This window comes from Anarhichas minor, unplaced genomic scaffold, assembly GCF_050575085.1.
Source record: "Anarhichas minor isolate MPS153535 unplaced genomic scaffold, ASM5057508v1 ptg000027l, whole genome shotgun sequence".
NCBI lineage: Eukaryota > Metazoa > Chordata > Actinopteri > Perciformes > Anarhichadidae > Anarhichas > Anarhichas minor.
In genome coordinates this window covers 1,654,774-1,726,862 of record NW_027466473.1, presented here as the reverse complement: position 1 = coordinate 1,726,862, position 72,089 = coordinate 1,654,774, and the positions used below count along the sequence as shown (strand labels likewise).

Sequence of the window (72,089 nt, the reverse complement as noted above, 5' to 3'; positions counted from 1 at the left end):
GAGCTGAGGAGAGAACGATGGACAAACATTCAGCAACCATAGCTTGAATTAAGACATTAGTCCATTTGACCATCCTGTACTTAAGGTTACAGTTACATGAGCTCTCATCCTGTACAAAGCCTTCACTAATAAGACAACCAGTAGATCATTCTCATGTGTTCATGTTGCTGTCACAGAGATGACAGTTCTGACTGTCACCTTTTTATTTTATTTATTTAAATTTACATAAGACATCCATGTAAATGATTTCTATGTGAATATGTATATATTCTGCTGTGTAAAATGTGTCAATCTTCTAAGTTTGCATCCCTGTGTGAAAATTATTGATAAATGTTTCTCTTTTCATCAACTTATTTAAAAAATATAAAGTATATGCACATGTGTTACTGAGAGTTAATAAACACGTTTGCTGACATTTGTTTTGCTGCTGTTAATATTAACTGTCTTGATTGATTTCCTCTGCCTTAGGATTGCTATATATATATATGTACATGTAAATATATATGTATGTGTATGAATGAAATGAAATAAAGTTATTGATAAATTAATTTAATTACAATAACTATAACTGATTGAAAATTTGTTATTAGTAACTGATTTAATTAACTGATTATTAATATAGAAAAAAGAATATTATGAAAAAGATCTATGAATTAATTATTGAATATATGATAAAAAACTGATTAAAACACTAAACTAAAACATTTCCAGTATATATACTGAATAGGTTTTAGTTTAATGTATTTATATGTATATATATATATAATCCTGCTGAGCAGGGATTATATATATATATATACACACTATAAATGTATATATATATACACACTATAAATATATATATATATATATAATCCTGCTGAGCAGGGATAACTTGGTCATGGAGGCACCAACATGTAATTGAGATGTTAAATTAACAGTGAAAACTCATCATAGCTTAATTTAACATCAGTATTCAGAATTACATTCATGTTTACTTCTCCTGATCTTTACCTCCTATAACAAGGTCCACAGGGCCATCTCAATACATAAACATGTTATATTATATTATATTTTATATATATATATATATATATATATATATATATATATATATATACTGTGTATATATCTATATACAGTATGTATGTGTGTGTTTTATATTATACTGAATATTATTATATGATATATATTATACTGAATTCCCTGTGAGGGTGACTAAAATAAGATGTCCTGATGTGTTTATCATGTGTTATTTACTGCTTTTTTCGTGTTAGAATTCATTTAAAAATATTTAACTGCAAAGCATTAATGCGTGTTTGATACCTTAATTTTTTTGCATTAAATCATTCTGGGATGTTTTCTGAAATTGATTGGATGTGGCACAGCCCTACCTAGAACATTTTCCACCAGCCACCACTGGATTGAACCAATTATCCTCTATGGTAGTGAGGTAAGGGGTGCTCTTTCTTACCAGAATTTGGCCAGATCTATTAGAGTCAACCGAATTATGACACTTCAGAAGCAAAACGATATCACCAAATAGAACGCACAAAGCAAAATGCAGTGCTATTGTTAGATTCAGGGCCTCTTAAACTGTGGGAGAGACTGCATGGTCCGGCCTCTGCTACAAAGACAGCCGGTTTCAATTATCATCAAAAGCATTTAATACTACAGAAGCTAAAACAATTGCAAAGTGAAGTACATTATTTACAGTATCTATAGATATATATTCTGCGCAGAAAAGCATTTTACCCTCATCCCAGCCCGGAAGCACAGCTGCCCACACGTCGAGACGAGAAAAGAGACTGAATCTTTTCTCCGCACTTCCTGTTCACAGTTTGAAAACCCCTCCCATATTGTCCTTAGTTCCTATTGGCTAACTCCAGCAGACTCCTCCTGGCGTCAGTCTGCTGAAGACCCTCGCACGGATGTGACCTGAAAATGCCTGTCTGAAAATCCCTGTCTTTCCCTTCACTACTCTTAAACATACTATATTAAAGATAAGGATTTGCAACTTTTGGCAAAAACTTCACAAGTTTTACAAGTATAGATAGTACTTCCCAAGTACTTGCTATCATATTATTCTCCACCTCTAAAAGGTGATACAAATTCTACTAAGAAACATTTCTAACTATAAATTCTAAATTACACCTATAATTATGAATCTTCTAATTATGAATTCTAAAACACTTTTAATTATGATTTATTAATTATGAATCATAAAACATTCCAATTATAATTTCTTAAAGCACACTTCTAAACCTAAATTTCCTACACTATCTGGCCTTTAAAAGACAGTACAGTGTGGCAGGTTATCCTAAACAAAGAACAACCTAAACAAAGTACAGACTCAGTGAATACAACCTGGCTATCCAGACAGGCCGATACAAGAAGTCATGGCTCCCAAAAGAGCAATGCTTCTGCCAGCTGTGCAAGACCAAGTGGAGGCAGAGCTGCACTTTCTAACAGAATGCACCAAGCTCCAGCCAGTCTGGAATAAATATTTCCCTAAATTCAAAACATTATTTGACCACGTTACCAACATGAACAAAATCTCAATCCTGTTGGGAGGGCACACAGAGAACTGCAGTCGAGCAGCAGAGTGATTCTTTACCTGCCACACTTTGAGGAACAGTGAATCACCATCCCTCCGTCAACCCGAATACACATACACACAAAGAAAATCATATTACCACACACACACGCACACACACACACACACACACACACATACGCACACACACACACACACACTATATATATAGCTATGTACGCTATCAATTTTGCAAGGTCACCATTGCTGCATCCTGTTCATCCCTTCTCCCCAACCCCATCCCTCACTTCGCCCATATGTAACCATCCACCCACTCTTCCCTCCATTTATCCCCGTGCACACCTCTTCCATCGCCCTCCTGTTTTCCAGGTACCAATTGGGGTTTGTAACTGGATTTCATACAACCATCCTTGACCGGCCTAAACAGACAACTTTCCACGTCCATCCCCTTCCTCACATCTGTTCATCCCTCCTTATCATCCGAAACTTTGTCACTTTATTAACCATCCTAAAATTGCATGGTTGTGTTGTTGTTCTTGCTAGTAAAGCATCTATTAAAGGCTTACTTCCATATGATCACCAGATGGTGTGCAATTTCACTCATTTTAAACCTTAAACCTGCAGACATCAAACTCACATTCCAATAATCATTTGTGTGTGATTAGCAATCATAACCCATCTCTGCCAGACAAGCACTGTAGGCAAGGTGTCAATTGACAAATGTACTTGAGGAAGAACACTGACAGTTTGTGTCATCATTACAGTCTACAAACAAGCCTACAGCAGTTCTTACATTCAGTTGATATCAGAGCCGAGCCCTGACAGCATAGCTATCGATAACTATCTCTAAAACACATTTAAACATTTGAGCAGTGTCTGGCCTCAGTCTGTTGAAGTTGTTCTGAAAGCACAATGTGGAGAATTTGTATATATTATATAGTCGCATGTTGAATCTATCTTTCTATTTGCACAACGTGTAGCAACAAGCAAGGAAACACCCCTGCGAGAACCAACAGGACTTGCAAATCTTGGTAAGTACAGTTGGTTAATGAAATATGTACCCTGTCTTCGTGCATACACAACTTTATAGGGTGTTTCTGAATACGGTCGCACCATGCTGTTGCATGGGCGCACGAGTTTCTCTTCCCTGTGTCCTCTCCTCTGCGTGTTTGACCGAGAGCAGGGCTCCAGCACACACACATAGAGTGGACAGCAGGACAGAAAAGCCATGGAGTAAAGGTGACGTTTTATTTGAGTTAAAAGTAAAAACATTTCCACCTACTTTGTCCACAGTAGTTGTTGTTTCGTGCTTGGTGATAATAGCTAATTGTTACAAACAAGCATAAACGAACGCTGCTTAAGTCAACTAAGTCATCTTAAGCCCCTTTTACATTCCACAATTCCTCAATACTGTCGTAAAGGAGGCTTTTTAGTTTCAGCGTACACAACAGCGTCAGAGTCTGTGTGTGCCTGTAGTCCCACCATGCTGGAATAACAGCACAACAGTCTTGCCTGTGACAAGCTGTGAAAGGGCTTTAGTTTGCCAAGGATATTAAAATTCAGCAAATTCTTACTAAACAAAGAAGGGTGCTGCAGGAGAGCAACATCGGGCACAAATGAGTATTCTACTTCAGATATTTAAATTGCAACCCCCCACCTATACAGTTACATCCTTAATTGCCTATATAACACTTGTGTCTCATTCACATTTCATTACATAGTGTAAGGTAATTACCATCCCTAATTACTTTAGTAATGCATTTATCTTAATTCTCCTCTTTATCCTCCCTGACTCTCCCTCATGTTCATTCCTTGCTGTCTTGCAAACATATTATTTTATTCTTCCTCCGATCTTCCTCTTCCTTAACAGTTCTTGCTTTTTCATCTTTAGTTTTCTATCCTTCAACCTCGCATCCACAACATTCAAAACTCTGCTTGAATGTGCAGAGTAATACATTTTATTTGTTGTTGAAGGACTTTTTGCAGATTGGATTCCCCATTTGGGAGAACATGCAAGGATTTTGAAGTTAGTATAAAGGGCTGAAACGAGTCCTTAAGAAACTCAAGTAACGTCATTAATAATTAGAAAGCTGCACTCAGCAGTAGTGAGGTGGCAGTTTGAAACAGGCTATGTGATCCGAGAAAGTGTGAGTCCTTCCCAAAAAGGTCTTTGAGCATGAAGCCGTGACTGGACACCAAAAATAATGTGCAGTTTGCTGCAGCAGAATGCGAGATTAGCTATGGACAAAAACAGAGGTGCACACTCACGGACTCACAAAATCACACACACAACCTAACACACTCCCCGTGCATGAGCGACAGAGACAGACAGACAGACAGACAGCACTCGGCAAAGCAGCATGGCAAAGACAGACAGAAAGACAAATGTGTTCTTACGGGTTTAGTTTGACAGATAGTATTATTGTGTGCAATTTAAGCAATAAAAATGTTGATTTTTCAAAAAAGTAAACCAATTAGTTGTTAATTTTATAAGAGCTGTTTTAATAAATTCAATTCAATTCAATTTATTTTTGTTTAGCCCAAAATCACAAATTACAAATTTGCCTCAGAGGGCTTGACAATATGTACACATTTGACATCCTCTTGTCCCGGAACCCTCACATCGGAACAGGAAAAACTCCCCCAAACAACCCTTTAACGGGGAAAAAAGAGGAAGAGACCTGTGGGAGAGCAACAGAGGAGCGATCCCTCTCCCAGGATGGACAGAAGTGCAATAGATGTCATATGTACAGAATGAACAGCATAACAGAGTTATAACACATTCAATGCATTTGACAGAACCACGGCAGGAGGCAAGACCAGGTCCAGGTATAACCAGGATCCACGGGAACCTGCGAGGTGAGAAAGCACAGAGACTCCGGTGAAGAAGCAGGTCAATAATGTGCGTTAATGGTATCGGTAGTATAAAATAGTAATGTGAGTAATAATAAAAGTGATATTAGCAGTGGGAGTCAGCAGGGCCATGGTGAGAGGAAGGACCAGGGTCCAGATATAACAGCGATCCATGGAACCTGTGAGGAGAGAAAGCACAAAGACTCCGGGGAAGAAGTAAAGTTAGTAATGAACATTAATGGGACATCAATTCATACAGAAGGAGATGAAGAAGAGGAGAGAGGAGCTCAGTGTATCCTAGGAAGTCCCCCGGTAGTCTAAGCCTATACCAGCTTATCTAGGGGCTGGTCCAAAGCAAACCTGAGTCAGCCCTAACTATAAACCTGAGCCAGCCCTAACTATAAACCTGAGCCAGCTCTAACTATAAACCTGAGCCAGCCCTAACTATAAGCACTATCAAAAAGGAAAGTCTTCAGCCTACTCTGGGATGTGGTGAGTGTGTCTGCCCCCCGGACTGAAACTGGAAGCTGGTTCCACAAAAGAGGAGCTTGATAACTTAAGGCTCTGGCTCCCATCCTACTTTTTAAGACTCTAGGAACCACAAGTAACCCTGGATTAATGGAGCGCAGCTCTCTAGTAGGGCAGTATGGTACTATAAGCTCTTTAAGATATGATGGTGCCTGACCAATTCGGGCTTTGTAGGTAAGTAAAAGGATTTTAAATTCTATTCTAGATTTTACAGGGAGCCAGTGGTGAGAAGCTAATACAAGAGTAATATGATCTCTTTTCTTAGTTCTTGTTAGTACACGTGCTGTAGCATTGCTGAATCAACTGGAGAGATTTAAGACTTATTAAAGCAGTCTGATAATAAGGAATTGCAGTAATCAAATCTAAAAGTAACAAATGCATGAACTAATTTTTCTGCATCGCTTTGAGACAGGAAGTGCCTGATTTTTGTTACGTAGGTGAAAAAGGCAGTCCTTGAAGTTTGTTTTATCTGGGAGTTAAAAGACAAATCCTGGTCAAAGGTAACGCTGGATGCCAGCGCAATGCCATCTAGAGAAACTATATCATCAGATAACTGATGTCGGAGGTGTTCTGGGCCTAGTAGAATAACTTCAGTTTTGTCTGAGTGTAACATCAGGAAGTTGCAGCTCATCCAGGTTTTTATGTCCTTAAGACATGCTTGCAGTTTAGTGAGCTGGTTGGTTTCATCTGGTTTGATCGATAGATATAATTGAGTATCATCTGCATAACAATGAAAGTTTATAGAGTGTTTTCTGATAATATTGCCTAAAGGAAGCATATATAAGGTGAACAAGATTGGTCCAAGCACAGAACCTTGTGGAACACCATGACATTGGTCTTCATCGAGGTTTCATCGTTTACATTTACAAACTGAGATCGATCAGAGAAATAGGATTTAAACCAGTTTAGTGCGTTTCCTTTGATGCCAATATAATGTTCAAGTCTCTGCAGCAGGATGTAATGATCAATGGTGTCGAACGCAGCACTAAGGTCTAACAAGACATGAACAGAGACAAGTCCTTTGTCTGATGCAATTGGAAGGTCATTAGTTATTTTCACCAGAGCTGTCTCTGTGCTATGATGCTTTCTAAGTCCTGACTGAAAATCCTCAAATAAACTATTATGTAGAACAGTGGTTCTCAACTGGTCTGGCTGCGGGACCCACCATCACCCCTTAATGACAAGCCGCGACCCAAATTATATATATATATATATATATATATAATTTGGGTATATCTATATTCAAGAAGTCTAGTAGTAGTAACGTCTCTGTTTAGTAAACAACTGACAAATCAAATAAAGAAAGTACACATCAATTATATTTTAACAACTATTATACTCAGTTTTCAAATTTAACTGGATGGATTATAAATAATACATAGAAATACATGAATAAATGTTCTTCTCATTTCAAGTAAAATAACAGCTGGATTAAAAAATTAATTACTTAACGAAATTCATTTTACCAAAATTATTTTCACTGAATTGCCCTGCAGCTTTAAATTCAGTTCATTCAGGGTGAAGTGATAAAGCCACAATATTATATTTTTCTCATCTTCTAAAAAGAGAAATTAGTGTTGGAAGAATTCAGCTATATGAGTCTGTCCAGTCAGAGTCTAATGACTCTAGTCTCTCTGAACATTCTTCTCTTTTGGATATGGTCCTATGATTTGACTTTTTCAACTGATATTTCAACAGTCCTGCTCTGCTCTCTATATCCTCGTCTCTCCCCCGTGTGTCACGGTGTGTGTACATCTCACTCAAGTCAGGAAACTTGTCAGAATGCCCATATTTGATTGGCTGAGCTGCATGACATGATGTGATTCACAACGCATTGGTCGGTGTTTTTCCTGCACCGCGGAACAAGTGCCCTAAATGCTGGAATAACTCCGCTGCATAAAAAATGCCCTTCAAAATAAAATCACAACTTTTTTTTTTTGTTTGTCAGGCAAAGGCCCGCGACCCACTGAAAACGGGTCCACGACCCACTGAAAACGGGCCGCCAGTTGAGAATCACTGATGTAGAAAGTCACACAACTGATTTGCGACTGCTTTCTCAAGGATCTTAGAGAGGAAGGGAAGATTAGAGATCGGGTATAGTTGGCCAACACCTCTGGATCGAGAGCGGGCTTCTTAAGAAGAGGTTTAATTACAGCTACTTTGAAGGACTGTGGTACATGGTGTCACGGCTCCGCTGTGACCTCAGCTTGTCTCCCCTCTGTTGTCTGCCTGTGTGTGTGTGTGGCTTGAGCGCGGCTGCAATCATCCTGCACCTGGGCTCATCTCCTCACCTGACAACAATTAGACCTTCATCACCTTCACTTCAAATACCCCGGCTTCCTTCAATCTCATCGCCAGATTGTACCTTCAGCTCAGTTGTAGCTACAACCTCGGCCCTCTTGAGTTTAGATCTTCTCTTAGAGCAAGTTAGCCTTTTTGACGTTTTCAACTAACTTGTGTTTTCTCTCTGCCTCAGCGATTCCCGTGCCACGCCGCCGCACACACCGCCTCGCTGCTCCACCTGCATGTTCCACCGGTTCCACAGACAAGCCAAATAAAACCCTTTTTCTCACCTACTCTGCTGTCGCGGTGTCTGCGTTTGGGTCCAGAATAAACCGACCGTAACACATGGCCTTAATAAAGTTAATAAAGATGTGCTAATTAATGGTAGCACTTCTTTAAGCAGCCTAGTCGGTATAGGGTCTAAAAGACAGGTAGAAGGTTTAGACGTAGAAATTGTTGAAGTCAGTTTGTCAAGGTCGATGGGAGTAAAGCCATCTAAATATATATCAGGGTTTACAGCTGTTTCTAAGGTTACCCTATTTGAGGAAAGATCGGTACTAGTCGAGGGCAGTAGATTATTAATGTTCTCTCTAATAGTTGTAATTTTATCATTAAAGAAGTTCATGAAGTCATTACTACTAAAGTCTGTAGGAATACGGCTCAACAGAGCTGTGACTCTCTGTCAGCCTGGCTACAGTGCTGAAGAGAAACCTGGGGTTCTTCTTTTTCTATATTAACGATGAGTAATAGGCTGCTCTAGCATTACGGAGGGCCTTATATGTCTTAAGACTGTCTCGCCAGACTAACGGATTCTTCCAAGTTAGTGGAATGCCATGTTCGTTTTTCGCGATGTTTGCTTTAATTTGCGAACCTCCTTTGTTTTACTAACTTCTTTTTTAGAGGAGCAATACAGTCTAGTGTCCATCTCAGTGAGCTTGTAGCATTATCGACAAGATGATCAATCTGGGACGGACTAAAGTTATCACAGGAGTCCTCTGTTATATTGAAGCATGGTATTGAGTTAAATAAAGACGGAATCGCTTCTTGAAATTGAGCTACGGCACCATCAGATAGACATCTAGTGTAGTAACTTTTGCCTAATGGCGTACTCTCCGTTAGTAGGAATTCAAAAGTTATTAGATAATGGTCCGATAAAAGAGGGTTCTGTGGAAAGACTATTAAATCTTCTATGTTAATGCCATAATTCAGAACCAGGTCGAGGGTGTGGTTAAAACAGTGAGTGGGTTTCTGTACACTCTGACAGAAACCAATCGAATCTAATAATGAGATAAACGCAGTACTAAAGCTATCATTATCGACATCCACATGAATATTAAAGTCACCTTGTCAGGATCCAGGATCCCTGTCTGACCCGTTGTGTGTTACCTCTGTTTCCCCTGATCTCCTCTCCTCATGTGTCCTGTCATTCCCCTGTTTGTTATTGTGTGCCATGTGCTCTGTGTTTGTCCTCTGCCTCCAGACACCTCCCATGGCCACACCCCTGATTGTGCACAGCTGCGGACACTCCAGCCGATTACATCCCGCAGGCTGACACACCAGACTCAGGTCCCACTAACCATTCCCCTGGCACTATATAAACTCTGGTCCTGCAGTCTAGGGTTGTCAGGTCGTACCGTCTTTCACCCGCTACAACCCCGTATCACCTTCTGCCTCGAGCGCCTGCCTCCGGTGTCCACCGGCCCGGGAATCCCCCGTGCCCTCCGTTGAGTTCCAATGGACTTCACACCGTCGCTCTGCCTGGCCTCCGGTGTCGAGCCACGGGACATCACACCGTCGATCTGTCTGCCCTCCGGTGTCGGACCACAGGCTCCACAGCTTCTTTATCCTTTAGTTGTGGTAAAATAAAATCTGTTTTACCGAACTCTGTCTCCTGTGGTCATGCTATTGGGTCCTAACCGTGAACTCCCGTGACACACCTACAATAATTACTTTATCTGTTTTAAGGACTAGACTTGATAAAAACGGAGAAAATTCTGATAGTAATTCAGAATACGGACCTGGGGCCCAGTACACTATAACAAATATAATTGGCTGTATTGTTTTCCAGGTTGGGTGTGAAAGATAAGAACCAGGCTTTCAAATGTGTTATAGTTTAGTCGTCAAAGATGGCTGCTACTCCACCTCCTCTGCCTCGAGGAATGTGAGTATTAATATGAATCGGAGGAGTTGATTCATTTAGGCTGACATATTCTTCATTACACAGCCAGGTTTCAGTAAGACAAAATAAATCAATATGATTATCTGATATTAAATAATTTACTAATACAGCTTTAGATGACAAAGATCTGATATCTAAGAGTCCACATTTAATTATCCTATTTTGTTACATTGTCGCGTTGGTATTAACTTGGATTAGGTTATTTAGTTTAACTCCTCGACTGTTTACTTTTGATTTAATTAATTTAAGTGGCCGTGGGGCAGACAGTCTATATGGTTTTGGGTGGGTAACTGCTCTAATGGAAATGCAGAGAAGTGTGTAAAACTGCAACTCTGCTTCCTGGTCTGAACTTTGGGTGGTCACGGATTAGGTCCACAAAGAAACTGGGTCAGATTTACAGAAATGAGATCTGCTCCATCCAAAGTGAGATGAAAGCTGTCACTCCTAAGCAAACCAGGTTTCCCCCAGAAAGTCTCCCAGTTGTCTACGAAGCCCACATTGTTTGCTGGACACCACCACGACAGCCAGCGGTGAAATGATGGGCGACGGTGACTAAGTGGAGAGCAGGGCCGACCTTCAATCAAAGGATCGGCGGTTCGATCCCCGGCTCCGCTAGTCGCATGTCGATGTGTCCCGATGTGACACTTAACCCCAAAATTGCTCCTGTAGCTTTGCCTACAGTGTGATAGAATCTGAATTGTAAGTTGCTTTGGATAAAAGTGTCTGCTAAATGACTGTAATGTAATAAAATGTAACGATGACATGCGGCTATACATTTCATCATTGGTCAGATTCGGGAGGGGGCCAGAGAAAACTACGGAGTCTGACATGGTTTTTGCGTATGTAAACACAGATTCCACATTAAGTACTTAGGACTCAATGTCGCCCGCTCTGGCCCTGGGTATACATGTAACTGTGGCCTCTGGTTTCGCTAACTTCACGTTTCTCAGAATAGAGCTGCCTATAACCAGAGTTGGTTTCTCAGGTGGGGAAGACCGGGTTTGAAATGTGAAGTGGCTGGTGGTGAGCCGAGTGCTTTGCTTTAGACTTATGCTTCCTTCGGGCAGTCACCCGGCCTCCCGGCTGCTCGGGGGCTGCTGGGAGACGGCTAGCAGAAGCTACGTCTGTTTGGCCCGCAACGGCTACGGGGGGTGGGGGCTGGCTAACTACAGTAGCTAACGAATTAGCTTCCATGGTGCGGAGCCGTGCTTCTATCTCACTAAGCCTTGCCTCTAACCGTTGAGTTACCTCCGTCTGCGGTGACGAGCAGCAGTGAAGGGTAGAGGAAGCCTGGGGGGATCCTCCTGAGCATCTGATTACAGCCTCCTTCACTAACGTACGGCAGTCCTTCCCGGTGGCGGAGCGGCAAGTCGTCCGATCAACGCTTGCCACAGGTGGGATAGACGCAGACGCGGCGGGTGTATTATCCGACAGGATTGTGAAGCTGTTGGAGATGGTTAACAGAGGCTCCGGAGAAACCCTAGCTGGATCTTTCTTGGGGCCGCGGCGTACCACCTCTGTCCTGGATGGTTTGGGCCGCTATCAACTCGTGGTCGGAGGACTGACTACACTCCTCGGCCGCAGGACCCTGCAACGAGGGTAGCTGGTGCAGAGTGTCTGCAGTGTCCGAGACCAGCTGAGACTCTACGGAGGTGAGTGATCGGGCTGCCGTGACAGCAAGCCTGGAAGATTGCATATATGAGATATGCTTTGCCTGGGCCGCCGCTATGGATACAAATCTGTCGATCAGCTGTTCTTTTTTCCGGACTTCAGACTCCAGGCGGTGGAAATCGTCCCTTAACTGCGAGTACGCGAGTTTGCAGTCCCCACACATAGCCATACTCGTTTGTAGTCCAAGAATAAAGTTTAAAAGTACAAAATACAGAAGGATAAAAGCAATCCAACGATCGGAAAAAGAGTAGCGTTAAAAGAGGCTGTCACCTGGCCGAGGGGCGTCCATGTTGGGATTTCCTGTTTCTGAGGGTGTATCTCCTTCAGTTCACTCGAAGTGAGACAGAAACAAGCATCCGCAACATGAACCGCCCCTCACCGCGATGACTGCTGCAGTTAATTTGAGTCTTGGAATAGTGACCTGTTTAAGTGGGGCCACTCTAGACTTCCCCATCACAAAGGAACAGTGGGTTTTGCCTTGCTCATTTACCAGCACAAGGTAAGATGCTGTGACATAGGCAATCTCGCTGGCATCAGAAAAATTATGCAACCGTGCTTCCACTTTCTGTCCAAATCCCATAGGCTTAACACACCTATCTATACAGAAGCCTGAGAGGTGCACGAGGTCTTCCAGCCATTTGTACCATTGATTGGCTTTACAAACACAGATTTTTTTCATCCCATTCTTGCTGTCAAGTCAAACAGGGGTTTTCTTTTATGTAAATAGAAACAATATCAATAACTGAAAGGAATTTAAACAAATTGTAAATAAAATAATAAATAAAGCCGTTAGTAAAGTAATTGATACTGACTGTCTGAGTGTTCGGAGGGGAAGCAGGGCGGAACCAATCTGCCTGGAGGTCTACATAGGCAGAGACGCAGTAACACGCCGGGTCGCAGCAAATACGGTCCGAAATCGGACAAGCACCGTACCGACAAAGATCGCATAGTGTGGAGATCTGCGATGTCACTGCATGACTGACGAGTCTGAAAGGTCTGGAGAGGCAGCCGGTAAGGGAGCTGACACTGTGCAACAACTGAGACTTTGAAGCTGATGTGAAGATCACTGCCGTCACCAGTTGGCTAGCATTAGCATCACGTAGCAATCTGATCTTCACAAATGCATACGCCGATAACCCTTTGTCTTATAATACCGTTGTTTGTTGATGATTGATTGTCCAGAAATGATTTCTATCTGGTTGTTGGAAATTGTAATAGTTTAAGCGGTTTAATTGTTTTCAGATGGTATTGTAAATACACATGATATACAGCATTAACTGTATTTATTAATATCAGGGCATTTTTAGATTATAGGATGTGGCACTGGTGCTTTATTTAATCAAGCCATCATGAAAGCTTTGCCGGTGTACATTCATTTGTATATTTAATATGGGTTCTGTTTTCTGTTTCTTTTCTATTTAAAGGTTTTTTTACCTAAAAGTGCTAAAAGAGCTAACTGAGCTAAGCTGAACTGAACCTACCAAAATAAAAGGAGGAAAAAGAAAAAGTTGTTTGGTTATTGAGTGGAATCCAGTTGGGACCCTTCGGGTGGACTCGTCGATCCTTTTCAAGTGGGAAAAATGCAGACATTAAGAACATAACTCGACACTTGCTGTCCTTTACAAAGATCTCTTAACAGAAGCTTGGCAGGTAATACGAGTGGAGCAAGAAAGCCAAGAGGGTCATAGATGGAGTTTACAACTGAGAGGATACCTCTTCTGGTCATTGGCTTATCCTGCAGCTTGATACTGTCTGACTGTATCATATTCTGTGCTCCACCATACGCCAAGACCTTGTTCAGTCAGTAAGGCATTGTGCGTGAGATCAAGGTCTTTTAGCTCGCTGCCTCAGAGCTCTGCAGGGATGGATAACAAGACCTTTCTACTATTGCTCTCCCATTTTGTGAGGTTAAAGCCTCCTTCAGCACACAAGTCCTGCAGATTCTTCACCAAGGTAACAGCTTCTTTCTCCGTAGGTGCAGATTTTAAATAGTCATCTACATAGAATCAAGTATGCTTTTCATGAAGTCTTTGTTGTCTTCAAGAAAGACATCATTCTTTTTCAGTTTTCTCTTCAGGCTAGCAGCTTGCTGTATTGCCATACAGCGGTTACTTGGCATGTTAGCTGCTTCATGTTTCAATGGTCCTATGCAGTAATGTCCATCCACACATTTTGTTGTCTTTTGCACTGACAGCATAAACTGCTTGTCCTCTTGTGACATCTCTTCCTTGTCATCATAGCGATGTTCTGGAAAGTCTGTGTTGTACTGCTGAACCATTAGGTGTTCTAGTTCCAACACTGACATTCGGTTGACGCTGTAATGAGCTGACTCCATCTTGCGATCAGTGGTCTCGTTCTTTACAGGTTGTAATGGAAAATTTCTTAGTATATTGTGAAAATGCTTAAGTACTTGTACTTTTGCTCTGAACTCAGTAGATCTTCATCCTTGTTTTAACATACATGCTCAAATGTATCTTGCGTGTAATAGAAACTTGACATTCTTATGAGTATTTTATATTCTTATAAGTAGAACTGTTTTATAAACTTGTTGTGAAACTGTCTATCATAAGCTTGCATCATGAGACTTGTGATCCATGGAGCAGCTGACTGCCTGCACCCATATCCTCTTGTTCTCTGTGTTGGATAACAAGTACCTATTGTATATTTACATGTTCTGTGTCTTAAGGCTAAAACGTATATATCTGTGTGTCTGCTGTTACACAGATAAAGCGCCTCTTATACTTTACTACCATGGCCTGCACGGCCTGAAACAGGATGTTCCAGTACACAGGCCCCCACCCGTGATCGCTCTTGTATATAACTGTGTGATTTTTACTTCTGGAGTGCACACTTCTACAGAGTGAGTGACTCTGTGTAACTGTGCCTCTTCTCTGGCCAGAGAATAAATACTTTTAAAAGACAAGCTCAACAGTGGGTAAAACCGGACTGCCAGAGTTGCTCCGGACACAACTGCTCGGGGGGGCGGCCGGACTGCCAGAGTTGCTCCGGACACAAGTGCTCGGGGGGGACGGCCAGATGGGGTCAGGAGGACGGAACTCTAGAGACTGGGGGTCAGGAGGACGGAACTCTAGAGACTGGGGGTCAGGAGGACGGAACTCTACAGACTGGGGGTCAGGAGGACGGAACTCTAGAGACTGGGGGTCAGGGAGACGGAACTCTAGAGACTGGGGGTCAGGGGGACAGAACTCTAGAGACTGGGGGTCAGGGGGACGGAACTCTAGAGACTGGAGATCGAGAGGGGAACTGAGCTCCGACTCTCGGAGACGGGGCTCCGGGGAACAGGATTCAGACTCTCGGAGACGGGGCTCCGGGGAACAGGATTCAGACTGCGATCCCCCGCTCCCGCTGGGCCGCAGCGATCCCCCGCTGGGCCGCAGCGATTCCCCGCAGCGATCCCCCGCTGGGCCGCAGCGATTCCCCGCTGGGCCGCAGCGTTCCACTGTTCCCGTCTCCACTGGGCCGCAGCTTTCCTCCGTCTCCGCTGGGCCGCAGCTTTCCTCCGTCTCCGCTGGGCCGCAGCTTTCCTCCGTCTCCGCTGGGCCGCAGCTTTCCTCCGTCTCCCCGTGTCCTGTCGGCGGTCCGGCCGACTCCAGCTCCCCGTGTCCTGTCGGCGGTCCGGCCGACTCCAGCTCCCCGTGTCCTGTCGGCGGTCCGGCCGACTCCAGCTCCCCGTGTCCTGTCGGTGGTCCGGCCGACTCCAGCTCCCCATGTCCTGTCGGCGGTCCGGCCGACTCCAGCTCCCGCCTCTGTGCCGCAGCTATCCCCGGACCCGGTCTTCGTGCAGCGGCGACCTCCAGTTCCGGCCGCCGCCGTCTTGGAGCAACAGCGGGCCAGTTCCGGCCGCCGCCGTCTCCGAGCAGCAGCGGGCCACAGTTCCGGCCGCCGCCGTCTACGAGCAGCAGCGGGCCACAGTTCTGCATCTTTTTCTTCTTCAGACAGAAGATCTGCTACTTGTCCACTGAGCTTTTTAAACTCACTGACAAGAGTGATGAAATCCTTATGCATTAAAACCTCTTGAACCCTAGCCCTATTTTTAGGCCTCTGCTCAAAAATTGCATACCCATACTCAAGAGAGTCCACAGCTCTAACTACAAGGTCTATTTTAATAATTTTGATGCTAGAATACAGGTAACACTTATGAGATGTGCTGAGATGTGTAAATATTGTGTATATGTTACTGGTTAATAACATATACACATATGGCACAGCTCAAATTGAAAATGTTTCAGGTTCACCTGAAAAAAAAGCACTTGTGTTGAAAATATTTATTTGAAATAATGCCTAAAAATGTCAATGTCATAGCCACAGTCATAGCACAACATGTTTTACAGTCTCTAAAACAGATTTGACTTCGATTGAGTGAAGCAGGCCAGCATAAACCAAGCAAAGTCAAGCAAAATTCTCATTTTTGGAACCAGCAGTTGCGCTGCTGTATTCTAATTTTATATACTATATAACTAAATATTAACTATATATTCACTTGTCTTATCACTAAGAGTGTTCAATAATCCTAATAAAGCAGTTTGGCATCATTTTGAGCAATTTTCATAAATTTTCAGCTGTCATATCTGTCATTCATAAAATATATTACTCACTGTCTGTGTCTATGTAGGCCTTTGTAAGGCCTGTGATTGGCGAATTTAATCATGTGACACCTTGTTGCATGCGGAAGAGTCCAACGAAAGCCATAGGGTGGTTTTTGAGAAGCTTCAGGGCCTTTTTCCCTCTAAAAATCTCGATATGCTTGGCACAACCCCCATGTCTGAATTCATTGGTCCAGCTGACTCAATGCGGCCCATTCTCTCATACAAGATCCTTGAGCCGCCATTTCACTTCACAGGGACAGTTCAGGAAACGGACTATAGAGCTGCCGCATATTTCAATGGATTAGCTGCGTTTTTGGTCACGGAAATCAGCAAGGCAAGGCAAGTTTATTTGTATAGCACATTTCAACAACAAGGTAATTCAAAGTGCTTGACATAAAACCATTAAAAACATAAGGCAAAAGAAAAGGAGATTTAAAAACAATTAAGAACATTCATTGAAACAATAAAAACAGTCATTTTTAAAAAAAAACTGTAAGAAATAAAATACAGTAGTAAAATGCAGAAATGCAGGAAATTGATTAATATATTAATTGAATGTGGTTCAATTAAAGGCAGCAGCAAACAGAAAAGTCTTCAATCTTGATTTAAAGGAGCTGAGGGTCTCAGCAGACCTGCAGCTTTCTGGGACTTTGTTCCAGATATGTGGAGCAGAAAAACTGAACGCTGCTTCCCCATGTTTAGTTCTGACTCTGGGAACAGAAAGTAGACCAGTCCCAGACGACCTAAGGGGTCGGGATGGTTCATAAGGTAGCAGCAGATCAGAGATGTGTTTTGGCCCTAAACCATTCAGTGCTTTATAAACCAACAGCAGGATTTTAAAGTCAATTCTTTGTTTGACAGGAAGCCAGTGCAAAGACCTCAGAACTGGAGTGATGTGATCCACCCTCCTGGTCTTAGTGAGGACTCGAGATGCAGCGTTCTGAATGACTCTGAGACCTGTAAACACACCGTTACAGTAGTCCAGTCTGCTGAAGATAAATGCATGGACAAGTTTTTCCAAATCCTGTTGAGACATAAGTCCTCTAATCCTTGATATATTCTTCAGGTGATAGTAGGCTGATTTTGTAATTGTCTTGATGAGGATGTTCAGGTTGAGGTCTGAATCCATAACTACACCTAGATTTCTGGCTTGTTTGTGGGTTTTAACATCAGTGCTGAGTGGTGATTTTCAATCGTTCCTCCTTGGAACCAAAAACAATTACTTCTGTTTTATCTTTGTTTAATTGAAGAAAATTCTGGCACATCCAGTTGTTGATTTGTTCAATGTGTTTACCCAGCCCTTGTATGGGATTATAGTCCCCTGGTGACATAGTTATGTAGATTTGTGTGTCGTCTGCATAATTATAACACACTTTGTTGTTTTATCATAATTTCTTTCTGGGGAGCGGTGGGTTGTTGGTTGGTGTTGTTTATGTAACTTTTGAACGGTTTGAAAGAGAGTAATTTGGACACCGCCATTCGAATCACGACCTTACTGCATATGTAAATCCGCCATGATCGCTGCCGGCTTTGTGATGAGAGATCCAAACAAAGAGCATAGTACGCAGATTTTTGGCCAAAAAAACGTGGTATTGTGGTAAATCTTCTAGATATCTTCTAGATATGATTTTAGTTCATGTATAATTGTGTTTTGCAGTGTGTAAAATGGCTGCCATGGTTGTCTCGCCCAGAATCTCTTTGTTACATAGGTATATGATATGTCATAAAATATAATTTTATTCGTTTCGCAAAAGTCAATTGTACACGTGTGTACTCTGTCGCCCCCCCGCTCTAGCCCCCTTTAAAGGGGGCTTTAGGGTACAAGAGGTTTTAACTTTTGCACTTTTTGCAGATTGCCAGCATCAGTCATCAAACCTTTAATTTCTTTTCTTTTTCCAGTTATCCGAGCTAATACTCCTCTCCTGGTTCCAATGAGCCTCTGTAGCTTCTCCTCCAATGCTCTCTCAGTTAACTTTCTCATTCTCTTAGATTCCATTTTTTAAGCATTAATTACCTCCTTATCTTCAGCCATCATATAAATAAGGCAATGCATAAATTGCGTGTGTGGCGAGAAGAGGGGGTGTGGTTTAAAGTTTACATTCACCAATATTCAGAGCACAACACCACCTTAGGAATTTCACCTAAAGATTAAGTTTTGCCCACAGTATCAAGGATTCAGAGGACACTCAGGTTCATTGTATTGATGAGCAGGAGACGTGGTTCCGCTACAAGCAATTCATCTTTATTTTTTACAAAAACAGTGGTTCACAGATCATTTTAAACAGAAACTACTAATAAAAGAGCCTTATATATTTATTTGAAAGAGAGGTGCAGGGCTGCAGTTTACCAGTGGCGAGGTGGACCAGTACAGGTGAGGATCCCAAAAGAGGAGGCACCCCGATCACACGTGGACACAAAAATCACTCACACACAACCACATGTGAGGGTTCCGAACCAGGGGTACACCAAACCACACAGCACACGAAGGGAGACACCAACACCCGGAGGTACCAACCCCACCACCTTGGCTTAGCAGCTCCTACAGGGACAAGGGACACAATTACCAAGGCTCCACTTCTCAGAAAGGAAAATAGAAAAAAAAGGAAAAAGTAAGAAAAGACAAAACAACCAAAATAACTCGGGTTAACTGATCAGCCAGGGGGATGATCAGCTACCCAATTTATATAAACTAAAGGCCAGAGTGGGCCTTAACAATCCCGGTCAGAATACACATAGTAAAATGGCTCACGCTAAAAAGAGGTTTTTCTCTATTAACATAAGGGTGATGCTGACGTAAAACAGCACGAAGCCGGGGCGCAGTGCTGTTAAGAGCAGCGTCAAGACACTGTAGGCGACGCAGCGCAGCAGGGTAGACAAAACCCGGTTGGCAAAACACCGGTAAGCAAACGCCGGTCGGCAAAACAGCAGCGTTCTTTAAATGTGAGCAGGGTTCGCTGTAGCCACTTTCTGGCAACGTTCCGCTCGAACCCAGCCAAAAGTCCCCGATCAGGCAATATTCATCTGCTCCAGAAGGGGGGAGGAGGGCATGTAGCGCTGCTACCGGTGGCGTCACAGATCCGCAGGTGAGTCACCTGTGCAGGATGAGGGGAGCCCAAGAGATCGTCTGCAACAGCGGCGGAAGTCCGGCAGACCGGAAGCGGGACACGCGTTTGATGTCAGGCTGGAGCTAAGGGAATCCCCTTCGCATTTATATGATGCAGGCCCACCGTGATTGGCTAGTGATGGCCTTGTAATTAAAGGGATGACACCGAGGCCCAGTGAGTGATAAAAGCTCCCTTCTGCTACATTCTACTCCAGGGCCTGAACACCGCAAACATTGCATTGGACACCGGACCAGGGGGATTTGCAGGCCTGTCTGCGATTCTCTCTACTGATCTGGGAAGATGGTGCACATTAGAATGGTGACCAGCAGTTGACCGTGCGGTCCGACGTGCTGCCACATCACCACGTTCATGGTGACTGGGTGGTGGGCCAGCCCTGGAGGCAGATGGTTGATCTGTCCTCACAATAGTGGGAACCACTACGGGACCTGGCACAGTGGAGGCTGGGTCAAATGGTGGGGGTAGCAGCCCAAGGGTGGTTTGTGTCACTGCAGTCGGTCTGGCAGATGTCCCGATAGGTGTTGCTTGAGGACATTCCTGCTGCTGCAGCATCAACAAATCACCATCGGATGAGGACTCGTCCTCAGAGAGTGGCATGTCCATGGAACACGGGCCACTGGTGGAGGCACAACCTGGAGAGGGATAAAAGCTCCCTTCTGCTACACGTGCAAATGTTTAAAAAGTATTTCCACTTTACTCATCAGACATGTGCATCACAACTTCTGAAACACGCAGAGACTTCAATGGCTAAAGCCGCGGGCCGTCAGAGTGTTAAGTGTAGATTTGTGTTATGTACACAACTGCTCTGTAACGATGAGTATTAATGTGATATCTCATTGGAAAGCTACGGTTCTTGTAATTCGATTTATGCAAACCATTTCAAGATACAATAACAACAGCAGGTACAGTTAACGTCTCTGTCAAACAAGCACTCCAAAAATAGCCGATAAAATATCGCCGTGACTCACCGATTATGATTCATAACGTCCCCCTTGTGCATGCTAGTCCAGCAAAAACGGTCTTGTTTGATCGCTAAGGGTCCACTCGGTCGAATCCAGTAAAATATTTAGTCCAAAACAGATTAGTACGTCCATAAAGACCCACGGGGGGCTGTTGCATCATTTCAAATTAGCCAGCAGATATGATAACTCGCGATCATAATTCGGTGATAATTTAACTTTTCATGTCAACAGAGCAGAGATTTTCATAGCAAAATGGAGGCTGCATTCCGCCGGTTAGATTGACACCTCATTTCACCCAATAGGTGCTTCTATAGCCCGGTCACATTCTGGAACAGCCAACGAGAGTCCGCTTTGAAAGACAATGCCCGCCTCTCTTCTTTGAGTAATGCTCAAGCCAATCGCAACAGATTCCATTGAATCTCAGGCTCCATATAGCCAATGAAATTACGAAGACAAGGATATGCAGATTCAGCAGATTGCATGTTGGGAAAGTTTTCAAAACTGAAATTCAAAACCGTGACTTAAGTACCTGAGACCGATTATCAAGAGCAAAGTCTGGTTCATGAGAATTTTCAAGAATCTGTGAAAGTTGACTGGTTAAATATGATATAGTTAACTATACATTGACATAAATAAACTATAGTTTGAGTTTCGGACACGTAGTTTATCGGCCTCCAAATGTGTTTTTATGCAGCCGCACTCTTAGTAAACCATGTGTAAAATAGTAAAATATTAATTTTCTGTCATATTGTTATCAAATTCTAACTTCTACGAGGTACTATGACACCATGCTACCGTACCAGTGTATTTTCCAGGTCATAAATCCCAGCCATAGATAACTGCTTCCATCTGTTGGCCAAAACAAATCCAGGCGGAAATAAAAACTTTCTTTTTCAGTGTGTTGTAAACTCCATAGTTCAATGCTAGTAGCACTTACAGTGATTCTGACTGATTGTGAAGAAACTTCAGAGTGTTACCGTTCAATAGAGACTAAAATCATACATGTACTCCCAATGGTTCAATAAGAGCTGTCAGTTTACTTTGGGTATGCTTTGGATAGGCGTTTTAGGCAAATTTTACAGGAGTGATAAGAGGAGCGCTGTCTGATTTGCATGAGAAGTCCTTAAAGAAGCGAGCCTCTTGGATCAAATTAGCAACATCAATCTTCATTAACGTAAAAGAGACTGAAGGTCCATCTTCATAAATCCGACACTGTGAACGGGTTTCAAGTCCTTTCTTTACCTTGTCCGACGTTTTCGTTAGGTCAAAAGCACCACAGCGCAGTTCTGAGGGTTTTTTCGGATCTTTTGGGAGTTTTCTTGAGGTTTCCCCGGTGATTAACTGGCATCCGACATCCACATGCTAACTCCCTGGAGGAGTTTTTCTACTATGAGCTGCAGACACAGTGACTTCATTTTCTTACGCGAATGACAGGAGAACTATTTTCCTTTTATCTTTATTTTACGCAGCAAAGCGTTAAATAAATACACAAATAATATACTCTGTCACGCGGTAGAAAAACTATATGTGTAACAGAGTTAATGATTCCACTTGCCATCACTGGCCATTGGTTGCTAGTATTACTATATTATTTAAGTTATTGCTAATCCTTATCATTTTCATATTATTTCCTTGTTTAAATATAATTTACAATTTATCATTAGTTCCCCACAGAGACCAGTAGATGTGTGTGTAACATTAGCGCCCTCTGCTGGCTGCTTGTAGACTTTAGTGGTGCGCCCTGCTTTCCTTAACTAGTCTGAAGCAAGCCGTCTCCGTGGTAGGTTGATCTGTGACAAGCTCCGGTGTGAAACATCTCATTCGATATCTGATATAGATATATATATATATAGATATCTGTAGAAGTCCCTTTTTGTTCGTATAATTGTTTTAATTTATAATTTCTAGAGCAAATGTTTTTAACTGATAACTGATAACTGATTTAGCATTTAGCATTAGTAACATGCTAACAACAGCTAGCTTAAGTATTACATATGCTCCCATGCCTACCTAATGCAGCTCTTTGTTATGCACCTGCTGCTGTCATGACATCATGCTGCTGTCATGACATCATTAAAACACAACAAAAAGGGCGCTTCAATCATTAACATAAATACCTTTCAATATATTTTACATATCTTAGTTCCTGCACAATGAGAATAATTCAGAAATTAAATGATTAATATTCTCGAAATTCCAATTAACTAAAATATACACTCGTGGCTCTTACATTAGTGTTATAACGTTATTGTTCAAAAGGTCACACAGCCCGTTGTCTGTTAGGTGAGCGCAGTCCACCGAAAACATTATATTTCCCACAATTTAAGCTTCTGCATTTTCCAAATGCACTAGTATTATTCAAACGTATTGTTCGGTTCATAAGCCTCGTAATACGAATATGTGTATTGTTACACCCCTAGAAACAAATAACCGTAGCTCCCATCATTATGACGCCACAGTAGGACAGCACAGAAGGCCCAGGTATAAAAAGCACAGCCCGCCACTGATCAAAGGCAACTGCACACTGTGTTACAATTGTTCTAGTGACCACAGTGACACATAAGAGGATCGTTTACTTTTTAAATTTTGTCACATTTTTCTATTTACTATGCCTAAAGCCAAACACATGCATACAGTTTGTCCTGTTAATGTTAATGTATGTTGAACTGTTGGTTTAGCAGCTCCTCTCAAAAGCAGAGAAATACACCTTTTACAGAGCTGAGGTTTAAATTTTTTGCGTGTTTAAAATTAGTGCAATTGTTTTTTTTTTTTTTAGTAAACTGTATAAATATAAATAATTAAATAAAGTAAAAATCTTAAGAAATTATAGTTTATTTTTTACAAATTTTCTTATAATCAAATGTCTTTGCTTATAGTGAAATAGGTGACTTCATAAATCTGTGGATTGTGTATTTACTGACTTTGCTGCTGTGTCTTGATCATACTCACAACCAGGGATTGAGCCAAACTACATTAATATCACAATTGAACATGCTTTTGCATTCAAAAAGGAGAAAAGGCCTCCATGACTTTACCTGATGCTATTTAACTAGGGGGAAATTGTAAAGTTCCTCAAAATCCAAATTATCCCAGCTGCTATAAAATAATTACCATCAGAATGGTCACAGATACTGTCGATTTCCCCATATTACAACAGATCTGTACAATAAACATCTGAAAAAAAGTAATTGAGGAAATATAGATATCTATAAATGCAGATATCTTCCACTTCCACCTGGGTGTTGTTGATGAGATACTCCAAAGGATAAGCAAAGGAATAGTAATATTTGAGCTCAGCGTTATGTCACTACCCCTTTGGTTGGATCATTGGAGTGCACCACATCACTGACATTAACCATCTGGTTGTTGGAGAAGTCCGCAAAGATTCCTGTGCCAGCTGCACTGGTGGTCTGAAGGCAATATAGTCAAGCACAGAGAAAAGGGAGGATGCTTTGAGTAAACAGGGATTCAGCCCCATTCTACTCCTCGTCCAACTTCTACTAACCACGAAGGTGCTGCCACAAGCGCTGGTCATGTTAAGCCTGAAGGTGAACTTGACAACAGGCTGACTCATCCAAGATTCCTTTACACTCTGTAAATCACACACATTATCACACGCTGACAATCAGGCATGTTCGACTGTGTTCGCCCCAGTGATTGGTTCACAAGTTCGATTGGAATACAAGTTTATTAAGAGACTTCCATATTGGCTTTACTCTGACCAGAGGTTGCCGCCTGTGCAGGGCACAATGGCGCAAATAAAACCTTAAAGACTAAGACTGTTTGCTCGTGGGGATAAACCTAAGAGCGTACACATACATATACTCATAGAATCTAGAGTTACAATACAATAAAGTTCTGGCTATATACGCCTACTGAAACTGTATGTTCCTTAAACTGCATGTTTTTTAGGACTTAATCTATGTTTGTATGTTTGTTAACCTGATTGTGTTTTAGGACTCATTCTTAATGTTCTTTATGATTTTGAAGTGTTTGCTAAAAAATTAAGTTCCCCAGTGGGGAAAATGGCAATCAACATATTTTGGTTTACCAGCTCTGGTAATAAATGTGTTCTTTGGTCATGTGTGTGTCATTTGTAAGTCACTCAAGGGCTTAATTTCCACTAAGGGGGGACTAGCACCATTTTTCATAGTTTCAGTTTGATAAGTCTTAAGCCCGACGCCCCCAAATTTGGGGGCTCTCGGGCTCAGAACCCCTGAAAATCATATGCGGAAAATAGCCTGATTGTTCGCCAGTATTGTGGATTGGCCCAGTTATTTTTTTGGATGAAACAGCAACGTATGGGCAACACCATCATATAAGTCACTTCTTACACACTCCAAACACAACTATAGGCTACTCATATAAGCATATATAAATCGTGGCATAAAAGCATGAAATCCTGGCCAGAAATCGCTGTTATGAGTACCGCAAATCAATGTTTCACCCTGATGCTAGCGGCTACCAAGCCATGCAATGCATTTAATAGCATTAGCACACGTGGCCAAACACAAAACTAACTTCGGTTTTCCGATCCGTGTGAGCACTGGACAGCTGCGAGTGGTCAGACTTCCTGCGAGCGGAAATTTACGCCCGGGGACACGCGGCACTTCTTGCAACTTTATTGGTTGAAACTTCTGTCAATCAACACCAAATTCGACAGAGGCCTTCCTGAGACTCTGACGCGTCGAAGGAGGGCTTATTTACTGAAATCGACCGAGGATAGGCTGAGATACAGCCACATACACACACATGAACTGAGAAAATCCTATAGATGACAGCCAAAACAGGCTCTGATGATGTTATGAATCTCAAAATGATTCCTAACATCTGTATTTGGATGTATTGAATAATATGAGTGATAAAAAAAGTGAAATATATAGTTATATAGTATATAAAAGTACAATGTAAGAGCTGCCACAGCTGGTTCGAAAATGATGACCTCGCTTGACCGCTCTCTACTAAAGCCTCTTATTCTTCACTTTATTCCACTTTAACCTTTATTCAATAACTACTGATCAGTTGTGCTATGATTTGGAAAAGTTTTAGGGAGATATCTGCATTATTTCAATAACCTTTTATCAATGAAAGTGCTTTTTTTCCAGGCGAGCCTGATTATTTTCAATTTGAGCTGTGTAATGTCTTCATTTACTATATTAACCAGCAACATATACACAATATTACCTATCTAAACAATCTCACACGTGTTGTGATCTGATTATATCAACAAAAATTATTAAAATCGACCTTGTAGTTACAGAACTATGGTCAGTTTTGTAGGGCTATGCCATTTTCGAGCAGAGACCTACAAATAGGCTCCGAGCTTTAAAGCAGTGAGTAATTTGTGAAATTGTTTTTCTCATCCCTCAAGCGACCTATAGGTTGTCCTATTGCTGAGGATATGGGGCCTTACTCAGGGCTGATTAAAGCACTTTCCCCTCATGTGCATGCTTTTCAGGTAAAAATGGAATGAATCTTTTTCTATTGACAGTTAATCTCCTTATAAATATAAGATGGAAATAGAACAGAACTACCAGTAGGCAGACAGCTGAGTGCATCGCCTCGGCTTACATCTAACAATGCTGCACACACTATTGCAGAGGTGGAGATCTGCACTTTTCTAGTTTTTATTAATATACCCCTGACCTCATTTTCTTCCTCCCTATTGTCTTTGACTAAAATTCTCCGGGCGAGTTTATTAGGAAATTCATACTGTATGTTTAGAAATATGACACCAGGCACGTTTTAATCACAAGTCATAGCGCAATATTTGCAATATGCACAATTGTACACAATTTGTACATTTCAGGAATAGATCATCAATGGCATTTTTTGAATTTTGGAAAGTTATACACAATTACATTGGGTACATGTACAAATGAAACTTTCATTTCTGCCACATTGCATAAACTATTTAAAGAGTGAAATACATATTTAGGTAGAACAGACCTCTCAAATGATTAATCAAAAGACTAGCACTCAAATATGTAGCATTATTAATAAATTAAAGATTTATTCCAATTATTATATAAATACCTTTTTAAAAGTTAGATTTTACATTGAGAAAACGTTAAGCTCCGAGTCTGAGGCTTTGTTAGTTCACTGAATCACTTAATTAAAGGTTTTATTTTCATACATTAGAATTCCCTCATTCTCTCAAGTTATATTTATCCAAATGAAGTGTTTTCATATTTAAGTCTCGAAGCAGGAAGTGTACGTTTTACCAACAGATCATGCACTACTATAATGTACTGTAAGCCCTTTTAATTGAATCTATACCCTGCAATTGAAAGCTGTATAGCTGCGGTATTAATTAATGTGGGTCAAAACATGACAAATAATTACAGGCAGGTTGAGGCCTAGCCTGCCACATGGTTGAAACACAAAGTATAGAACAACATATAAAAAAGTCCTCATTTACTTCTACACTAATGCACACTGCACAGACCTACATCAACATTTAACTTGCATTCTCCTGTAAAGATGACAACATGCACCAACATCATGTTACATCATGTTGTTTGCCACTCGCTGAGCACTGTCGGTTGTGGAGGAAAGTCTGCAGGGAGTTGTGTTAGGTGCTCAGTTAAAGACTGGGTTTCGGACTCCAGACACAGTGCTGACAGGAGCACTTTTGCCTTTGACGAGAGTGAGGGAGAAGATGAAGAAGCAAACACTCATGACGCCCAGGATGATCACGCCGGAGATGAGCGCGCTTGTCACTGTGTTCATCTGAAACACTGGAGCTTTCAGATGGGCTAGAGCAGCAAAACAACAAAGAGGTAATCAAATCAGTTCTTATTTCATCCACCTTTCAACACTTGCTCTATGACAACTTAATTGCCAAATCCCACATACACGCTGAGATATTTCCAGCTCAACTACAGTGGTGTTTGATAGCAGAAAATGATTCAGCCATCCAAAACACCAGAAATCAAACAGGCATCAACATTCAATAATCAGGGGAAAGAAAAATCCATCTTAACAGCAGATATACCAATTTCATCACTGACATTAGAATCAAGTAGACCAGAATATAACTATAAGCGACAATAAATGTTTGGATGCTTTTTCTCAACTAAAAAAGTATACTCTCTTTGCTCGTACTACACTTAGTTACAATCAATGACTTTCTGGTGTTATGTAGCAATATAACTAATTTAAGTGCAATTAGTAAAGGCAGGGGGAGATGTAATGTAACTCACAACATGCATCAAACATGACAGGATGATACGATATAATCGTACAGAAGAGTATGTGAGACCTTTTCCTTTTTTGGAGGCTTTTATTATTCTAAATGGCTCACTTCATATCAGTGAAAGGCAACACCCCTTTAAAAGTATAATGCAACACAATGCACAAAATGTGAGGGCTTACCCAACTGAGAGTTGTTGGTTGGCGTCTCATCTGTGAAAAAAAAGTAAAGGCCATTTAAGGGTAACAGCAACACAGTAATTGTGTGTTCATTTCTTGTACAGTACATGAGTCAACAGGATGCCTTCCAGCACTCTCTAACCATCTAGGTCGCCGAGATGAGTTATCACCATCAATCAACCACCTGAGGCTTGATACATTCTTAATATATCCATTCTGAAAATCAATTCAGATATAAATAATACATGGAACTGTTAGAAATCACAGAAAGAGAAGACTTGTGGAGTTTGAAAGAAATTAAAAAAGCTCAAACCGGGCTCAGACTACAGAAGTTTTAAAATCCAAAAAGATTTTGAAATCGGGTTGCATCACAGATCCTTTCTCTAATCTAAAATAATGGCATATCACACACTACAAGCTATTATTAAGATTATCATGCCAGACGAAGCAACTTGCCACCTCCCTTGATCTCTCGGGGAAGTAGATGTAAACAAAACAGACACTGAGGTTGTCTCCAAAATTCCATACTAACATGCTATTTAGTACGCAAAAAACGTATGGGAGAACTTTTTAGTATGTCCGAAACCAAGAGTAGGCAAACTGCATACTATTTTCAGGGAAATATCATGGTATGCAAACAGTGGATATAATTCAGGTAAGGATAGCCAATTGGTCACGGCATAGGACCCAAACACATAAGGTTACCAGTTTTGGTGGGCATGGACGCCCGGCCAATCCTAGCGTTTGAATACTGCAGAGGGCTGGTCTTGCCAGGAAGAGCAGCGGGATTCATAATAACACGTCAGCTGATTCTGGATATTAAAGGGACTGCTCCGAAAAGGCTGCGAACATTTCGGGAGGTTTAAGACTGGATTTGTAAAATGCTCACATTACCAAACAATCTGGTATCAACCAAGGTCCTGGATCGTATTTTTCCTCCAATTGTTGACAGGGGTAAATCGTGGATAAATAGGTCCAGAACTCCTGTAGTCTGAGCCTGGCTTCATGTATTGGGTATAAGTTAGGAAGAAAAGGCTCCTCAGGCAGTAACAGTCGAGTTTGGATTATGTCAGAAAGATAAAGGTGGTTGGCAGGAAAAAGACACTGAGAGAAAGGAATATCAGAAACTGTACCACTCCGAGTGATGATTGGCCCAGCAGTCAGGACGGCATTCCCAGATGCAGCGTTTGATTCCTTTCCCTCCATGACATCTCTCTTTTTCCTGCTGCCACAGATCTGTAAAAAATGACCAGGAGAGATATAGTGATAGAAGGTGTTGCACTTACTCATGATTTTTTCTCATCAACTTCTATGATTGAAAAATTAAAGAAGGATGAGGCAATATATGCTGACTGAAGGATAGAGCCTGTTACAATATATCATGCAGCTGCTCTGGTTTTACCAGAAAATTACAATTAACCCCCAGCTGCTGTCAATTAGGTCTTGATAAAGCATTGTTTTGAAATGTGAGACGAGCGGAATATAATAATAACATCTGACAAATATATCAGACATTTTTCTGAATTGTCAGAAAAGATCACAAGTTTTACTTGATACATTGAGGAAGATACATTTTTCTATATGAGCCAAGGAAATAAAGTAAATAAAGGATATCTGACTGTAAATAAATATCCAGAAAGTCAGTAAACACCTCAAGATAATATACAGGTCCTGGCGCTATGAAACATGTAATTTTGTTGCGACTAGAAACTCATGGGTGGCCTGGTGGCCTGACTTTGTCTGGTTATCAATGGTGGAACAAGTACTCAGATCCTTTACTTAACCAAAAGTAGCATTACAACAATGTAGAAAGACTCCATTAAAAGTCCTGCATTCAAATTATTCAATTATAAAAGTATTAGAGCAAAATGTAATTAAAATCTCAAATGACAAAGTACTCATACAGAATCAGCCAGTGTTATATTTCTATCCTTTAATATGTGATTATTAAGCTACTGATGGAAAAAATAATTTAATATAGATGGTTGAGTTGGAGCTGATGTTCACAATGTTGGTAGGTTAATTCATAAACTAAAATATTTAAAGAATATGTTTTGTTTGTAAAATCTTAAGCTGCAACATAATTAGTAATTCTAATTGTCAAAAAAGTGTAGCGGAGTAAAAAGTACAATATTTCCCTGAAATGTAGTGGCGTGTAACAGTAAATGGAAATACTCAAGTCAATTACAAATACCTCAAAATTGTGCTTCAAAAGTAACTGAGTAAATGTAGTTAGTTACTTTCCACCACAGATGATTGATGTGTATAAGTGAATGTTTGACAGCTGTGAAATTCAGAGTCTGGTTGTCACATGCTTCCTCCATAAGATGGAGCTGTAGATGGGTGTAAGAGAGATACTGACAAAATATGTCTGTTATATTTTATCCTAATAGTATGTCATGCTTTGTGTGAAAGTGTCCTTTGTTGGTCTCACTGGCATGAGCATTGGGCAGTCATCCGCTCGACACAGTTTGGTGACACAGTGTAGGAAGACCGTGGACATCTTCTGATTCTTGTGCTTTACAAAGCGGAATACTTCAAAGGCAAAGCGGCCCATTTGGCTCTTTCCATTTTCAAAGACGGCGGTCTGGGGGTCTTTTTCACAGCTGGTTCAGGGAGGGAAAATCAGAAAAAGATTATTAGAAAGGAGAGAAACAGAAATATAAGAACTGAACAAAACCATAGATCTGTTACCTAAAGAAAAGATCATAGCGGAGGTCATCGTTGGGGTTTCCAGAGGGTGTGGTGTAGCAGTAGTCCATTAGAACATTCCATCTATTTAACATTAAAGATTAGTAAATGCAGAGTTGATGGATTTTAATGCAATTGAGATTATGTAGAGGTAAAGGCCATCAAAGTGTCTAAAGGCAGACACTTTGATGGCACAATGCTCACCTCGCCTGCTGATGATCTTTGTATTGTTTCAACAGATAGAACTGTCTATTACAACCCTGTCTACAAGAAATGATGTCCATATACTATATATTTGTTTTTCCCAATTATGTATTGCATAGAAAAGTAATTGCTGCCTTGAATTCCTTTTTTTTAGTAGGAAGCATTACATGTATATATGGTATGCGTTTAACAATTTATTAATAAAAACATAAATGAAGGGCTTCAACATGTAGTTTGTCTGGTCGGTCAAATGAGTTGAAAAGAGCTTCGTCGAGTAATCCGCCGTGGCGCCCGGGCATGACGAATCCCAAAAACCCCAATGACGTGAGACAATATTGAAATAAGTCTGAAATCTTTGAGATCTAATCGGATGTAGCGATGGTATGCTTAAGAGGGCCAGCGGTCCATGATTTGAATAAGGTGTTCTGGGACACCATTACGGGAGGCCGAGGTAGCGGCTCCAATCCTAAAACAGTGTCAAGAGTAAAAGGCGGGAGATATGCCAGACGAGGAGAGACCATGACAAGAATCTAGTACCTACTTGACCGGATATTGAGATGAAGAGACAATCTGTTGGTATTAAGTCTTGGATTTCCGAAACTGCAAGTAGTTGGCTCTAATGGACTCAGCGATGACTGTATTTTTAAGTAAAAGATGGGTGTAAATTGGCTGGATTGATTGGTTTTGGTTCACTTTAAGTAAAATGTCATGGTGCCTTCTGAGAACTAAGACGATATGCAGGTGTGGCGGCATGGGTCAAAGTGGAGGGTTGAGGCAGTGAACTTAGAACATCTGACAAAACCTAGTGAGAACATGGCTTCTAAGGTGAGATCAAGGTGAGGATTGCTGTATCTGGAGCAGATAGTGTCACGCTTCTGGAACAGAGCAGAGACTCACGCGCAGAGACAGGCACTGGAGACGAGATGAGGTGGAAAGCAAGGTTCTTTATTAGGCACCAAGCAGTCATCCACCGGAACACAAAACAACTCCAACAGGGAGCGAGCCAAAAATCCAAAAACTGTAGTGAGGCAAAGTCACAAATCATAGAAACAAACACGAGCGCAAAATGCCGGAACATGGAGCAAACACAGGGAAGAACACAAGCGATCTGACAACCAGAACAGGGAAAGCAGGGGAGTATATGTGTGTGGGGTGATGAGTAGATTGCAGGCAGTTGAGTTGAATGAGTGCAGTTTGGGGTTGGCAGAGGAAAAAGCTAGGGGCAGGTGATTGAGCACAGGTGAAGTGAATGAAAGCAATCAGGAGACACTCAGACACAGGGGACACATCCCAAGTCTCTTAATTGCATCCCCGTTTCCCTCACTTGGGTCCTTTCCTTGCGTCTTAGTCCCTCCCACCAGGGATGCATAGAGGAAAACATGCGAGGAGAGAGGAAACGAGGAAATATGTTTAAACAGACATGAGACGTCCTTTCCTCAGTTGCGTCACGTGAAGCGACGTCTGTTTCTGATGACGGTGGCTGATGATCACAGCTGGATCAGCTGTCAGTCGGCTTTAACAGCTGGAGAGACTTTTGAGAAGTTTGTGTCTGTTGTCTGTTCACATGATCACTGTACTTAATAATCGATCCATCCATCCATTTTCCACCGCTTATCCGGGGTCGGGTCGCGGTGGCAGCAGGTCAAGCAGGCCGACCCAGACCTCCCTCTCACCGGCAACATGTTCCAGCTCATTCTGGGGGATCCCGAGGCGTTCCCAGGCCAGCTGGGAGATGTAATCTCTCCAGCGTGTTCTGGGTCTTCCCCGGGGTCTCTTCCCAGTTGGACGTGCCTGGAAAACCTCCAGTGGGAGGCGTCCAGGAGGCATCCTAATTAGATGCCCGAACCACCTCAGCTGACTCCTTTCGACGCGAAGGAGTAGCGGCTCGACTCCAAGCTCCCTCCTGATGACCGAGCTCCTTACCCTATCTCTAAGGCTGAGCCCGGCCACCCTACGGAGGAAACTCATTTCGGCCGCTTGTAGCCGCGACCTTGTCCTTTCGGTCACGACCCAGAGTTCGTGACCATAGGTGAGGGTAGGAACTTAGACCGAGTGGTAAATTGAGAGCTTTGCCTTCCGGCTCAGCTCCCTCTTCACCAAGACGGTCCGGTGCAGCGCCTGCTTTACTGCTGCAGCTGCACCGATCCGTCTGTCGATCTCCCGCTCCATCTTACCCTCACTCGTGAACAAGACCCCGAGATACTTGAACTCCTTCGCTTGAGGTAGGCACTCCGTCCCCACCTGGAGGGAGCAATCCAATGGTTTCCGGCAGAGAACCATGGCCTCAGATTTGGAGGTGCTAACTCTCATCCCCGCCGCTTCACACTCGGCTGCAAACCGCCCCAGTGAATGCTGGAGGTCACGATCCGAGGAGGCTAACAGGACCACATCATCTGCAAATAGCAGAGAGGCGATCCCGAGACCCCCGAAACTGACGTTCTCCGCCCCCAGGCTGCGCCTAGATATCCTGTCCATGAAAATCATGAACAGGACCGGTGACAAAGGGCAGCCCTGGCGGAGGCCAACACCCACCGGGAACGTGTCTGACTTATTGCCGAGAATGCGGACACAGCTCCTACTGCAGTCGTACAGAGACCGGATCGCCCGTTGTAACGGGTCCGGCACCCCATACTCCCGCAGCACCCCCCACAAGACCCCCCGAGGGACCCGGTCGAAAGCCTTCTCCAAGTCCACAAAGCACATGTAGACTGGTTGGGCAAACTCCCAGAGCCCCTCCAGTAGTCTTGCGAGGGTAAAGAGCTGGTCCACTGTTCCACGGCCAGGACGGAATCCGCACTGCTCCTCTTGAATCTGAGGTTCGACAAGCGGTCGGAGCCTCCTTTCCAGCACCCTGGCATAAGCCTTCCCCGGGAGGCTGAGTAGTGTGATACCCCGGTAATTCGAGCACACTCTCCGGTCCCCCTTTTTGAAGATGGGAACCACCACCCCGGTCTGCCATTCCATGGGCACTGATCCCGACCCCCATGCGACATTGAAGAGGCGTGTCAGCCAGGACAGCCCAACTATGTCCAGCGCCTTCAGCATCTCAGGGCGGATAACCCAGAATATGATTATTGTTTCTCTTAAATGATAAAACTCATCAAACCCGACAATCAGGAATGATCAGCCTCACGTGACTGAATGAAATTATGATAAATGATGTAAAAAGTGTTTCGTCTCTCAGCTCTCTCTCTCTCTCTCTCTCTCTCTCTGTATAGATACATATATACAGATATATATACATATATATATATATATATATGTATATATATATATATATATATATATATATATATATATATATATGTATATATATATATATATATATATATATATATATATGTATATATATATATATATATATACATATATACAAAGGGTTTAGTCTCTCCAGCTCCCTCTGACTTTAATTGTATTCATAATAAAAGTTATTGAGGGAAACATCAGATTATGAAAAGACAAATCTTTCTAATAAATGAAGAAAGTTGTTTGTGGTCCTTTTGTTGTTCAGTCTACAATGAACATTTATTTAAACCAGATGTTGATTCAGAAAACGAATCAAATATGAAGCTTGACTTTATTCTGTGATCCGTCTTCACTGTTTACACGTTGAAAAAAATCTCATCAATCTGATCGGCTGCAGCGTCCAATCACATGACTGATGAACAATGAGGGGGCATGTCGGCCATTAAAACACTTCCTGGAAGTCTGTTCTCGTGGGTCCTCGCTCATGGCTCCTCAGGTTCGAGTGAGGATTGAGGAGCGAGGAAATGACAATTAAGAGACTTGAGATGTACCCAGAGACACAGGAGGGAGCCGGGAGGAGACCAGGGGCGGAGCCACACAGACACAGAGACACAGGAACACAGGGGGCAAAGCCTAAACCGTGACAGATAGTGAGGATGCAGGAAGACAGCAAGCAACGGAATGAGCAAAAATGTAACAAAAGAGGTCACGGGGACCAGATCAAATGTTATATTGTACTCGTCATAGAATTAGTGGAAGCACTTCCAAGCTGTCCAGTAAGATGAGAGGGTTGAGAGTGATAGGCTATCGATGATGGAGTGAAACGACTTTGTGTCAAGAGGGATTCCGATAAAAATCAAGGGATGTGGATGGGCCCTCTGTCAACAGTGGAACTCCAAGTTCAGAAAAAAATGAAGTCAGGGTGACCAAACCAGAGGGTGTGGTGATGAGGGAGGGCAGATGATGAGAAAATCATCCAAAGGATGGACAAGGAATGGAATTTTATGGTTATTAGACAGGATCCAGCAGAGGGCTTCTGACAGGGTGTCGGAGAGTTTAGGACTGCTTTTGCAGCAGAAGGTGAGCCTAAGAGTGAAGTAATATTTCCCCCCACGCCACTGGACTCCAAAGAAACACCAGAAGTCAGGGTGGATTGGGAGAACTTTGAAAGCACAGGTGAAGACCCCTTTCCGGGGAGTTCTGATGAGGGCGATAGCATTATTAATGGTGGCATAGTGAAGGGTGAAGTCTTTGCTCGGAATCAATCTGTCTATGCTGGGTATGGTACTGCCGTGAGATCTGGGATGCAGAGAGATCAATAATGATAAGTTTCTTTACAGAGTATTTCCTGGTTGCGATACAGATGAGGCTGATACCATAGTTAGGAAATGGAGGTTGAGCGAATGGGCCAATCAAAAAGCCTTCTTTCACTTCCTTAGCAAGTAGCTGGTCGACGGACTCAGGTTTGTTTAAAGCTGACTGAAGATTTTTGCATTGGAAAGGGATGGATGGTTGTGTGAAGATTCCAGGGTGGAAATCTTTTTCAAACCCCTTGATTAGGAACTGAACGAAAGCCAGATCAGAGTGGTTTTGAAGTGCTGCTGCTAGGGCTGGAATGTTAATGGGTATCGAAAGGTGCTTACCTAGGTTAGTCGAAGTGGGGTTGTGAGGACACGCTGGGCGGATGTGGCCTCCTCCACAGAAAGAGCAGATGTGGAGGAAGTGGCACTGGGACTTGTGAGGAATGGTGTTGTTATTGCTATGGTAAGTTATTGCAGATGGCACGACATCCTCGATTAAATATGGGCCTACCCCTTTTTACTATATGGCTGATGATATAGGCTTCAGAGGTGTGGGTGCTGGAGGAGCCAAGGGCAATAGGCAAGAGAAAGTTGAAGCTCTTTTATGGGCTAGCTGTGGCTTAGCATGGGCGGGAATGGAAACTGGCTGGGTGAGACGGGGCACCGCATAAGGAGCATGAAATGGCTGCTCGGGCAGCGAAGATGCGGCAGGAAAATGCGTTGTCGAGCATGCCCCAGTATGTGTCCTTGTTGAACTGTTGCAGACAGGCAGCAGCTTTCGAGGCAAGGTGGATATGGTATTGATAAAAAACATTACCAAATAGTTGTCCAATTCTTGAATTGAGAACAGAATCTCTGAAAAGAGAAAGTGTAAGCGATATCTGTGGGTGTGAGTTCTTTGGAGCTGGTGGGTGTTTTCTCTTTTGGGTGATGATAGTGATTGTGGCCTTCTGGAAATCTGTTGACAGGCAGTTGGTGAAGGGAAGGCATAATGAGGACGGCAAGGTCTAAGTAATTACCATCAATGATCTGTTTACATAGGTTGGTGGGGACTGGAGAAGGACAACAAATGAAAGACTTGGTATGGCAAATGGGAGGGTTAGCTGTAGCTAGGGTGAAGTTCGTGGCTGTCCGCTGAGGTGGAAGGAGTTGGGAGGGAGGAAGGGGAATGAATGGGAGGGCAGCTTGCTGCATTAAGGGCTGTGGATGAGAGCTGGGTACTGCATCCCAGTGCCTGTAGCTCCAGGTTGCATAGATAGCAAGAACTGGTAGAACTGTGAGGCGGAAAAGTTGTTGAGGTAGCTGGAAGAGGGGGGGGGGGGGGGGGGGGGGCACTGTTGCCAGGTTCCCCTGCCCAGGCTGACTGGAGAGGTAGCTGGTGCTGGTGGCAAGGTAGGCTGATGTCCCGGTGTCGGAAAAACCTGGATGATGTATACTGATGGGAAGATGGGATCCTCAAAATTCCAATGTCTGAAGCACCGGTAAATGGCTTAAATAACAATTGGATGTTGCTGAAGCCCTTTTTTTTGGTTGGCTGAAGGTGGTCTTTGCTTTTGCTGCTGCTGTTTCTGCCGCTTTTGTGATCGGGATATGGGTGAACTTTCTCTTTAACTGGAGTGCTGATGTTGTGGCATGTTGGTGGCATTTGCGCGATGAAGTCATCCAGAAGAGGACTGGTGTTTACTGAGCGGTAAGCACGGCAGGCAGACATGTGCGTATTGAAAAGTTTTGCTTTGTTGTCCAATCTGTGACAATGAATTCCATTTTCTTTTAATGTTTTTTGAAGTGTGGCTATGGTCCAATCAAAGATTAAAGAAGGCTGGTTGTCAGGGGACCTCGCTGGAGAGTGGTGATGGCTGCATATTGTGAGGCCGTAATAGTTGGTTTGATGGTGGGAAACTGGCATCTTTCTCAGTGGTGATGAAGTCGGGGAACTGCAAGCGGCACTTTAATGTCTTTGAATGGACTTGTCCTTTCTTCATTGATGAGGGAGGTGTACTGGGAACTGTATTTGTTTTGAAAGTTGAGGAGGGATGACCCGGGCGGGATATGGACCATGTGTGGTATATTTTCAGGTCTTACACAATACAGAGAAGACCCCAAGTGTAGTTGTCTTAGATGAAAACCAGATGTGCAGGAGACCAGGGGCAGAAGGGGGGATGTGTAGAATGAGGAGGCCACATACATTCTCTTACGTTCCGCCCAGATGTAAACATAACATGTACCCTATATAAAGATGAAGCGAGCGCCCTAGAAGCAGGGACTTTCAGATTCGACTTGAGACCTCCGGACGATCTAGACGTCCGTAATGGCATGTGTTGCTTGTTTGTATTAAACTTTATTATACCAGCAAGAACAGTGTCCACGGAGCATCCTTCCTCATCACTTCAACAGAACTGTCGCAGGCAAGATACCACATAGATGGCGTCACGAACAGGATCGGAGGTGGCCTTGCAGTTTCCTAATACGACGACTTCACATACGGTGAGCTCTCTCGATTGAATGCTGGTCATAAATTGGGGCTGTTATGTGGAATTGTTATGTGGAGTTGCTTGGACACACCGTAAATTAAGAACCTTCTTGTTATGGACATGTCCTGTTGATTTGATGTTTAAAGTGAGGCTCCGTGCTAAATTTAATGTAAAAAAGGGGGAAGATAAAAAAGTGAAGAAAAAGGAAAAAGGAATAGTTTAGAATAGCTTCATGGTAACGATAAGGTGGGCTAAACAGTATCGTGCAAGATTAATGAAGAGGGGCCCTCAACTTCGTAACGGTAAGACACATGCATATTAGTCACTGCGTAACGATGGCTCTGACATAGTCCGGAATTAAGTTAGAAAAACAAAGGGGGAAACCTGGATCCAGGTAATTTGAATAAATAAATGTAAAAGGTTAAAGGAAAGAGTGATAAGGAAATAAAGGAAATGATCATATGATTGAGCCGCAAATCAGATAGGTAGAGCCCTCAAGTGTAGGAGCATGTAGTACGGGCCACGTAAAACCTGAAACGACATCTTATGGTCAGTTTAATAACTGGAGAGTGTAAATTCACAATTCGATTGACTGTTACCACTCTGACATTTGTTGACGAAAGGTGTCTGATGCAGCCTCTCATCGAATATTTACACCTCAGAGGTAGCATAAATTTTAAAAGGAAAAGGAAATAGTGGCAAAAAGCATGCTGTGTGAATGAAGGCTAAGGTATGTGTGTGTGTGTTTACTTTGGGATGAGCAGAGAGGGAAAATGGGTGTGCGTAGAAGTACGGAAGGGATGTGTGTGAAACTTAGCTGCTGATGTGTTCCAGATGTGTGCCATAAAAATGCATAGGATGAGAATAGATGCGTTAAAAGAAAGAAAAAACATATTATGATTGAATAAACGTACATAGGTGGTGATGTTAGAACGGGACATTTAATAATTTGAAAGGACAGATATGTGGCCCGATGTATTTTATAAAACAATGAGCTTCGGTTGAGAAGACGTAATGAATTGAACGATGTATTGTATAAAACAATGAGCTTCGTTTGAGAAGACGTAATGAATTGAACGATGTATTTTATAAAACAATGAGCTTCGTTTGAGAAGACGTAATGAATTGAACGATGTATTTTATAAAACAATGAGCTTCGTTTGAGAAGACGTAATGAATTGAACGATGTATTTTATAAAACAATGAGCTTCGTTTGAGAAGACTAATGAATTGAACGAGTCAGTAAATAAAACATGAGCTCTTCTTAAAAGGGACGTAAAATAACAAATGAGCTGTTAAATGCACAATGAACTTCGTTTAAGAAGGGTAGAGTTTGACACCCCCCCCCTTACTCGTCTCAAAATTCCCTCCAGATGGAGGTCGGAATGTGAGGGTGGAAAGGCGTTAGGTGAGGATAAAACTCTCTTGGGAGATACAGAGAATTTCGTTGCCAGTTGAACTGTTGGGTTCAGTTGGAGTTCACTAAATGCTACAATGTTTAGGGAAGGGGTTCAAGTTAGGAATAATATTCATGTATGCTGTTAACGGGACCGAAGGGGTTCATAAGAGACTAAATCATTGCCTGTTTCTTGTCTGTTATGTCATTTACGGTGAATGAGAATTGAGAAGGACAGGCAAGGCAGTGGACCGGCACATCACGGAGTGTGGCTGGCTGAAGTCCACGGGGAGGCTTACGTTTCAATCTACTAAAGGCCGGTACAAATTTATCTACAGACTCTTTAGCAAAAACTCTTTAGCAAAAACACTTTGTATGTGTTCTCAGTCGTAGGTAATATTGATGGTACACATATAAACCTGCTTTCATTTATAAGCCTAAGAGGATACTGACCTGCGCCTATACACATGAAAGAATACATGCTCTAGGCAGATAGGAGAAATAAATAAATAAATAAATAGAAAACTTGGCAACTGATTGACCAGTTAATGCATTTAATTAATTAATGGCATATGATTGTTTGGTCTAACCTCTGCTGACAATTGCAGATGTCCATTTTTGTTATCGTGCGTGGTTTGTTCTGATCTGTGCTGTGGTGTACATCAATATGGTGACTGTCTGATGATTTGAGCTGAATATTGGATAATTTGTTAATTGGTTGATTGATTGATTGGATAATTGGTTAATTGGTTAATTTGTTAATTTGTTGATTGGTTGATTGGTTAATTGGATAATTTGAGAATTGGTTAATTGAAGGGGGGAAGTAATCTAAATAGCCTTGAGTAGTTTTAATTGTAGCAATTAATTCTTAAAGTACAATAACGGAAAATAAGAGGAAGTCATTATAATGGGAAAAAAGAACACTAAAAATCCAAAAGTAATCACTCCTGTTGAAGTGGTACAGAAGAATAATCCTTTAATTAGAGGCATCGCAAACATTGCAAAAATATCGTAAAAATGTCATAAACGCTGGCCTGAAATTGACCAACCATGGCCAGTGGAGGGGACTCTTAACCCAGATGTAATTAAAATAATGCTGGTACTTGTATCAACATACAAGGCAGAGCAAAAGAAGGGAAAAAAGAGGAGAAAACGCAAGGAGAAGAGGCAAGTGGAGCTTGACATTCTCCAGTTGTTTGAAAAAGAGAGGACAGAGAGCAAACGAAGAGGGAACGTACAGAGAAGGAGCAGAAAGAAAAGGAGAAGAGAGAGAAAGCACAAAAAGACAGGGAGAGAAGAGAGTATGAGAAAGAGCGAAAAGAGAGAGAGCTGAAAGAGAGGGATAGAAGGAAAGGGAGCAGAGAGAGAAGGAGAAACAGGATAGAGAGAGCAAAGTGAAAAAGAGATACAGGAGAAAGAGCAGAGAGAGAGGGATAAGGAGAGAACAGATAAAGAGAGAGAAAAGAGAGACACTTTTGGGAAGAGATGCTATGTGTAAATTGGGGTGTACAATAAAGTGTAAACCAGACGGCTGTCAGGTTGAAATGCCAAACGAGAGTGTTCACCAATTATTGATGACAACAGAGACTGAAGCTTCTACAGTATGTTGGATCGGAAATCTTAATGAAGATTTTCTTGAGCCAGTTAAGTTGTGGGAAAAGTTTATCATCGTAAATATGCCCGACGCGAAGCGTCCAGAGTATCCATTTCACTGCACGCTCAAGTATTTCAAGAAAGATGCTCAAACATACGCAGAAGAATGGTTGAGTCGACAACCAAAACAAGTTCAACTAAATTCGGGCTGTATAATTTTGGGACCACAAGGAAGCAGCTATGAAGATACACAGAAATGACTATTTGGACAAAGAGTTTGATATCGAGAAGAGTGTGCCACATGTGACCTTGTGGGTGTGTGAAGAACATACGCAGAAGCAAGTGGGAGAAATGATGGCGGAGGCAGAAGAAGCTGTTTTTACACCAGTAACAGAGAATCTTGCCATCTGGAAGAGCGAGGATCAGAGGTTCATTAAGATCATGATCTCTGCTCAAGGACAAGGACAGCCACATGCTGTGCGAATGACACATGAGCCAATCTGCAGTACTAAGATGGACTCAGACCCAATGAGAGAAGAGATGCTACAACAAGTTCCAGAATGTTTGTGGGCTCGGCATAGTACTGATATTGGACTTGTGAAGTCAGCTCAACCAGTAAGAGTTGAACTCCGACCAGGAGTCAAACCACCTTGGAAGAACCAGTATCCACTGAGTGAAGAGTCAATCCGAGGAATTGAACCACAGATTGAAGGACTTTTGAAGGCGGGTGTTTTAAGAATAACACAGGACCCGCAGAGCAACACGCCTTTGTTGCCAATAAAGAAGCCAGATAATTCATATCGCCTGACACATGATTTAAGAGCGGTCAATGAAGTGGTGGTTGATTTTCAAGCAGAAGTACCGGATCCACATACTTTGTTAGCCCAACTTCCGCCAAATGCGACACATTTCACAGTGTTAGATTTATGTGGTGCGTTTTTCAGTGTTCCACTTAGTAGGGAAAGCCAAAGCTTATTCGGGTTCACGTACAATGGACAATCTTATGAGTATGAGAGACTGCCACAAGGGTTCAAACATAGTCCTCACATTTTCAATAAAATAGTGAAAGACGATTTGGAGGGAATAGAGCAGGTATTAACAAGTAATGTAATTCAATATGTGGACGACATCATCATTTGTTCACCGGATGAGGAGACATGTCATAAGGACTCAACTAAATTGCTACAAATACTGGCAGAGAAGGGTCACAAGGCCTCTCTGAAGAAACTGCAGTATTGTAAGGAGAAGGTAACTTATTTGGGTCAAACAATAACGCAGGGACACAGAAGCATCTCTGAGAGTCATGTGGAGGCTATTCGCAAGGCTCCAAAACCCAGAACAGTTCGAGAGATGATGACATTTCTTGGTATTGCAGGATATTCTTCAGCATGGGTTGAGGATTATGCTAGCTTGACAGGGCCTTTGAGAGCTATGATTAAAGATACTGGGAATGCTAAGCTACACTGTAATCTGTCCTTTACACGATGGCCTTTTGGCATTTGAAACGAAAAAAAAAAGCCAAGTTCTTATGTAGAGAGGTCATAAGCAGGTGGGGACTTCCAGATCGAATATCCTCAGACAATGGGAAAGAGTTTGTGGATAAGACGGTGAAATTGATTTTGCAAAAACTTGGAATTAAACAACGTCTGGGTGCAGTCTATCATCCGCAAAGTCAAGGGATGTGCGAAAGAATGAATGGTGTTCTGAAAAATCGGATTGTCAAAATATGCCAGCACACGGGATCCAGAAACAACTAAGAACATTCATACAACTACTCAGACTACTACTCTAGCTATGACTACAAAGGGGATGAATGCTACAACAGTGACGACATCTGTGGCACCTACGACATTTGTAAACATAACGCGAACATCTAATATGACATCTCGGACATGGATGAGGATGACGCAATAAAGATCGAAGTGGTGGAGGAATATCCATTTTGAATATCTCATGATTATAATCCTATTATTTACCTAGGTTATTGCGTGCGTAGTTTGTAGTGTTGATTTTGTTTTGCTCTTTCGAGACTTTGTTTAGTCTCGAAGGGGGGGTATGGAAACAAATGAACAATATGATTAATGGACATTATGAGCTATAATCTCACATTTTACTTATAGAAGTGTTATTATTCGGTGTTTGATGTTTTAATGTGTATCTGTTCTGTATGCAAAAGATACTGGCCTTCTTTTCTTTCATTCTAGAACATATTGGGGGAAGACCACTGGGAGGGTGGTGGATTGTCAGGGACTCCGATGGGCTGAATGGATTCAGACACTTCAAACATGAAAACATGAAAATCTGAAGGACTCTGAACGTGGACTGGCGATACAACATCCAGATTCAAGACATCATCGATACTACACCTGAGTCACGGCTGCTGAGAAACTGCAGCGTTATACAGTCTTATGTCTTCACTGAAATGTTACATTAGTATTATTAAAAATGAATTTTCGTCTTTGTATATTAAATGCTTGGGAAATGATGGTTTCTAAATATAATGGGACCTCGGATGTTTTCTTTTTCTCGATGTTTAGGGACAGTGGGGTAGGCAGGAAAAGGTCCATAGAAAGGTGCGATGGGTCGACCAGCCTGACTTTGGACATTGTTTTGTTTTGATTTGCTGAGTGTTCCATATGTATTTGCTTAAGTCATTTCCTTACACAAATTGCTAAATTTCTCATTTCAGTGTTTTGGAGTATTACTTATGGTTGCCTTGGCAGAGGGACCGTGAGAGAATTTTCCTGTTTACATTGTTTAATGGATATTTCAAGAAAAATTAGCTGCCTAACAGGTTTTTCACTCACTTTTATACTCCGTACCGTTGCTTTAATGTTAAAAAGGACGGGTTGTTAATTTTGTCATGATTATACACTTGTATGTCTCTTCTGTTAGTTTTTCGAGACTTTGTGTAAGTCTCGAAGGGGGGAATATGTGGTATATTTTCAGGTCTTACACAATACAGAGAAGACCCCAAGTGTAGTTGTCTTAGATGAAAACCAGATGTGCAGGAGACCAGGGGCAGAAGGGGGGATGTGTAGAATGAGGAGGCCACATACATTCTCTTACGTTCCGCCCAGATGTAAACATAACATGTACCCTATATAAAGATGAAGCGAGCGCCCTAGAAGCAGGGACTTTCAGATTCGACTTGAGACCTCCGGACGATCTAGACGTCCGTAATGGCATGTGTTGCTTGTTTGTATTAAACTTTATTATACCAGCAAGAACAGTGTCCACGGAGCATCCTTCCTCATCACTTCAACAGAACTGTCGCAGGCAAGATACCACACATGCAAGACACTTTGTAAGGGCTTGCTGGACTCGCTTACTTCCCCGGTGAGTTTTAGATGGCGTAAAGAGGTGTCTGGATCACAAAGGTGGTGGACGTGTTTTCGGATCTTGTTTGCTGTCGTGCACAGGAGACTTTGGACTTGGTCGTTCTGGTCCAAAAAGATCGTCGTCGGAAAGGGATAGCGAGATGGTATCCATAGTGGAAACAAGGTAAGTAGATGAAATGAGATTGTTAGAAGGTTACTTACCTACTAAATGTTTCAATGCATTCCACCAGAACCAAGAGCCCGTCTTTGTTCTGATGTGGAATTCAAGAGCGGAACGGGAGGAGTGGGTTTCGGTGGGTATTTATGGGAATGCAGGAAGAGGCATGGTAGAGGTGTGGACCTGCTCCCAAAATTCTACTAGGTCGCTTCCAAAGCCATACGAGATGGTCAGTATGTATGGTGGTCGCACAAACTTTGACAACAGAGACTCCTTTCCTGCTTGAATCACGTTTGTTAGGGTTAAGAAAGATGGTGGTTTTGCATAAATGTTAATTATGCAGGCTGGTCTCAACCAGCATTCGTAGCTGTACCTACGGACGATAATGCACTGTAATTCGTAGATATCCCACGAAATTATTTCATATGTTATCCAGGTTATCATGAACGACAAAGTATAAAGACCACTAAAGCACTCACGGGAAGAGAAGTGTATGGGTCCGATAACCAACAACCTTTAGCCAGGGATTTGTCACGTAACTCTCATAATGTAGCTCCGGCACTTTCGTGGTTATTTTAAGCCAAACGACATTCTTTTTCTAAACATAATTAAATGGTTTTGTTGCCTAAACCTAAGAAAGTATTTCACGATCTTTTCTTAAACCTGACTAAGTAGCTTTGTTTCCTAAACCTAACTAAGTATTTGATGATCTTTACTTAAACCTTACTAAGTAGTTTTGTTTCCTAAACTAAATTGTTTCCTGTAAAGACGGAAATTGAAAGGTGTTGCTGGCTTTTACAGGAAACCCCACAAAATATGAGGAATAACGTTTCATAACTTTGAATAAAGTACAAAACAGGTCATCAAGTTACTTTTGATTTTTTCAATAAAAGTCCTCATCCACTCAAAAATGTTTTACGTATTGTTCCTTTACTTGGATTTTGACATTAAAAGGCTGTTTTCATATCTATCTGCTGAAGGAGGAAAGATCAACTTAAATCCCAGTGGTTGGCCGTCAGGGCCAGCAAGCCTTCTCTGCTGGCCTAGACAGAATCACAAAGTTATAGCTATTTTATGATTGAATTATTTTTGATAAATACACTACATGTATTGTAAATATTTTTTCCCATTAGCTCATTATCTCATTGCATAGCTACTGTCTTCCTCAGTTGCGCTGCTTCCAGCACAACTTGTTTTAAGTAGAGCTTTTATCCAATCAGATTTCGCCCCTATGCTGTCTCTAAGTAAAAAAATCTGCCCGGAGGCCTTCAGAATTACAAGTGAATCCCTTTGCAGTTTAAGTAAATGGGGACGATATTGTTGATTGTCATAGTCTTCAACCAATCAGATTTTTAGTTTGACATGTTGGGCGTATTCTTTGACGTGCCAGATCTTCTAGCTAGCCTACAAGTACGTCAGCATTAACGTGCGGCTTGACTGTTGTGAAACTAGCTAGCAGAACTTTGTAGTAGTAAGAGTTAAAGGTTAAAGATATGTAAGACGTTTTTACGTTTTAGCGTTTTGGCATGTTTGGTGGTGACAATCCCAATATCTGCTGCCTCTGCTGAGTGGACATTTTCAGCCCTCAAACGCATTAAAATGTATTCAAGAAGTACAACTGGGGAGGCTCGACTGTCATCACTGAATCGAGAAGGACTTCTTACTGGAACCGAACCGCACCGATGTACTGTACAACCGTGGCATTGAACTCTTTGTACTCAAAGAAAGGAGGATGGACTTTTGTCTTTAAATAGTGAACAGCAGCTTTTGTATTTTTACATCTGCAGTAGCCTTACTACTGTGTTAATTTTTCTATCGTGTTGTTTTTATGATATGGTTAATATTGCTCCCTCCGATGTGAATAATATTTAAATAGACCGTGCCCTTGCTGGAATGTGCAGAGGCCTGTTGATCGTGTTATTTGGGTTTTATGTTATTCTACCTGCTTTGTTGTCATATATATATATTAGTGCTGGGCAAGTTAACGCGTTATTATCGCGTTAATGCATTAAGTAATTAACGTCGGCAACTATTTTATCGCGCGTTAACGCATTTTATTTTTTTATTATTATTTTGAAAGTCCGTTGCTCACTGGCAGCGGTGGAGGAAGTCTTCGGCAGACTGCGTTGATGCAGCGTGTGGGAGAAGTATAGATAAACAAAAGCAAGACAAGCTAACAGATGCTACAGAGAAGTGGATACAAACTGCAGCCGGTTAGTGTTGTGGAAGATGTCGGTCTAAGGAACGTTCTTAGGATCGCAACGAATGACGGCACGTATGAGCCTCAAGACGCACCATCACAAGAAGAATACACGAGTTGTATGAAAAGGAGAGGACTACTAAAGCGACAGCGTTACAACGTGCACCAGCTGTTGCTCTCACTGGAGACTACTGGACATCGCTGGGTAACCATCATCACCTCTGAGTTATAGCATTATATTGATGAACAGAGCTGCATTCACATGCTCTGACTGTCATGAAGACAGAAGACAAGACATTTTGCTGAAACGTGCGCGGAACATGTTATTGATGTTGCACAGCAGTGGAACGTTTCACATAAAGTCAGCACACTGAGCACAGATAGTGAAGAGATATAACTGCTGCTGTGTAAAGGGAATACTGCTGTTAAAAATAACCTTATTTGTTTAAAGTGTTTGCAAACCAAATGTTATTGCCCTTTTGTTCATATAGCAGTACTTTTAAAATAAAAGTGCGCAATACACTACTTTTGAATTCATTATTGAATTTTGCGCATAACAATGCGATTAACCGCAAGAAAATCATGCGATTAATCGCGATTAAAAATTGTAATTGTTGCCCAGCTCTAATAAATATATGTGACTGGTTCTTGTGAGTTTGTTCTTTTCATTGTGTTAATTACATTGATTTTGACTATATGCATCAGACTATATTGCCCGTTAATGACAAAGCATCCCGTCACGCTGCCGTCATAATGTGGTTATTAGGAGTTGGTTCAACTGTAGTAGGACAGCACTGAAGGCCCAGGTATAATATACACGGCCCGCCACTCCCAGTTTAAATGATGTAAGTACCACCAGGGTTTTTGTGATGTTTGTGGGCCAATGTGCAATTTACACATGTGTAATGTGGAAAATTGAAGCCTCTAGAGTACATACACTCTGAGTGCACTTTTCATTTAAGTAGCTCTTGTTTCCAGCAGTACAATTTTTTAAATGAGCAATACTTGCATATTCTTGGATTATTAATTAACAACATTGCGTCATTGTATTAATAGAGAACATTATTCGTAATACTTTCATAATGGGTTTGCTGTTGCAAATTTGTAGTTAACATTAACATATTTGTAGGAGACAGGGTTGGAAATTGGCATGCCATAGACATAGTTAATGTATTTCTGGTGACAAAGGAAGTCAGGATAAGGTGATAAACAATGAGCCATCTCCCCTTAAAATCTGTGAAGTATCCTTATGTTTACTCCCACCCTTCAGGCAAAGTAACTCTCCCACCTACGACTAGCCCCACAGGCAAGATCGAATGACCACAATACAAAAGCTTCACATAGTCAAATCATGTCATGTTCAAAACGAAGGAGTAGATAAGTCCCATGAAAATGATCAAATTTAGATCTATTTACATCTGATCTAGTCAGAGAACATCAGGGGATTTGGTCAATTCTCTGGAGAGGTCAGGTGTACTCAGCAGAATGTATTTCCAACAACGATTACAAAGATACAGGACCAGCAGTGTGATGTACGATGTGGTTTTCATGCTCTGTCACAATTTGTCTGAAAGAGACTCTGTCAGAATTCATGAGATCAGATAGAAAAACGTCTAAGATCAAAGAGAGGTACAAAGTCAGAGTCAAGACTTTGACATGGTGCATGCCTGCACTGTGTGTATCATCAATGGGAGCAGTAAAACACAAAAGTTATTCTCAGGTGAACAAATAACACAGTTAAAAGTCTAATGCTTCATCTGTCTCATGTGTATTTATAAAGCAGGCTGATTCAATTTATAAGCTGTTATTTTTCTGAGACATCCTTATAATGAGTCTAATAAACAAATTAAGAACACGTTTTTTTACTTTTACTGTGATCTGGCATAACTTAAATATAGAAGAGGTCAAAACTTCTTGGAGGAAGGTGGAGTTGTGCCATAAATCCCTACTCTGCTTCTATATCACCTAAATATAGGTCAGTGGTGTTTTTCTTCACATTGTGTTGCAGCCAAAGGTGTCACTTTACAGCACTGTGTATTGCTCTCCATGGTCAGTATAGGTAGGGTTGCTTACATTGTGCTTGTACCAATGGCATTATTTAATAATGGACAACATAAATGGATATGGTAACCTACTCTCCCTCTAAAAAGATGTTGTTTTGGTATAAAGTGACTTATTCAGATTGAATGGCTGGATGTTGATTGAATACCTCCTATCCAGGTTAGAAGCTTTTACGGCTGCAAACACTCGCGTCTTCAGGGTCAGTCCTGCCATGGGGATGGACAGCTGCTGAATGTATGACGAGTCCTGTACATAAACCATAATAGCATTTCAGCAAGTTTGTCACAATACCCGACTCTTTCCCTTCATCCTGTTGAGGATGATTTGTTCAGTTTCACTACACTTCATGAATCCCTGCATATTTGTTATCTGGTATCCACACAATCCCCTTTATTAGTGTTTGGTTCAAACTGACTATATTTAGCATATGGTGTAACATGAATTGAGGGTAAATTGAGAATCATTTTCTCCAATTACAGGATTAAAGGTCATTTGCTGCCTACTTGGGCAACATGAAAGGGTTTCTGAACCTTTGGTATCCTTCCCATCTCATACATAGATCATCATCCTCAGAAAATACTGAAATTGCAGATTTAAAAGGTGCAGATTCATTTAACATAGCTGCAGAGCTTTGAATGCTCGTAGATGCTTTCTGACTTATTATAGCTTTGGTATATGACTTTGTCTCCAGTGCAGCAGCCTATAAGCTGCCCTGCTGTGCAGCAAAATAACAGATATTTCGACTCAACTGATGTAAACTTACATTGTAAAGCAGTAGATTCAGCGTGCTGATGAAAGTACCATTGCTTTCCTTCACTGAGATTGCAGCTGCTGACCTTCAATGAAGATAAAGAAAAGATCAAAGTTCCCAAAAACATTTTGAAAGGTGATTCCAATATTTGAAGTGACATTTGCCTGACTGGTATGTGCATTTTTTAAATTAGAAAATAATTCTGTAAGCATAGATGGTGCTTTACTTGCTAATATTCACAATATTAATAAAGAAGAACAAACTTGCAGCATCTTGTGTTGTGATGTTAGTGCATATGAGCGTGCCCCACTGGTTTGCTAACGGCCGCAGCTCTGCACTGCTCTCATAGACAGGTACAGCTGATAACACTGTTATCATGATGCGTAGCACCTATCCTCCGATTCTCCCTCAGGTAAACACTGTTAGCTCTGTTAGCATTGTTTACGCTGTTAGCACTGTTTACTTTGTTAGCACTGTTTACTTTGTGAGCAATGTTTACGCTGTTGGCACTGTTTACTTTGTTAGCACTGTTTACTTTGTGAGCACTGTTTACGCTGTTAGCACTGTTTACTTTGTTAGCACTGTTTACTTTGTTAGCACTGTTTACTTTGTTAGCACTATTTACTTTGTGAGCATTGTTTACGCTGTTAGCACTGTTTACTTTGTTAGCACTGTTTACTTTGTGAGCATTGTTTACGCTGTTAGCACTGTTTACTTTGTGAGCATTGTTTATGCTGTTAGCACTGTTTACTTTGTGAGCACTATTTACGCTGTTAGCACCGTTTACTTTGTGAGCATTGTTTACGCTGTTAGCACTGTTTACTTTGTTAGCACTGTTTACTTTGTTAGCACTGTTTACGCTGTGAGCACTGTTAGCTGTGAGCCACTGGCTCAGCTGTTGCCATGTTGAGAGCGGTATGATCTGAATTTCATACTGAGCACATTTAACTTCAGATTAAAAATCTTTATTTTTTTAGCCATGTTGTGAACATTATCCCTCCATGGTAAATCTTGTTTCTTCCCCCACTTGATCCAGAAAAGTTTTAGATACAAGAGGTGGACACAACTTAAACACCAAAAATATGATGAGATATAAAACAATAGCCCCAGAACCCTTTTGAAGCTGAGAATGGTCAAGTTTTGTCGACTCTGTCAGAGACATGTTGATCCAGCACCATGTTATTTTTTAGGCTTCATTTTCTGGTGGTGTTGTCTCTGAATGCATTATACTTCCAATAAAAATTGTGTGCATCATGGAAGACAAACTCAGAAACAGAAATTCAGTACTAGTGTGTGGACGGTATTAATTATGTATTGCCAGTGGTTCTTTTATTTTGTTCACCCCGTTGGCATAATGACTCAAATTTACATTATTACAAACAACATCCTCATAAATGAACATATTTATTAACACCTCTCTGAGTCAACAAAAACTGAACAGCATAAATTCTAAAAAAAAGACTGTATTTGTATTTAGTTGTCCACCCCCTGTATTTCAGTAGTCAATATGTCCCTCCATGACTTTTTCTTTTCCCATTTGTTAATTGGTTGAACTTATTTCAATGGATGGCTTACTGACTCTCTGTAGCAACCTACTAGAGCACTTTCAAACCAATGAAAAAGTGGAGGTGAGACTTACGAGGCCAGCTGTGTGTTGTTGACTAGGTATTCCAGTGGGTAACTGCAGCTGAACTTGTACAGCAGACCTGGCAGGTAGCTGATGATGGTGGGGGGATCCGGTGTGTCGATATACCCTGATATGTTTCCAATCTGCACCAGTGACAGGTTACCATAAGCGTTGGGCCCTTGAGCCGTGGAGACCTGAGGCGAACAAAACCAGTGTGAGTGACACTCCTCCTTCTGGCTCTAACCAACCACCATTATCTTACTGTGGGCACACCGGACTGGACCATCAGCCATACTACTGAGCATGCTAAGGCCCCTCACTAATCCCCAACTCAATCCCTTTTCATCCGAGCATAGACCCTCCAGGAACTGTGCCATTGCATCCAGCTGAACACAGAACACAGAAAAGATTCACTTTAAACTTCCTTTAAACTGTTTTAAGATTCTTTTTTCACTCATCATCTGATCTTTTTCTACAAACGGTGGGGAGGCTTTTTGCTGTTTTTAAAATGTTCCACTTCAGTTTGTAATTGTTTAGCCTGTATAATTTAGCATATAAAATGTTAAAAGTAACTGTCAAGTCATCTAAGAATATGAGTCATTTTATGACACTTTTCAGCAGTTAAACTGTACATAACCCAGCCTTTACAGTAAACTATATTTTCATTAGCTTTGATAATATTTTCTCAAAGCTATTCATATTATAATATTTCTGACCCATAACAGTTGAAGCACCAAATCCAACTCCATCATTAACAGCGTCAGTGATGCTGACAGTAATAATGTCAAATCTGCTAAACAAGCAATTCATTATAACTATTCCTGCTTTTCTTACCACCAGGGAATTGCCACAGGATTCCAGCATCGCCAGGCTGATACTAAAGATTACCACAGTGGGAAAAGTGTTGTTATTGATGAAACCACGGCAGTGGGAGTCTCCATGGCGTCCATTGAGGGCCAGGTCAGTGTCTGTGTAGCCAGAAAAGAGGACAGGGCAGAAGTTGATCTTGAGGGTGATGGTCTGCACCCCACAGTACACACTTATATCCCTCTCCGCTGAAAGACACACAAACAGAGGCAGGTGCATACAGGCATTAAAATGAGTGACAAGATATTAGGTTTGATATTTTGTTATTTATTTATTTAGATAAAAAATTGAAATGATGATTTTTTTATTTTTTTATCATGTTTTAGGTAAGAAGTGCACTTCTGGTATGACAGTTCAAAACCATCACTCTAAAAATGAATTATCTCCTTTTTGGTATATGTAGCTAGTTTGTGGAGAAATTTCCTTTAAAGAGACATTCACATGTAGGGCCTAAATTCCATCCAGTTACAGAAAAAGTGTTGAGTTCCTCACCAGGGAAACGGCTGTGAAAGTTGGCGTCACAGTTGTATCCATTGAATTGAGCTCCAACTGATAAAGCCTTACTAAACAGTAAAAGAATCAGAAATATATGTTCCATTTCAGCACCTGAAACAGAGCAAGAAAGTGCACTTAGTGTAAGTGTACAGTCTATATGTCAAATAGAAAGTGAAATCCTTCATATATTACATTATTCTTGAGGATCTTACGATAGTCTTCCCCGAGTGTGTTAATGTCAGATGCTAAGATTTCCTCAGAAATCTTGCAACAGTTTTGACTGTCACATAGAATTATCTTTGAAAACCTGCAGCTTTGGCAGCAAAGTTATGAGAATAATGCTGGATAATGTGTTGATAACGACGGTCATTTCATCAAGGATAATGGCTTATCTCTGTGTGCACATCTCATTGTCCTGTGATAACCTCTTATCACATAATCGTAGTCAGTTACAGACACAGAGTTTCAGTCCTGAGGAACAGGTAAATTAAAGGAGTAATTGCATCAAGTTTGTAGTTAGCGTCTCTAGCTCTGACAGCAGACAAATTCCCGACAGCTTGAGGTAAAAAGGCAGATCGCTGCTCTAGGAAAAGTAGAATCACTCACCCTGTTTCCTGGAAGCCAGCGAGTCAGCGGTTCTCCATAAGCTTGGGACAGACGATGGAATGGTCCGCACAGCATCCCTACCCGACAACTAGAAACAGGACTTGGTAGCAGGGGGGGAAAAAGGGATCTACACATAAGAGATTCATTATTTGAACATGTCAACAAAAAAGGGCTGTCCAGAGAGAACATGGGAAAGTTCATCAAATCTGAATGTGTTATACAAATCCTTTCACGTTCGCAGAAACATGAGCAGGTTTTGAAGTTTCCCACTCATATCCTTTCGGCCCAATCTGGCTGTGTCACTGCTCACAAATGGTTTGACGCCGCATGAGGTCCAGTGGCGGTGGGGGGGAGAATTATCTTTTCATCGCTCCAGTGGCCCTGGCCTGCTGACTGAGCCATTCCTTTCTCCCCGGGCCGGTCATGGATTGCAGAGCCCACCACGCGGGCTCTTGGCCCCCGGAATCCACACTTTTCATGCTTTGTGTGCAGTAGTCCTCAGTCAGCATAGCAGCAGGCAATCTGCTTGGTGGTGCTGCGAGCTGCTGCCGGCCTCCTACCTGATCCCCAAACTTTGATTCCTGGTCACAGGACTCCAGCCACATAAAGAGAGCAAAGAAAAAGAAAGCAAAGTTCATGCAGTTTCAAGGGATTAGCCGGTCCTCGCTGTCCCATCTTCCGTATAGACGGCAGTATATGTGACGGGCTTGCTGCAGTGTGAACCAGACAGAGGACACACAGGGATCCTGTGAATATGGAATATGAGATGGAAATGACATTTTTTGAGCAAACTTCTCGCTTTAGGTCCAATGGAAACAAAAAGAGGCACTTGTTTATTTACTCTCCTCTGACCGTTTGAAATTCCAGCCACATGGATTTTTCTTCTCCACATGTCTGTCATCACCAGTATTATTTCTTACCAGCTTCAACACAACAACAATCTGTCCTGTTGAACATCATCAGCTTTTACAGTTAATGACAATTTGACAATTTGAAATCAACTTTTTTTTTACTTTGGTTTTTGTATTTTTTCTTAAATTATCAGAGCACAGTTCATCAGGTGTAATCAGCCCTTACCTTGTTTGTCTCAGCTGATTAAGAGCATCTTTGGTTTTTATCTTTGGTGTTTTCATCAGTTCTTTAAAGCTCTGGCAGTCACTGTGACTTTATATCAATCCATTGTTCAAAGGTGTTCCAGCGGGGTCTTCCCGCTTAAACGTCTTGTTGAAGCGGCCAATGCAAACCGGACAGGAGTGACTCGCCACAGCTCAACACAATTTGGGCTTCAATGCTATGATATTCACTCGGAGAGCAGCACAGGAAAGTGTGCATTGACAGCAAGGGAATGGCAACTTCTTATTTTCAATCCAGATAAATTGTAATTAGGAGAACTTTGGCCAAAAACTGGAGATAGTACATTGCTTCATTGGAGACTGATAATCATCTAGAGTGCCTCAGCACCTCAATTATCCAGAACTCTTTTCATCACTCTATATGCCTGATAGTTAGATTTAGTTGGTCTTATCAGCTGGAGAGCATCTTAATCCATAAAACCTGGCAAACATAGAGGATAAAGACACAATTTTGGAATTTTTCATCACTTTGCACAAACAGACTGACATTGTCAAACCACAGCACTCGGGTGACAGGCAACTTTTGGGTAAATCCTGAGTGCTCTTTGAAGGTCATGTGAATTCTTAGCTTTCTGTTGACCGTTTGTTGTGTGTTAATGGCTGCTCATGCTATAGGACATCTACATATTCATGAAATTGACACATTATCTTGGCAAAACAATCTAAAGAATATGTGAAGGTAACTGAGCAACTTGTTAACAGTTAGTTTTATCAGTGTTGAGGTTTTACCCTATTAACAAACTTCTGGGAGCTAAAATATTTGTTCCAGGAACATAGAGACTCTCCTTAGGACATTGTTTTCAAGATTCAAGGGGGAAATTTGTTTTGCAGCCAGGGTTCACGTAAAACAGAGTACAAAAAGACGCTACATCAACACAATAAAACAGAGCTAGAACAGGGAAATGAAAATCCATACCAAGTACAGATGTACAAAAGTGCAAGTCTGCAAGAGAAGTGCAAGATGCTTTATGCTATAAAGCATCTTAATAGCACTTGGGATGAAGGAGACGTGGCAGTCCAATACAGCGTTAGCCCTTCTCAGAAACCTGCCTGTTATTAATGTCCAAGTGCATAGCCTGACGCCAGATTTATACTCTCAAACCAAGCATTAATACAAAAGGTTAAAGAGATTCAATGAAACATATGTCAAATAAAATCATCATTAAACATCGAGAGTCATCATGAAACATTTTGCTGGACCTTTTTTGAGGTGTAAGCCCAACATGGTAGCTATTCACTAGGTCAATGTAAACACCTTTTTTACAGTTGGCAGTTGGCTTGGGGGTAACTTTCTGTAATCAATAATCATTTTATTTTAGACACATTTAGTCCTCCCTCATGGACACTTGTAAGTGATAATCAGAAGCCTGTTATGAAAATGAACCCTTACTAATATCTCTTAACAGCAGTTTTATTTGCAGAAACAAATTATTGTGAGTTTTGCAGTTAATCATTTAATACATTTTTGTGTTCAAATAAAATGTCACATTAAATGCCATATATGTTCTGGTGCCAGTTAACAACAGTCAGAATCTTCGCTCACAGTTTCTCAAACTAAATTTGATTTGGTTCTTTTTTGTTTACAAACTTTTATTAATTTTCAATTTACTAATTTTATTCGTTTTAACATGTATAATTTTCATTATGAACATTTAATAGTGATTATTCAGATGATGGACATTTTACAATGACCTGCATGTTCTCATCTAAAATCATTATTCTATCAACACGTTCAATTATGAATCTAAGAAAGTGAGCCAATTTTATTTGAGAATGACTTCATGTATCTGGTACACAGTAAGTGAATAATTCTGCACATTTAGACATTCTATTTTTTAAACAGATCTTGTTTGTTTGAAACTAATTCATTGCTGCATTTCAAAATCACTACGCCACCTTGGCACCTCATACTGAATCCTGATATAACATTTATTGTTAATCATATTAATAAATGACTGATTGTATACTTATATAGACCACAAACATATGTAACTGAACCCTTAGTTTTCACTGTTGTCAAACTATATGTGCTTCTTATGTGCTAAGCAATAAGTCATTTCCTCACCAGTGTGTTTATCAATTAAGATGACAGTAACTTGAATCCATCCCCTTTCGTCTGTCTTTCTTGCACTTAGATCCGTTCCCTGTGCATCATAGTGGACCTCTTGCATGAGGTGTGATATACACTTCAGAATGTGTTCAAGCTCCTTCTGATTCATAAATTCAGTCTCTGTATTTAAGATAAAGAAGTTGAAAGGTCAAATGTATCAATGGCCTCATTTTTGGTGGAAATATACTACTTGAATGAAGTCACAGTGGTTGAAACTATGACAAAACTAGTGAAGATCTCTCTCAACAGAAAAAGATGTGAGGAGCCTTTATCTGGAGTGAAATGAATCTGGACTGGGTGCCATCACACTGAGCTCTCTTTAGCAGCTTGAGTGGCATACAAATAGTTTTCCGTGTTTGACAGAATGAAAGGGCAACTCTCTCAGCTTTTGTTGGCTAAAATATCATCACTTGGCTCACATACAAGTAGCCAAGTCTTTGCATCATGTTCAGTGTCCCTCAGAGAGTATCCCTGTTTAAGTTTGGCCTCCCTGTTGACATAGCCATTATATACATGACAAATACATTCTTCAGAGGAGGATGCATTATCTGCCTGAATGATTGAGGGAGAAGGGCAGCTAAAGCACGGCTAAAGTAACTAATATTCGACATAGGCTGAAACTACCTATATATTGAAAAATATATAAAAGTGGAATAAAAACTTTGGGTACATATTTCTTAAGTATCATATCTTTTGTGAATAGGTCAGGTTCTTCACGATGGTACTGGTGTCTAAGCTCAAGTGTCTAATTATCATTATCCTCACAATGATTAAGTTAAAAAAAAGACATACATTTAAACAAATTTGGCTAATCAATAATAAAAAAGTAATAACGCTAAGTTAACCTCTGTATTGTAAAATCATTTTTAATTTCCTTTAAATATAGCTGATCATTTCTGATAGATAATTTATGTATTTGCATCTTTACTACAACTGCACTTAACTATCTTATTGATGGTTGATGTTCATTCAGCCACAGCTGGATTACCAACTGGGCAAATTAGACAAAGCAGGCACTTGCCCCTGTGTGGCATATAGTTTGTTTAAATCATTTCAACATCAGGGAGGTTTGTTATGATCCTAAGATACCATCCTCATGCAATTTGAAATTTTTTTTCTGAAAAGATGTACAGCTAAATGTCACATCTCATACCACACTTACGCTTACTTAAGCTAAATAAATGCAGCTATTAGTGATTAAGTAGATTGATTTTCTTTGGCATACTTATATACAGAATATACACTTATGTGCTGTAGTTTTTATGTTAAGACATTCCCAGCTCAGGTACTAGGCAGTTGAGCATCTGGACAAAAAAGGTTTAAGCTGACTGAAACTTAACAGTAAATGTCAGTCTCCTTGAAATTTATAATCAAAAGTGTTTTTCTACTATTCAACATTGTGCAACAATGTACAACAATCATACAAAGATAAATTCATTCCAGAACAGACACAGCTCCTTATTTCTCTCTCTCCCTGTCCCTCTCTATCTCTCTCTCTCTCCCTCTCTCTCCCACCCACACATGCACACACAGGAAATTGTCCTTTGCCAAAATGAATATAAACCCTTAAGGATTCCCAAGAATTAGATATGATAATTTCAAAAATATGATGTGATATAACTCTGGTCCATTAGTCCATTTTATGACCAGTCCTATGCATTAAATGACACACATAATGAACTAGTTATATTTACAAACCAATATGCAGGTAGTACCACTGAAAGATGAAGTTAACTTACCTTCAACCTCAACACATTTATGGTTCCGGCTGGTGGTTGTTCGAAGTCATTCTGGGAAATGTAGGAAACACTGAGACAGAAACAGACAAAGTTATTGATATTGGTTCTTCTAAGTGAAAAATCACAACAATGAATCACAGATGCCAGGAATTGATTGAGTATCACAGACTGGTGATGTGCTACAGTGTCAGAGTATCCTAATACTGGAATATTTAAACTTCAACAACTGTTTGATCACATAAATGAATTTGGAAACTACAATGAGTAAGACATGTGTCTTACACAAAACATATCTGTTGAATTGAGGAGGCCTCTCTAAGTACTGTGCATTCAGTGCTATAATTTCAAATGATGGCCACTAGATGTCCTCAAAGTTAAACTAAATATTGTGACGGTGGTGCAAGGAAAGCTTGTTTAATGTTGTCGGAAATATCAGAACTAAATATGTTGAAGTAAGTATGGAGAAGCCAACAGTGTTAACTGCTGAGGGGGTGAATGAAAAAGTTGTCTGTGGTATCTGTATTACCATTAAGTCATTATGTGAATAGAGCACAGATGCTTAGGTAATGCTAAAAGTGATTCAATCATTGTAGCCTACTACGTGAGGTCTTAACTAGGCAATACATGAAACATCCGGTGTAGTTCCCCAGTGCTTATTCATGTGCGAATGTTCCTATTTTTTTGTATGTCATGCAGGTTGGTTTCTATTTTTTTTATTCTGCACATGATCTGGAAAGCCCTTTGTGCTTCAGTTTAAAAAAATTCTAAATAAATAAAATATTATTGCTATCACAAATATCATTATTATTATCAAAGGAAAAGAAGGCTATTTTACCTTTTCTGTATTTTTGTCCTTTGACACTTTTTTACCCAATGTGTATGGTGTATAAATGAACATGTAGGCTACCTCACTCCATATTTTCCATTGGATCCCAAAATAGCTTTGTACCACTTGACATGCTAAACGGGCCAAATGCAGCCCCCAGCCCAGAGCAAGGCTGTCTCTGTCACAGGATTCTTTTGGTTTCCTCGCGTGGGGTCAGGGTAGAAAGCCCTCACTAAGTACGCAATTTACTGAAGCAATCCACATTAGAGCTTCCTGTGGGAAATGATTGACTGACCCAACTGAAGTTTTTTTTTTATTCAAGAGTTCACCAAACAATGAAAAATGCTTCCTACCCTGACCACAGCAACGCTGGATCCACTAGATCACCAAGTCACTATGATTTAGAGAAAACAGTTGTGTACACATCCTATGTGATATAGGCCCGAGCTTATTTATTAGTTTAATGAAAGTTACTACAATTCTAAAATGTTATGGAAATTCTGATGAACGCAAACTAATGACTGTACTGGAGTATCAATAGTAAAGCACACCTTTGACCTCAAATGAGAGGCCTATGGATAGACCTAATAAAGCACACACGTCACCAAACAGATGGAAAATGTAACGGGATGTTTTTTTGACTTCCAAGTCTTTGATTGGTAATTAAATCATCAAACTTGATTATCGACCAAATGTCATAGAAGCCAATATCGATCTAACGATAGGTTATACCCAATAAGGCACACAGACACTAAGCTATGTTCTCAGATCAGCGCAGGGCAGAGATGGAGCCTCTCTAGCAATGTTATGTTCCTGCGATAGAGGAGGCTGCAGTTCCAGGGCCTCATTTCTAGCTCATACCAGCAGCCGGTCATGAAGTATGCACTTGGTACATAATGTGCACTACCAACGTTGTGAGAGGTCAAGGACTGACCAGGAAACAGACCCGCTATTTTCCCTCAAACCTCTCAGTCCATTTAAACGCTAGTTTAAAGCTACTCAGCAGGTAGAGCCGCTGTTAAATACTGGACGGAGTTCAGCGTGGGAACCAAAGAGAGAGAACTTGAGCCGTATCAAGGCAGACACAGTTAATGGCGCAAGACCGGAAGTGACATATGTGGACTCCAAAATAAAGGCTCGAGCTAACCCTAATCCCATAGTGTGTTTAAAATAAATATTTGTGAACCCAATCACATTGTTTCTTTGTTTCTTTGTTTTTAGCGCAAATTAATCCTTGGACCTGTAGATAGCTTTAGAAGTAGGGAATGGTTATAGGGGACAAAATCTATCGCAGGCCACCAACGACACAAAACGTGTGCTTGTGAAAATATACATAGCTAAATAAACGTCCTACTTTATTACTAACAATGAGGGTAATATTAACAGGAAATGTGTGTGTGTTTGTGTAAGTATGCGTTGGGTGGGGGGGTGATACAGTCGGCTACTGTATTTCATTATCATATCCTGCTTTTCATATTGTTTTTCCTCAATGGAGCTTTTATTGTGGAAAACTGTCCGGAAGTAATATATATTTTTATTCTGTCTGTCTATCTAGGGCTACGGTATGTGAGACTTGTACAGGAAGAGGAGAGGAGACTAGACGTGAGTGATCAATCAGAACACTGGGTTGGTATCTTAAGGTCGTGGGTTTTATGGATGGTTCGTAGGTTCAGTCAGCGCCTTTAAATTCAGTCGTGTGGGGTTGTTTCTCCCATTAGTTAGCTAGCCGGCTAGCCTACAACCGAAATGTATCTTCTGCCGTCGTCTCATTGTATCGTTTCTGTCTCTCTCAATTGTCTCCAGTGTTGTCAGGTGGCACAGATCCCTTGAAGATCGACACCGTCCACAAACCCAGGCTATTCCGCTGGATTTGGAAAGGTTTCTGTAGCGGTGACTGTTGATTTGATCCGATACAGGATGTCTGGTCAGAGCATCACAGACAGGATAACCGCCGCTCAGCACAGTGTCACCGGGTCGGCGATATCCAAAACGGTGTGCAAGGCGACCACACATGAAGTAATGGGGCCAAAAAAGAAACATTTGGATTGTAAGTATCCTATTAATTGATTATTGATATACCCGTAATGTTAACTGTTCAATATTTCATTATTGCTTGGCTTCTTTTTTTTAAATTAACGTCAGAAATTGAATGCCGTGTCCTGGTTATGAGGCCTCCTGCACATACGTGTAGGTGAACTTAACGCTAAGGTTAAGTTCCATGAACCCATACACACTGTGGTAGTTAGTCTACTATCAACACTAGCTTCCATAGATGTTCATTTGATCTTAAATAGTAGCCAGGCTTTTGGTACCTGACAAACAGGCTGCCAATGATGGGCTCAGTGTTAGCAGCTTGGATCCTTGTTCATGCTAATTGTAACGCGTTATCACTTTTTATTTTGAATGAATAACTACATCCCCCTAAACAGCCACCCGAGGCATTGCACAAATAGTTAAAAATAGTTTGATCCGAGTAGGACACCGCGTTGGCTAGCTAACGTTAGCTCTGAAGTCCACATCTAACGGAGCAAGGTAACAAGAGTTAACCTTCTTTGTTGAACACGCTAACTTGTATAGTCTATTAAATAATAATTTCAGCCTGATTTTTTCCTGAAACACACTCCAATTTGCCATTCAGGTTAACGTTGCACCAAAGAAGTGGTGTTAAAGTAGCTCCGTTGATATTTCATCTTTCTAATGTCCCACAGGTTAGTCCCACTAACGTCACTCAGTCTGCTCACGTGCACTAAAGCAGCATTTCACATGAGTTAGTAGCTGCATGACGCAAAGTAACGTTGGCTTCATTGAATTGGCTGCCAACATTATAAAAACATAAAGTTAAGTGTTTTGAGAATAGCACATACTGCCAGATGTGTGATTGTGTTGGGAGGAATGGTAATCACTTGAAGCTCTGTTGAGTTAGTACTTTCATGCAGAAGCAGCAGACCTTCACAGCTTTCTGGAGAGCACACAAGCTAATATATATTTAACAGGGCCACGACCAGATCCTTCCGGGTATTTTAGTTTTTGAGCTGTTTATGAATGGACCTTAACAGTCGCTCTCTTTTAGTGCATTTGGTGGTTTGACTGCTGGATAGTTGACACAGCCTTTGCTCTTCCTGACCTTTGGGTCTTGTTTGAGTGTCTATCTATCTTTTCCAAGACCTCCATGGTGCTGTCGGTCAACAGATCATATTTATACATTATCCTGTTTTTGTTTTTTATATCAGTTCATACTAATCCGCATGCATTGGATCACGTGCAGCTTATCAGTCCTTGTAGCGTTGATCACTGGTTACCCCATACCATTAGCTGAAAACACATTGTTACATTGTAACTTACAAGATCTTGTCAGGTTGTAAACATTGCCCTTATTTGTGACCCAGTATCAACAGGACTGTCGGCTTAATCATAATCAGAGCAGCTGTCAACCCTGTTTCCAATGTAAAAATAAGTACTCCGAGACAGCTGAGCATGAATGTGCTGCTCCACTCCGTATCATTTAAACAGAGTGAAAGTAATGCACGTCCATTTTATATTGGCATGTTTGGTCTCAATTTCATTAGATGTGCTAATTTGTTGCCCTGCAGGTATTTGCTAACTGTTTATCATTAGGGCCCGAGCACCGACGTAGTCGGAGCGGAGGACCTATTGTTATTCTAATGTTTTTTTCTTATTATTATTCTACAAGTTTCATCGCAAAAAGGAGGTGCTTGGGATACTGGAAAACTCCTGAAATTTGGCACGCAAGCCAGAATTCGCGAAAATTGCAGTCTGATTGGGGTGTACACTCACCATGTTGTACCTCCACACTGTGGCCCTGCTTTAGATTTCTTGAAACTCTTAATCCTGCTTTCTCGTTGTACTGTTGAACATTTTAACTGACAGCAAGGACGGTATGAAATATTGGCTCGATAGCGCCCCCTATTGAGTAGCCCCAACACCGGGTGTCACCTAGCTGTATGAAATTTGGTAGGTATGTGGAACGTGATGAGACGCACAAAAAATCCTCGTGGAGTTTTTCATTAAACCAAACAGGAAGTCGGCCATTTTGACTTTTATGAAGTTTTTTGACCGTTTCAAGGCGTCACACTTTAACGAACTCCTCCCAGAGATTTGACCCGATTGACTTCAGATTCGGTCAGTATGCTCTTGAGACCGTGGCAGTGAAAAGTTACTCAAAGATCAAAAAGTTATCGAACTATGTATCCGTGGCGTGGCGTCAAAAAAACACCATTTGCCGCGAAACAGGAAGTTGTTGTAACTCAGCCGTACATTGACTAATCTGCTCCAAATCTCTCATATGTCATAACATCCTGACTCGGAACACATCTATAAGACAATTTAGAATCATAGTAATAGCGCCACCTAGTGGCAACTGGAAGTTGTAAATTGTGTACTTTGACATCCTGCTCCTCACAGATTAATCAGATCCCTCTCAAATGTTGTCAGAACAGCCTTAACACCTTGATAATGCTTCATTGTGAAAATTGTAAGAAGTTGTTGAAGGGCGGCGACGTGGCGGCTTGGCGAATTTCGATCCTTCGCCATGAACGAATAAACTGATGTAACTCAACTCCACATCATCAGATCTTTACCAGATTGCACATGTTTGATTAGACTCCAGGCCTGAAGAGATCTGCAGGCCAATTTTGAATCAGTCATAGCGCCACCTACTGGTAACAGGAAGTTAAAGTCTTTATACTTTGGCTTGTTTCTCTTGGTAGGTAAATCAAATCAACATGAAATTACTTCCACACAAATGTAAGAAGTTCATAATACCAGTTCATGAAGCTTTTGATGTTTTGTCCAACGCCGTTGCCGTGGCGATGCAGTCTTCGCCGTTAACAACGAAGGTCATTTTGAGATATATAATATGATTTTATTGGTTCAGAGTGGCAAATCGGCTCAATAGCGCCCCTACAAAATTTCGACGAAGCAGCCCTCGCTGTACGTTTCACATAGATTTACAAAATTTGGTAGGCACATGTATCACATGTGGACTTAAAATAAAGTCTCTTGGGACCATGCTCTAAACCCAACCGGAAGTCAGCCATTTTGAATTTTGTATGAATTTCTCGTGGTTTTTTTCCATTTCCAGGTGCTGTACTACAAACTCCTCCTAGGGAATTAATCCAATCACCTTAGAATTTGGTCAGAACAATCTAAAGACCTTAGCTATTAAAAGTTAGTAAAAGCTTTAGGTTTCATCGAACGACGTGGATATGGTGTGACGGCCATTTTACATGGTTCGCCATCATCCATCAAGCTGTTGTAACTCGACTGTACTTTGTCAAAACTGTCCCAAACTTGACATGCTTGTTGACTGTCATGGCTTTAGAACTTCTGCATGCCAATATTAACTCATTGTCATAGAGCCACCTGCTGATAAGCATGGACGTAAGCAGGATTCTATAAATACAGCGGCCCAAACACTGACCTTATTGAAAGGGTTTGTGGGCACAGCATGAGAAAAGAAAGACTTCTCTGATCTAAATATGTGCATAATAAGATGCTTGGAGAGCAGAAATTTGATAAAAGTGGTTGTCAAGCCACTGTCGGTGGGCATTAGCATAAATGATCTGTCCAGAGCTTCTACATGAGAATCAGGTTAAACGTTATAATGAATGCTTCACACTACAATCTAAAGTTGCAGAAGAACTTAAAATGAAAACGGTGTTAAATTAAAGTGTTCAAGTAAAAGCAAATGGCACTACTGTTTTGTTAACTTTCATGTAAGTCCAAATACAATCAGCAGGACACTGCAGGGAGTTGAACCCCATCCCAGTAAACTGACAGTCTGTTATGCTACAAACACTGAAGCGCATTCACACGTTTATTTTTTTCTTAATCATCTTAACAGGCTTACATTTATGATTGTATCGGAGGTACACTCAAAACATTTGAGGCTTAAGACCTGGCAACATGATCTTGCTACGCTGCTGGTCGACGCAGGAAATATCATCTAACTCTAACTGATGGTCACAGAAATGCACGGCCGCGTCACACAGAGTCCTGCCAGTACCAGGAAATACCGTTTAACTCGTGCACGCAATGTATGGCAAGAGTCCTGCTAGTACCCTCGACATGCGTGAAGTTGCGAGGGCCCGATCAATGCTGCTCGCAGCTTTAATTCATCATCTTTTTCCATTCAGTTGTTTCTCGTCAGGGATAGACTGTCTTAGATGTTGTTTTACTTCTATCAGCCTTGATTTAAGGCACACAAACGGCACCAGAACATGGTAGCACTTCGGTCCACAAACGGCAAACATGCAGTGCACCTACTCAGCAAATGAGTCATTGCACTTTAATGTGAATAGCAGGCATCGATAAGCCTTTTAGTTACTTGGTATAAGGTTCTCAATAACTTCCCTGTCTGACAGAGATATTTATATTTGAGTATTCTTATGTCAGTTGGTTGCTGGTTAAATTGTGGCATGATCTGTAAGCAAAGATCCTGTTAGGATGATTATTGTAAAGAATTGATGAATATATAATGTGTGTTTCATCACAGTGCTCTTTTCTGTTCTACGTACTGTCTCGGCAACAAACTATGTTCCTGTTGCAGGCAGCCCTTTGGTACCATATGGAGTCCACTTCCACTCAGCTTGTATTTTTAGGCACGGAGCGCCATGTTTGATTTTGGAACATGTGGGTTTTTGAATAGCTACACCTTTTAGCTGATGGACTCTGCCGTAATGAGGCCATGTCCCAGTGACCTCGCTGATACCGGACAACCAGCTGATATGTGGCTCATCTGTGGAACTGCTGAATTGAAGCCTCTCCCTGAGGTAATCTAGAGACCCACTGCCGAGCAGGAATCTCACTTAGGTTGAGGTATTTAAAGAGGGCCGAAGGGTGCACTTGTGTTTGGAGTTTCTTCACCAGCCAAGTATTGCCTTGATGTGTCTCGCTGCCTTTCCTATGTTCCTGCTGTCTGGGTAGCAGGTGAGACATGGCCCGTCTTTGTTGAGTTTACGCTGGCCCACAGTTCACATTCTTTAACACTGGCATGCTAGATAAACTCAGTCACATAAATTAAGAGACTCTGCAGTTACCAGACCGGGATAAGTGAAGGGTGAACAAATCAACCTCTGCTGCCAGCTTCAGCTTATTTACTTGCGTGTTTGTTTAAAGTCAGTGTGAGATTTCTAGAGGGAAAATTAGGGTTAGTGCAGTTTATTTTTGTTGCTCAACTGTGTTGTTGTTTAATAATGGTCTGCACAAGTTCATGGCAGCAATCTTTCTTTATTTTTTCGGTCCGGGTTATTGCCATTGAACATCATAAGTTCTTCTCACACTGCGAGTGGTCGAAGGTCTCTCATGGGGTGATGAATATATGAAGTCAGCAGTGGCTGTTGACCTTTGGTACAGGCATAAAAATCTTGATTCAAGAGGAAGTAGCCATAGGATTTGTAGGCATATGAATGGGCCTGTTGATGTCCTGTGATCCATGGTGCATTATTATGCAGGTACCCAAGTGTTAATTAATATTGGTGTGTCACATGCTCTCCAATCTGACATCCAGTGTTTTCGGTGGGTGGTCTGCTCTAAATATAGAAGTGATCTCTTCCCGGTTTAGTAGATATTACTTTAAAGGTAGACTTGTAGAACAGTAGGTCATTTGTCAGTGTTATTTTGTTACTTTTGTAGCAGAAAGGTGAGGGAAAGACTGAACACACACGTTCTCATGTTGTTGAGTTCTTTTAGGCAGATGTGAAATACAAGTGGAGCATACCACTTTCTACATTAGGATTGGTTCTCTCGCATAAGCAGCAAGAAAACGAGTGTTCTAAAGCTGTCCTTTTCATTTCAATAACGTGATTGCTTTTTTTTCACTTGAGAGGAATAGCCTTGCAGTAGTGGTGTAAGGGATCGCTGTCGATCTGTACTGATCCGCCCTTGTCGACACATATGTGAACCGCGGATTAATTACACAGTTAAACGTTAACCATCACAGTGTGAAATAAACTGACATTGTTATCTGCCAATATTCAGTAAAATATGCCAATCTGGACATCATTTATGCTTTCTGTTTGCCGATACGATGCGATCCGTGGGTTTCTGATCCGTTGCACCACTACCTTGCAGTAGTGATACTTGCCTAGCAGTTCTTGTACTAGATAGTCAAAGGCTGCATGTGTGAAAGGTGTTGGTGATTGGAGGTTTTTTACAAGCAAAACACCTCCAATAAGACATTTGCACCACTTCCTGTTATGTGCAGAGGGTTTGGCCACCAATGTGCTGTGCTGAAAAATGTGTGTGTGTTCGATATGTGTATATTTGACATGGTTGAGACTATTACCAACTACTCACACAGAGGGCAATAGTTGAAACTTAAACTGACCTGTTTTTGTGTAACATCTCCAGAAGGCCAATGAAGTAAATGTTGACCTTTGGTCCGTTTATTCACGGTTTGTAGTTTACGAGGTTATTAAGTGAGGCGCTTATGTTCTGACAGTTTCACCCACACCTCAGACCAACGTGCACATCTGTATGGCTTTCATGTATCACCTGTTCTGAGTTTGGATTCGGACTCTGGACTATTCAAAATTTGAATTGATGATATTGCTTTGGCAATTTTACTTGCATCTGCTTGTCCAGCATGAAGTATAGTTAAATTAGTGCACCACAGCTTCCCCCTCCCCACACTGAAGGAGCGTGTGACTGCAGTGACATCAAGTGACAACCCTTAAAGAGTGCTGACGCCCGGTCCACAGCCCGCTTTGACTCTGACGGGGCCTGTGAGATCCAGCAGCACAACGTGCTTGCTCCTGTAGCCCACCGTTATGCACTGGAGAAGTCTTAGTCAACACGTGACACCTGTCTGAGTCTTTAAACTTAAGCTTCTGAGTTTTGTACAGTATTTCTCACAGAACACAGAATCCTTCTAGGGCTGTGACACTGATTGGTTCAACAGTGTGATATGCGCCATCATTGTGTTTCTTTTCTTTTAAAAGAAAAAATTACTTGATCTTTTTTGATGTTAAAGGAGCTGTATTTCAGAGCATTAATTTAGCAGCAACTATTATCTATGTAAAGAAATAGTGGAGTAATGTCTACCTGAGCAGAGAATGAAGTAATGCCGACTGATCGTGTCGTCGTAGAAGCGTTGACTCGCAAGCCGTGATGATGTCATTTTCTAGCATGCACACGACATCCTGAGAGCTGTTGAGAGCGAATTGAAATTTCTAGGTTTTATTAGGTATATTGTTGCTCTTTGAATTACAAAATTGACAGTTTTGAACTAATTCAATGTTTGTTTATTGTTGAATGCAGGACACAGAAGTACAGTGAGGTGCAGCAGGTTTTTCTTCTTCCAGTTGAGACACTTTGGTTGTTTGGTTGCTATGATACGGAATATTTGCAGAAGTAAAAATGTCGGCACCAGGTAGGGTGCTGGATCTGGATGAAGAGAAGGGAAGACCGAAGCACGTAGGGAGGGAGGACAGACCGGCTGGTTCCTTGGTATTCGTGTCTCCTCATGTAGCCTCCATTGTGATTGGACGGCTGGGTAAAAAAGTGACAGTGACCAGAAAAAAAGAATAGACACCCAGCGCTTTGTCACACGGCTGGTGTTTGTAGCATAGTGTAAGTACACGCCACTCCCACTGAAAATAATTTAAAAAAGATATCTCTCTGTCTCTGTCTCTCTCTCTCTGTGCTGGGCAAGTTAACGCCGACAATTATTTTATCGCGCGTTAACGCAGTTTTTTAAAATTTATTATTAAGCAGACATTTTTAACACCAGAACCGGCCGGCCAGAGCGGTGAACAGCTGTTGTGTGGCGTCTCTTCCTGTTTCCTTCACCTACGTTCCCCTGGGTCCTAAGTCCCTCCATGTACAGCTTCTTATCACCCTCTATGTACATTTATAACAAATACCACACATATTACGGTAATCAGCGTTGCATATGTGTCTGACCAAAATACCCAAAAAAGAAATGATTCATTTAAATGATTTTTTTAAAGTGTTTTTGTTTGGAATATGTATAATAAGCATCACATTTACTTATCGCTACTGAGAATTGATCAAACATAAAAAAAAAAGGAGAAAACTTGACGTAGATAGGTTTCGGATTACAAATTGCATCTGTTACACACATGAAGATAAAGTTGTGAACACCGGCTGAATATCTATTATCAGAATCATTATAACTGTATTTTAACTGCTACTGTGTAAAGGGAATACTGCTGTAAAAAATAACCGTATTTGTTTAAAGTGTTTGCAAATCAAATGTTATTGCACTTTTGTTCATATAGCAGTACTTTTAAAATAAAAGTGCGCAATACGCTACTTTCAAATTCATTATTGAATGTTGCGCATAACAATGAGCTTAATCGCAAAAAAATCATGCGATTAATCGCAATTTAAAATTGTAATCGTTGCCCAGCACTAATATAAATGTATGTATGTATGTATGTATGTTTTGGCAATTGCTTGCCGTATCTTGTGGTTGGTTTATTAATAGCTCAGTATTGCAGTTATTGTGACAGCCTTAAATGTTTCACAAAATGATAACTAGCAAGTACTCTGTAGAGCAGATTATAGGTCATCTTTACCCTGTCACACAGACCTCTGTCTCCTGCTAGCCCGCATCATGTTCAGAGTAACTGGATTGTAAGGATAGACGTTTCCTGAAGCAGGAAGTGTTCCTAAAGCCTTGGATTGCCTGGGGTAAACGGCCAACAGGAAGTCATTACTTGACCCAACCTCCTCTCCATAGCAAAGGGGAGCTGTGCTGATCAAATGTGAGATTGGCTGGTATACTTTTAATGTATTTCCTGGCAATTAGGCTGCTGATTACAAGCGTACAGCGTACAGCCACACCTGGCCGCTGGAATGCCCATCATCATGCAGTCATGTTATAATCATGTTCTCCTAAAATTCCACAGGATTTCCAAAGTGAACTGCATCTTTCTTGGGCGTGATCCAGAAAGGAAGTACACACATTTAGCAAAGCTGCCAAAGTAAAAGCTCAAATTAAAGTGCCGACCGCAGTGTCGTGAAGCAGCAATTTGTACTACAGATCTTAAATTTACAGTCAGCGGGTCCTTGTGTAGGCTTCCCTCACTGCCGGTTTGTATATTTAGCATTTGCAATCTTGAACACGAAGAGCTTTGCCGCTGGTGTATAGCAACCTTTTTGAACCAACTTTATTTGAAGTGTTCGGTTTAATGAAGCTTCTTATTTAGCAGATGCACTTTAGTCACAACACAACCTATTAAATTTGCATTTTTAGAAGTTATTGACTAATTTACACAATAATGTATACATTTAATTTCAAATGAAGTTATTACATCTGCTGTTTTGTTTTACCACTAGAGATCAAGATAATTGGTTATAAACGTTTTACGTCAGTTCTGGTTTAATGTGGCCACTGTTTTGTGTCATAATAAATTGCAACTGTTTTTAACACAAAGTACCTCTTGAAACCCAAAAATACTTTAATTCTATTTTCATTCATTGATTCACACAAATTAGTGCTTCACACCATTCCACGCACTCACGGTTAGCTTGTTTGTCCCTAGTGGCCGTAATGAGTCATGGCACGTGCCGTTAAATTATATCTTTGTCATGTTACTTTTGAAACAGTTTGACACTGTTGGTACAGAATATAATAATAATAATATTTTATAACGATTTTAATCTTCCGGTTTAGCTGCTAATCTGCACACAGGCTGCACATTTAGAAAGAAGCTCTTGTAGCTGGATCGAAAGACTGGTTGTAGAGTGGCCACTCATTATTTGGACCAGCTATTCTCATTTTAGTGTTAAACTAAAATGAGACTAGCTGCTCCGCCTTAACAGTCCAAGAGCCAAAGTTGTCGCTATCTTCGGGGCTAGCCCCCATCATCATTCAAAATCCTGAGAAGCCATGCATTTTACTACTAAGCACTCGTCTGAGTTCTAACAGCTGCCTCGTTTTACATTGACTTCCCGCTGTACGTCACATTTTCTAGACCTTTCACATGTCGACATTGCGGCCGGAATCAGTTGAGCAATCTCTGAGATGTTGGCAGAGTTCAAAATGGTCTCCAAGATGCAGCCTTCCATGAGCTTTCTTGCTGCAAGGTGCTGCATTAAATGTGCTCCCATGCTCTCTGTTCAGGACCATATCTCCAGTTTGCAAAGAAATGTTATCACAACTTATTTCCCTCTAGTTAAACATCCCTTACCCTGATCACTCTGCCTTGTAGTTCCAGTAAATCCAAGAAATGTATGTCCAATACCTATGTATATGGTATTAGTGATGTGAAAAAAGATGACAAATGTACAGCTAAAATGAGCCTGCTGGCCAGCGGAAATGCGTGCCGGCCATTCCAGCCCACAGATTGTGTGGGTTCCAGAAGCCTCTTGTTACAGTGCATTTAATGTCAATGTGTGCTTATTGTGGCTCCGCCAACATATGACAGAGCAGGAAACGGTGTTCTTTTTGTCTTATCTAGCACACTGGGTCTCAGGAATTTTGCTGACGTTAGCCTTTCAATGAAGTATTTGCCAAGAGCTGTGTTAATGTTGTCTTTGGAAATAATTGTGCAAGAATGATGATTTTCAGAAAAGCTGCCTTCAAGAGAATGTATTTGTCTTTGGCTTTTAACAATTTCAGTTCTGTTTCAGTAAGAATACATTTTTGGGAAGTGGGTGGGTTTCGAATAAATTCCACACAATGGCCATTTCACAAACGGTTGCTTTGACACATTCTCAGAATACCACAAGGTAGCTCAACCCAGTCAGCTACATTTAGCAGCAGAGGCAATTATGAGAGACGAGATGGCGGTAGAAGAAACAAGCCACTGGTCTCTAACCACAATCACTGTTGCAAAGTGGAGCTCTTCCTTTGGGGAGATGACTCTTTTTGAACTTGTTCAGCAGAGCAAACGCTTATATACAAATAACTGTCATATCATGTCATTCAAATCACGCAGGCTTCCAGTTGCAGATTTGTGATGGAGTTATGTGTAGCTTGTTGGGCTCAGTTACACATGCACTCACTGGTTGTTGGTGCCAGAAGGGCTGGTCTGAGTATTTCAAACTGCTGATCTACTGGGATTTTCACGCACAATCATCTCTAGGGTTTACAGAGAATGGTCCGAAAAGGAGAAGATATCCAGTGAGCGGCAGTTGTGTGGAGCAAAATGCCTTGTTGGTGTCAGAG

At 41.3% G+C, this 72,089-nt stretch overlaps 2 protein-coding genes, 1 long non-coding RNA gene and 1 pseudogene across 16 annotated transcripts in view; 2 read left to right on the top strand and 2 right to left on the bottom strand.

Annotated features, from left to right (window-relative positions):
- The window catches only part of LOC142959988 (uncharacterized), a 6,782-nt gene extending 6,367 nt beyond the window's left edge, over nucleotides 1–415 (top strand). For both annotated transcript variants that reach the window (XR_012956266.1, XR_012956265.1), the window contains one exon: nucleotides 1–415. This exon is cut by the window's left edge and continues 8 nt beyond it. This is a non-coding gene — a long non-coding RNA (uncharacterized LOC142959988).
- A 10,323-nt stretch (nucleotides 416–10,738) lies between these two features.
- On the bottom strand, nucleotides 10,739–15,991 carry LOC142959844 (uncharacterized; annotated as a pseudogene).
- Nucleotides 15,992–27,224: 11,233 nt separating this feature from the next.
- On the bottom strand, nucleotides 27,225–52,627 carry zpld1a (zona pellucida-like domain containing 1a). The gene is made up of 10 exons (XM_076102500.1): nucleotides 52,514–52,627; nucleotides 51,989–52,209; nucleotides 51,167–51,348; nucleotides 49,540–49,612; nucleotides 48,925–49,022; nucleotides 30,810–30,890; nucleotides 30,550–30,721; nucleotides 29,249–29,351; nucleotides 28,119–28,148; nucleotides 27,225–27,499 (listed from the first exon to the last, which is right to left on the bottom strand). The coding sequence occupies exons 1-10, from the start codon at nucleotides 52,617–52,619 to the stop codon at nucleotides 27,324–27,326; spliced, it is 1,242 nt and encodes a 413-aa protein (XP_075958615.1). The 5' UTR covers nucleotides 52,620–52,627; the 3' UTR covers nucleotides 27,225–27,323.
- Nucleotides 52,628–60,448: 7,821 nt separating this feature from the next.
- picalma (phosphatidylinositol binding clathrin assembly protein a) overlaps nucleotides 60,449–72,089 on the top strand; it is a 46,154-nt gene continuing 34,513 nt past the window's right edge. For 12 of the 13 annotated variants that reach the window (XR_012956356.1, XM_076102725.1, XM_076102718.1 and 9 more), the window contains exons 1-2: nucleotides 60,449–60,532; nucleotides 60,734–60,977. Coding sequence is in view for 12 of the 13 variants with exons in the window: in XM_076102725.1 (XP_075958840.1) it covers nucleotides 60,848–60,977 (130 nt within the window). In the remaining variant the exon portion in view is untranslated. Of the gene's footprint in view, nucleotides 60,557–60,733; nucleotides 60,978–72,089 lie in introns of all 13 variants that reach the window. The other variant, XM_076102717.1, reaches the window with a different exon arrangement.

What these genes read in the sequence shown, in the direction of transcription:
- zpld1a (XM_076102500.1), bottom strand. Translation starts at nt 52,619, where the DNA reads ATGGAACATATATTTCTGATTCTTTTACTGTTTAGTAAGGCTTTATCA. An exon ending in CGCTATGATCTTTTCTTTAG is followed by an intron (nt 30,722 to 30,809) that starts GTAACAGATCTA and finishes TCCCTGAACCAG; the next exon opens with CTGTGAAAAAGACCCCCAGA. An exon ending in ACTGCCCAATGCTCATGCCA is followed by an intron (nt 29,352 to 30,549) that starts GTGAGACCAACA and finishes CATTTTTTACAG; the next exon opens with ATCTGTGGCAGCAGGAAAAA.